This window comes from Gobio gobio (assembly GCF_949357685.1).
Source record: "Gobio gobio genome assembly, chromosome: 23".
Taxonomy (NCBI): domain Eukaryota; kingdom Metazoa; phylum Chordata; class Actinopteri; order Cypriniformes; family Gobionidae; genus Gobio; species Gobio gobio.
This window is the reverse complement of record NC_137119.1, coordinates 36880868-36952956: the sequence shown is the minus strand read 5'-3', so window position 1 is coordinate 36952956 and position 72089 is coordinate 36880868. Positions and strand designations below refer to the sequence as shown.

At 37.8% G+C, this 72089-nt stretch overlaps 1 protein-coding gene across 3 annotated transcripts; it reads right to left on the bottom strand.

The window, feature by feature from the left end:
- Nucleotides 1-36719: 36719 nt before the first annotated feature.
- rb1cc1 (RB1-inducible coiled-coil 1) lies at nt 36720-65660 on the bottom strand. 3 transcript variants are annotated; one of them, XM_079806136.1, is made up of 23 exons: nt 65316-65660; nt 63423-63554; nt 57713-57839; nt 57287-57457; nt 56828-57030; nt 55431-55860; nt 54305-54475; nt 53696-53880; nt 53327-53513; nt 53036-53132; nt 52858-52922; nt 52668-52771; nt 52349-52475; nt 49701-51637; nt 46597-46774; nt 44101-44209; nt 43679-43961; nt 40110-40161; nt 39983-40030; nt 38903-38961; nt 38692-38819; nt 38280-38350; nt 36720-37906 (listed from the first exon to the last, which is right to left on the bottom strand). In XM_079806136.1, exons 2-23 carry the CDS (start codon nt 63491-63493, stop codon nt 37829-37831), a joined length of 4881 nt encoding a protein of 1626 aa, XP_079662262.1. In that variant the 5' UTR covers nt 63494-63554; nt 65316-65660; the 3' UTR covers nt 36720-37828. The 3 variants fall into 3 exon arrangements, with proteins under 3 accessions (XP_079662262.1, XP_079662263.1, XP_079662264.1); XM_079806137.1 differs by having other exon boundaries at nt 53051-53132; XM_079806138.1 differs by having other exon boundaries at nt 53051-53132; nt 63423-63550; nt 65316-65636.
- Between the last annotated feature and the right edge of the window lie 6429 nt (nt 65661-72089).

The window sequence follows — 72089 nt, the reverse complement described above, 5'->3', positions numbered from 1 at the left end:
TAGTTTAGAAAATGGTAATAAAATATGACAAGAACTCAAAGTTAAACTGTCAGAACAAATTCATCTTGATAATGTCAGATAACTTTGATAGAAAGGTATGTAATGGATTACAATCAACTAATCAGCTGTCAAATTTAAGGACACAATTGGAGAATACCAATTTAGGTCAACCAATCACCAAACAATGCTTCATTGTGTTCAGTCTGTGGTGTCAAAGGTCGCCTCAGCAATTAAAGAAAAAACACTTCAGCAAAGCATGGTCAGGTTAAAGTGTCTGAATAATTTTGGTCCCAAATTTTCATAAATTTTACTGATGGTCACTGTATGAAGAATTTTTGGGAATAAAATGCCACAGTTTACTTTTTGTTATAAATTAACTATAGTGACCTGCACCCACAAGTAAAAAGTCATATCTGGTGTCTGAATAATTTTTGGTTTGACTGTATATAATTATATTAAAGACAAGTTTTATTTCCACATAAATAGTTTCCATCAAAATGTGGAAATTTGCTAATATATCAAGGATGGGGGAATCATATAAAATAATATTTTTTAAAGATACATTTAACACATATTAAAGTTTTACCTAATAGGCATCAGCTATCCTAAAATCGGCTATATCGCGAACATGAGAGACACAAATGTCACCCGTTTTGAAGAATGACCCTGCCTGTGGGTTTGATGTTGTTTGGTGACTTAGAGAAGCAGGACTAGTAATTACTGGAGTGATGAGGTGTAATTTCTCCCTGTAGACTGTCACTTCTGGGAACGGTTGTGTAAGGGGGGCCTGTCTGGAGGACACCGCATTTACAGGGTGTGACAAAAAACCCAGCGGCAATGATGTCACGGCACTCCTTCAGCCTGCTGACTTTTGTAAATACACACGCGTGCAAATGTACAGCCATCAGCGAGAGCAAACAGTGAGTGAGCCTTTAACAAATAGAGTCGGGATTACAATGACAAAGAGCGCCACACTTCTGGAGGGCGAGGAGAGGGTTTGAGGGGGGACGCCCATGGCCAAGTCCTCAAAATGAGTGAGGGGCCCACAAGATGCTCCCATCTGACGTGTCTCCGCATGTGTGCGTGCGCGCGTATATTCTTGCCAAGACCCTTTCAACCCCCCCTTCCTCGGGTTCAGAGAAAGCTCATATCTGTTTTGTTCTTCTCTCTAGAGGATAAGGCGCAAGCACAATGTCCGGCGAGTTTTTCATCAGTCGAGCGTGAATTTTGAGGAACAGAGACAGAAGGGCAAGTCATTACAAAAGGTTTGGCGGTTGATCTTGTTGTAGATTTCATTTGAAAGTCTAATTCCGCAACTGCTTTCGGGGAGGTTTGTCACTTCTATATGTGTGAGGGGACAGATTGCGTGGCCGTCGGACGCACTTACAACATTAAACTACATGTTTCTTTCTCCCGTAATCTCCGGCGACACAAGTGAGGAGTTGTCGCTACAAGCGTCTTACTTAATGGAAAACCTGTCTCGGGTGTTCTCGAAGATCCAACGACCGGGCAATCTGATTTCGAGTGGGTCAAGACGTCGCTGATCTCTCGTAATGTGCCCAGACAGCTGGCGAAAGAAAAGAACATGACACATAAATAAGTTTTAAAAGGGATCAACTTTGTTACAACCGTCTTGATGAATCAAAACATCAGTGGAAATGAAACAAATGAAATCCTTGCGCTTGACTATTCTGTTGTTGAAAGTATAATATTTAATGCTGCACATACTCTTCCACTGAGTGCGTGCGGTCCAGAGCATCAGGAAGTGAATAAAAGTGCATTCTGGGTGTTTGATTTGGGGTATTATAAAAAAAAAAAACATGCCACAATAGGTGTATATTAGAGGGAAAATTAGAGCTAAAGTGGGCGAAATGAAATGACATGTCACACAAAGGTCTGCGTTTTTTAAAGTACACTGCATGTTTGGAGAAAATGTTTGATTGCGTTTATAAAAGTATCACACTGGGTCACACATAATGTCTAAAAGCTTTTTGCATTAGTCCGCCAATTATGTAAGCAAAGTTAAATGCATCTGGAACCTGTTGTTTATGTGCCTTAGTCAATCCTACACACGCTATGACGAATAACTCTATACTTTAGATAGAAATGCTTACTGTGGCACATTTACTGCAGTATTTTAAAGACTGTTCCAGACATTGTGAGAGCTCAATTACGGCGCTCTAATCCGGTGTGCTCAAAAAATATGTGACGACCATGTGGACAAATTTCGTTTGGCCTAATAGCACCTAATAGTTCATGAAAACTGAGAATTATGTTATTTACTCACCCTCATGTTGTTCAAAAACAGTATGACTTTCTTTCTTGTGTGGAACACAAAAGGAGATTCGTACCGCTCTGTTCCATACAGCGGAAGCATATAGTGACCAAGGGCTGTCAAAAGGGCTCTAAAAAGAACAAAATTGCACCATAAACGTAGTGCACTGTATTTCATATTACTTGAAGTCGTACAATAGCTTGGTGTGAGAAACAGATGAAATTATTCAGCGAAAATCTTCACTTACTTTTAATGTTCACCATAGTTGCCAAATGTAATTGATGTGTCTGTATTCACGTTTTGTGATTGGCTCCAAGACCTGCGAGAACCAATGTCATTATTTATGTCATTGATGCAAAAATGTAAGGGCACTACAGTGAACGAATTTTAGATTTTCAGTGGATATATTTGAACATTTCTGTCTGTTCCAAACAACAAAACTATTGTATGATTTCAAAAGTAAATAAATAATAATCCCAAATTAAATGGACATTAAACTGCATTCGTAAAAAATGAAGACCGCTACAGTCAAACCAAAAATAGATGCAAACCAAAAAACGAAGTACAAATAGTGATATATGCTATTTACACCAAGTGAAAATAACATTTTCTTAGCGATAGATGATATTTACACTAAGTGCAAATAGCTGTAGATGCTATTTACTAAGTGAAAATAGTGATATATTCTTTTTACACCATATAAAAAATAGCAGTTCTTTGCAATACTGTATGTGTAAATAGTAATTACATGCGATTTATACTTTATTTTGACAGATACGTACTATTTGCACCTCAGTATTGTTGTACATTAACAAGATGCAATAATAACATGTAAATGATTATATTTCTTAAAATAATTAAATGGATGCCGCCTTAATGGGACAATAAAAGCCCTCCCTACACCTACCCCTAACCCAATACATGCTTTTATTATTATAAAACATTCCGTTAGGCGCTTTATTTCCACATTTAGAACATTTCTTAATTTTTATTGAAAGTATATGCCTTTCCGATGTGATATGTGATAGGAAAAGAGGAGAAGAGCGAGCTCTGCAAAAGGCGGATTCGAACCTGGGTCGATCGCGTCAAAACCAAGATCCTTAAGCCTTACGCTTTACTGATTGCACCACTGAAGACCTTGAAATATGAGCGTTTTTTGATGTTTCTTTGTTTGGCCCTACCGGGCATTGTTAGGCGGAGCTAATACGAATAGCACTTGCCAACAAGGCACGCTATTTGCACTTTATGTATATAGACACTAGTCTAGTCTTTACTAGTGGGTGCAGGACACTATAGTTCATTTATGTAAGTGAGGATAGCAAAATAAAGTAAACTGACATATTATACCCAAAAATTGTTCATAAAGTGGATTACCGGTAAAATTGATTAAACAATTTGGTCTAAAATGTTTCAGACACTTTAACCTGACCATGTTTTGCTGAAGTGTTTTTTCTTTAATTGCTTCGGCGACCTTTGACACCACAGACTGAACACAATGAAGCATTGCTTGGTGATTGGTTGACCTAAATTGGTATTCTCTAATTGTGTACTTAAATTTAACAGCTGACAGCTGATTGGTTGACTGTAATCCATTACATAACTTTCTATCAAAGTTATCTGACATATCTATATACCGTATATAGCAAATAAACTGTGATAATGGGAGAAAATGTTGAAGGTGTCTGAATCAATCTTGGTTTGACTGTGTGTGTGTGTGTGTGTGTGTGTGTGTGTGTGTGTGTGTGTGTGTGTGTGTGTGTGTGTGTGTGTGTGTGTGTGTGTGTGTGTGTGTGTGTGTGTGTGTGTGTGTGTGTGTGTGTGTGTGTGTGTGTGTGTGTGTGTGTGTGTGTGTGTGTGTGTGTGTGTGTGTGTGTGTGTGTGTGTGTGTGTGTGTGTGTGTGTGTGTGTGTGTGTGTGTGTGTGTGTGTGCGCGTGTGCGCGTGTGCGTGTGCTTTTTATTTTATTATTGTTATTGTACTGAAGCCGAACTAATCATTAAAATATTATCTAGAAAATTACTTAAAGTAAAAAATGTAATCTCTTTACTGTAATCTCTTTACTGTAACTTTTTATCAATTTAATGCATCCTTGCTGAATAAAAGTAAGTTACTTTTATTCAGAAAGGATGCATTAAATAGATCAAAAGTTACAGTAAAGAGATTTATAATATTACAATAGATTTCTATTTGGAATAAATACGGTTCTTTTGAACTTTCTCTTTATTAAATCCAGAAAAAATGTATCACGGTTTCCATAAAAAAGCAGCACAACTGTTTATAAAATTGATAATAATCAGAAATATTTCTTGAGCAGCAAATCATCATATTAGAATGATTTCTGAAGTTAATGATGCTGAAAATTCAGCTTTGATCACAGAAATATATTACATTTTAAAATATATTCACATAAAACACAGTTATTTTAAATTGTAATAATATTTCAAAATATTACAGTTTTTACAGAATTTTTTATCAAATAAATGCAGCCTTGATGAGCAGAAGAGGATTCTTTCAAATCCTTACAAACAAATCTTACCAACCCCAAACTTTTGAACGGTACTGTAAGTGTATATATTTTCTAGCCACTATTATATGATGTTATCTTTTTAATTAAATTCGAATGCAATATTTGTAATCACAAAATATCAGTCTAGAGCAGTTTTACAGCCCTAAACATTACCTCAAAACACTCTTGTGGCCCCCTGGACCCCAGTTTGAAAACCTCTGATGTACAGCCCAGGATTTATGGACTAATTTACGAATTTTATGAGGCTCTTTTGTCCTTTTGGTACCTCGACAGCTCCAGCCCCCATCCATTTTAATCGCATGAGCAGCATGAATATTCTTCAAAATGTGTCCTTTTGAGTTCTACGCAAGAAATAAACTTGAGATTTCAACAAGAAGGAGAGTAAATGAGACCATTTTCATTTTGGGTGAACTATAAAAGCCTAAAAAGAAATGCATCACACACAGCGCCATTGTCATGACAAACTCCGCTTTGCTCAGGTGCAGCAAATTGTCTTAACAAGGCGCATAATAAGTGGAATGGAGTCCATCTGTGTCCACTGATAGTGTGTCAAATGGTTTAAAAACACCTGTGAGAGAGACTCACCTGTCCATGCCGGCTTTCTCAATCAAAGCATGAGCGTCCTGAGCAAATGCTAATTATAGGATGCCGACAAATACCTGGAGAACAGCTTGATCGGATTAAAAGAATTCACAGATCATTGGATGTGTGTGAAAATGTCAGTGACACTGACTCCTGCGTTTTGGATTCGAGGTTCGCCTCTTGGAATCTATAAGGTTTCGAAACTATAGGACTCACAAGTGCAACAACCTAAAGTCCTCCAGGGATGTGTGCGGTGTGTTGCTGTAGACCTGGTTAACAAGGTGGTCTCCAGCATCGCCTGAAGTGATTATCTATGCCTTCCTAACTAGGTGCCTCCATGGACCTGTGGGCAGAATAGCAGATGTGCACTCATATTTGGGTAACAGAAATCCAGAGTCAGTCTAGATGCAATGCAATATCCCTCCATTGTGTGACCCATCTGCTCAAAATAACCAATATCACTGAAAAACCAAGGAATAGTTCACCCAAAAAATAAAATTGCCGCCATTTACTTATTTACCCTCATGTCGTTCCAAACATGGATGACTTATTTTCTTCTGTTCAACACAAAATGATAATTTTTTATTAATAATATACAGGGGTGCACATAACGTGGAGGGAAGCGCTTTTGCGTACCAACATTTTTGGGGACAGGGACATGTTTATTTACTGGAGTAAGATTTTTCTCCATCTCGCTGGTAAGATAGCAATCAATCCTGATGAGAAGCGAGTTATGATGTCTTTCTAGTTGGCTTTTCTAGTGCTCTATGATTTCCGCGATGCAGAAAACAGAATTTCACGTACAATTTGATGAATAAATAAAAAGCAGGTCAGTAAACTTATATCAAACGGGAGCATCAAAGGAACATCATCTACCATGTTTGAGAGAAAAGAAGATAGTGAGGAGAGCAGTCAGGAGGAAAGTGATGACGACAGCTTGTAGGATAAGTGTGAGTACCAAGCAGCATCTCTAGGTGCTCCCTTGAGCACCAAACCAAAAAAGTATGCATGTATATATGTATGTTTATACATATACACACACACACCGATCAGGCATAACATTATGACCTCCTAATATTGTGTTGGTCCCCCTTTTGCTGCCAAAACAGCCCTGACCCGTCGTGGCATGGACTCCACTAGACCCCTGAAGGTGTGCTGTGGTATCTGGCACCAAGATGTTAGCAGCAGATCCTTTCACTTTACACGTCCTGTAAGTTGTGAGTTGGGGCCTCCATGGATCAGACTTGTTTGTTCAGCACATCCCACAGATGCTCGATTGGATTGAGATCTGGGGAATTTGGAGGTCAAGTCAACCCCTCAAACTCGTTGTTGTGCTCCTCAAACTATTCCTGAACCATTTTTGCTTTGTGTCAGGAGAGCATTATCCTGCAGAAAGAGGACACAGCCAACAGGGAATACCGTTTCCATGAAAGGCTGTACATGGTCTGCAACAACGCTTAGGTAGGTGGTGCGTGTCAAAGTAACATCCACATGGATGGCAGGACCCAAGGTTTCCCAGCAGAACATTGCCCAAACTGTGATGCACTGTGTATTCTGACACCTTTCTATCAGAACCAGCATTAACTTCTTGAGCAATTTGAGCTACAGGGCCACACGTGTTCCTTCCTTTGAACACTTTTGATAGATACTGACCACTGCAGACCAGGAACACCCCACAAGAGCTGCCATTTTGGAGATGCTCTGACCCAGTCGTCTAGCCATCACACTTTGGCCCTTGTCAAACTCGCTCAAATCCTTATGCTTGCCCATTTTTTCCTGCTTCTAACACATCAACTTTGAGGACAAAATGTTCACTTGCTGCCTAATATATCCCATTAAGAGATACTCAGTGTTATTCACGTCACCATTTCTAGCGCATGGCGTTTTTCAAGTATATGTCTTTGTTCTATTGTAGTTTGTTTTCCTTACTCTTTCTTTATCAGTTTACTTGTCTTCAGTAAGCTTGAGAGTTTTTTAGGCTAGTATTAGATTTTTAAATGATATTGAAAATGGTGATTAGAATTATTACATTTCAATGGTATTAAAAATGTTGACATCATAACCTTATTTAAAGCAAAAATAACTATATTGTGATATATATCGTTATCGTGAAATAGTAATAGAGTAACAGCTGATGTAGAAATGCCACACCAAATTTCCCCATAGCGGACAATAAAGTATATTTCAACTTCAGTTTCAAAATAGTATAGCCTTTATGTATAATGCATTATGAAGATATATATCTTTTAATAAATAATTGTAATCAAAGTTCAAATGCATTATAATATTTGCGTATTGTTACCTCTGAAATTGGTGTTTTATTGCATTATACTTTCTAAAGGTGAAAATTAATAGGCAAGTATATAACTGTGGTTACTAGGGATGCAACAATACAGTTAGTCCACGGTTCAATACATACCTCGGTTTTTAACCAAGGTTTTCGGTTCGGTTCGGTTCTGATGGCTTGTCACATACATTTTTTGTTATTCTATTCTTAGGCGACAGGAACAGCAAGAGGTTAAGGAGAAAAAAAAATACTATTTTTATTGCAATACTCTTTCTTTATTTTACTTAAAAGAATTGAAAAACCTACCTTAAACTTAAAACTTTACTTAAAAAAACCTTGTATTCCTAGTGTATTGTATAATATAAAATAAATAAATATATATATATATTATATATACAACCCCAAATCAGAAAAAGTTGGGACAGTATGGAAAACGCAAAACAAAAAGAAAGAAGTGATTTCTAAATTTACTTTGACTTGTATTTCATTGCAGACAATATGAACATAAAATATTTCATGTTTTGTCTGGTCAACTTCATGTCATTTGTAAATATGCATCCTTTCTTGTCATTCAAACCTGCAACACATTTCAAAAAAAGTTGGGACAGGAGCAATTTAGGGCTAGTAATGAGGTAAAATGGTTAAATAATGATGTGATTTGAAACAGGTGATGTCAACAGGTGATTGTAATTATGATTTGGTACAAAAGCAGCATCCAAGAAAGGTCTAATCCTTTAGGAGCAAAGATGGGCCGAGGATCGCCAGTTTGCCAACAAATACGTGAGAAAATTATTGAAATGTTTAAAAACAATGTTCCTCAAAGAAAGATAGGAAGAGATTTGGATATTTCACATTCAACAGTGCATAACATAATTAAAAGATTCAAGGAATCTGGAGGAATTTCAGTGCGTAAAGGACGAGGGCGCAAGCCTAAGCTGAGCAACCGTGATCTCCGATCCCTCAGGCGGCACTGCATCAAGAATCGTCATTCATCTAGAAGCGATATCACCACATGGGCTCAGGACTACTTTGGCAAACCTTTGTCAAGTACCACAATACGTAGTTACATCCACAAATGCCAGTTAAAACTGTACTGTGCCAAAAGGAAGCCCTATGTTAACAGTGTCCAGAAGCGCCGTCGACTTCTCTGGGCTCGGAGGCATCTGGGATGGACCATCACACAGTGGAAACGTGTACTGTGGTCAGATGAATCAGTATTTGAGTTTTTTTTTGGGAGGAATGGACGCCGTGTGCTCCGGACCAAAGAAGAAAAGGATCATCCAGACTGTTACCAGCAACAAGTCCAAAAGCCAGGGTCTGTCATGGTATGGGGTTGTGTCAGTGCCCTTGGCAAAGGTAACTTGCACTTCTGTGAAGGCACCATTAATGCTGAAAAGTACATAGAGATTTTGGAGCATAATATGCTGCCTTCAAGAAGACATCTTTTCCAGGGACGTCCATGCATATTTCAACAAGACAATGCAAAACCACATTCTGCACACATTACAAAGTCCTGGCTGCGGAGGAAGAGGGTACGGGTATTTGACTGGCCTGCCTGCAGTCCCGACCTGTCTCCAATAGAGAATGTGTGAACGAAGACCCCGTACTGTTGCCCACCTTAAGACTTGTTTGCAGGAAGAATGGGACAAAATTACACCTGAAACACTTCATCACTTGGTGTATTCAGTCCCTAAACTTCTTTTAAGTGTTGTGAAAAGGAATGGCAACATTACAAAGTGGTAAATGCTTTACTGTCCCAACTTTTTTTGCAATGTGTTGCAGGTCTGAATGACAGGAAAGGATGCATTTTTACAAATGACATGAAGTTGACCAGACAAAACATGAAATATTTTGTGTTCATATTGTCTGCAATGAAATACAAGCCAAAGTAAATTTAGAAATTAGTTCTTTTTTTTAATTTGCGTTTTCCATACTGTCCCAACTTTTTCTGATTTGGGGTTGTATATAATATATATATATAAAGATTTACACTGGCAGCTCAGAGCTGTACAGCAGCATTAAAGTATGAAATTGAATGAATGAATGTAAAAAGTAAAACACTACATAGACTTCACTATAAAATATACATTGATTCTTAGCTACTGTATTAGTTTTTCAGTCAAGAGCATTGAGTGATTTTCTCTTTGTCTTTTGTTAACATTAAAGGGATAGTTCATTCAAAAATTAAAATTCTGTCATCGAGAAATGAATACAGGTTTGAAACAATGTTAGAGTGAGTAAATAATGACATCATTTTAGAGGTGAACTGTCCCTTTAAGGACAGTGTGTTCACTACTGCGCTGTTGTCTAATATACTGCATCTAATATACAGACACACACGATTTTACTTTCACTTTAGAGATAGACTGTGTTTATGTTAACCTTGTGTGTATTTGACAGTATTAGCGCAGTAAAACGATTATTTAGTCCTGTAATCACGTTTGACAGGCGTTTAGTGCGCGCGCTTCGAAAAGCGCATGTTAAAACCGCGCACGCGTATGAAACCGGCAAGGCTTTAACACGCATGCAAATAATGAACTTTCGTGATTGTGAATAACTATAGTGTTCCATGAGTATAACTCTACCACTAACGTGTGATGTGAATGTATGTCACGTTGTTCAGTATATTGGGATCTAGGCAAATGATAGAATTTGTAGAAAAATACTTAATTAAATGCAAAACCGAAAAAACGCAATTCAGAGGCGCGTATTGAACCGTGAAGGCTGTACCGAACGGTTCAATATTATATTGAGAATTGTGGCATCCCTAGTGGTTACAATTATTCATGAGATCATATAATGCATTATAAGGTGAATTGTGAGACATAATTAATGTGTTACAAAAATACTGAATGCACATTTTCACGGTCACACTTTAGATTAGGGTCCAATTCTCAATAAACTCCTAATTACTGCTTATTAAAGGGTTAGTTCACCCAAAAATGAAAATTCTGTCATTAATTACTTACCCTCATGTCGTTCAACACCCGTAAGACCTCCGTTCATCTTCGGAACACAAATGAAGATATTTTAGTTGAAATCCGAAGGCTCAGAAAGGCCTCCATTGGCACAATGGCACTTTTCACTCTCAAGACCCTTAAAAGGTACTAAAGACGTCGTTACAAAGTCCATCTCACTACAGTGGTTCTACACTAACTTTATAAAGCGACGAGAATAGTTTTTTGTGCGCAAAAAAAACCTAAATAACGACTTATATAGTGATGACCGATTTCAAAATAATGCATCATGAAGCTTCAAAGCGTTATGAATCAGCGAGTCGAATCGCGTGTCAAACCGCCAAACTGCTGAAATCAGTCACTTTCACTTTGGCGATTCAAACCGCTGAATCGACTCACTGATTCATAACGCTTCGAAGCTTCATGATGCCTTGTTTTGAAATCGGTCATCATGATATAAGTCGTTATTTAGGGTTTTTTTGCACACAAAAACTATTCTCGTCACTTTATAAAGTTAATGTAGAACCACTGTAATGAGATGGACTTTGTAACGACGTCTTTAGTGCCTTTTAAGGGTCTTGAGAGTGAACCGTGCCATTGTGCCAATGGAGGCCTTTCTGAGCGATCGGATTTCGACTAAAATATCTTCATTTGTGTTCCGAAGATGAACGGAGGTCTTACGGGTGTCGAACGACATGAGGGTAAGTAATTAATGACAGAATTTTCATTTTTGGGTGAACTAACCCTTTTATAGTTAGTAAGGTAGTTGTTAAGTTTAGCTATAGGGTAGGATCAAGGGATGTAGAATATTCTCATGCAGAATAAGGCACTAATATGTGCTTTATAAGTACTAATAAACAGACAATACCCTTCAAATATGTATGCTAATAAGCAACTAGTTATAAGTGAGAATTGGACCCTAAACTAAAGTGTTACTATTTTCACTTTATACACTGTATAATCAGTATTTCTCTCACCTTATCCACCATCTTGGGTTAATTTTTCCACTGAGTTTGTCACAATGCTTTCTCCCTGAACTAAAATGAGATATCATAGAAGGCAGCATGATTTAGCTCCCACCCGTGATGCCTTAAAATGCAGTCTAGGTAGTCAGCTCACTAGGATTTGGAATGAGAAAAAGTGAAGTTTCTGCAAATGTTATCACATACAGTATCAATCTCAATATGCATGATCTAACAATACATTTCCCCTATAGCAACAGTACCTTCTGCACCTCTTTAAAAACAATAAATGAAAAACACAAGTGGAAGCGAGCGCAGTGGACGTCAAGGATTATCAAATGTAAATGAGTATACTTTGATGTTGACTGTGTGGGATGGGATAAGATTTTCTTTACTGTGGGATTTTCTTTACTGATTCCTCAACTTTGGAACAGCAGAGGTTAATCTGTCTTAGACATATTGTACAGCATTTTACATGCGCAATAAAGCCGTGATATTAAAAACTCTTCTAACAATCTGTGTCTTTCTATCACGCCGAGATTGGTCTTTAATACTGGAGCGCTACAATGCCGTGTTGAGCCCGTGCTATTCAGTGGCATACTTGAGAGTCCAAATAACCCTCTTATTAATGTGGATGACAATGTTTTGATTGCATCCAATATGGCACACTGAATCAGCATGCAAATGCCCTTTGAGCAAAACAAAGACATTGATTATGAGGTAAGTTTCTTCGGCACAAGTAGCCCGCTTGGTGTGATTAATCGGCCTGTGCCATTGATTTCCCTTTGTTTAGATCTTTGCTAACTTTTCAGGAGATACAATTATAATTTGTTCGCTAACAATAAATCCAATCTAGCGTGCTCAAAGAAAACCTTAATAAGGTCTTCCATGTTATTTGTCCTTTCAACAGCCAACTGAATACATCTGAAGAGAGCAGGGGAAAAAAACGCTCGGTCTCCTGACAGTGTTGATTTGTTTGTTTGAAATACGCTTCGACAGTATTTCCAAACAGAATGGAGCCTAATACAGGAAAACTAGACTGAAAAGATGAACTCAAAGGTGACTGGAGATGTTTGAATCATAATGCCACAAGTTCAGATCCCGAGCCAACGCACTGGTATATATTTCACCTATTTGTTTAGGCTTGGCATTGTCGCATTTTTGAGGTAACGCAACAAAAGCATCAGATACATCAGAGTTCGGGGCGATACAATGTACTATTAGCATTTGCAAGTCAAATGCACGTGTTCCATCAAAGTACTCCATCAAAGAGCATTTGCGACGTTTCTCAGATTTAATACTTTGAAAACTCAACCCCCCCAAAAAAGATACAGAGTCTCTCTGACTTCTCGCATCATCTCTCCAAGACACTGATAATACGATTTCAGTGTTTCTTTTTTTTCCCTTTTTTTGCTGTTGAGAAACAAACTGGATTATGAAGAGATCACTACATAAACAGCTTTCTAAAAGGAGCCAGCTATTTTAAAAGAGGCTGAAGGAATGCAAAGAGGGATTTAAATTTTAATTTGAATTTATTCCAGCAAGTGAAAGGTTCTTTTGAGAGGGGATTTCGGCAAAGATGATGGTATTTAAAAGTGATAAACAAGCATCTAAACCTCCAGTAAAATGCAGACATTTCTTCTTCTTTCGAACACAGAGGCGAGATAGGGCTTGCTATGGTCACAGCTGTCAACCCACAACAACATGAAATGTAAACTGAAACATCTTGCCCTGATAAGTACCGCATGCGCGCAGCCTTCAACTGGAAAGTTTCTATGCCGAATGTTGAGCCTTACAGGAGGAAACGTGTGGTTCGTGTGTCAGGGTTATTATCGGTAACTCAGAACTTGAAAACATTTGTGTTGATTGGAAAAAATCTGAGATCAAATAAAATATAAATATTAGATGTTGTAGAAATCCTGCCTTAAAATCGCAAATAAGCTGAAGTGCTAAAATGACTAGCTAGGAACTAAAACTGAAATGAAAAAAATTCAACAAATAAAAATAATAATAAAAAAAAAAAGTGCATAACAATATGACAAAAAATGTCATTAAAATGAAAATATAAAAATCTAATCATATAAAAGCTAATAATATATTCAAAATATTGATACAAATACATTACAATACAATGTTACATGTAATTACTGTAGTAGTAACTATAAATTATGCATAATTACATGCAACTAACTCTAAACCAAACCTAATCCTAACCCTATAGTAAGTACATGTAGTTAATTTATTATTACCAAAAAACACTAAAATGGCACTGGTTAATGTGTGCCGTACAGCCCAGGTTAAGCAAAAACAGGCTTGAAAGGTTATGGATTTTGTGTATAAAAAATCTGAAATTCAGTATGATAAATAAAAGTCTTCAACATGCATTCTGAATGCTTAATAATCAACCTTCTCTTTCACTATGACTAGTCATATTGGCAGATATCAGTAATCCCGAGCACAGAGACCCATGAAAACACAGTATCTATAAGCAACTCTCTGGCTTTTCGCGCACTGGTCATAAGCAGCATAAATCGTGAGTTTAGTGCGTATGTGACATACATAGAACACATACCACACAAACAAAGAGTTACATCATGCTGTTGCATGGTTAATCCGATCAAGGCCAGTCTTTATGCTTTTGCTATCTTCAGCAAACGCCGCCAAAAGTGGCAAGTAAACCATTTAACAAGAGTCTAAGAGAATGATTACAGAACCAGGACCGGATACGATTTCACACTGCTGGATGGCTCAATCGCATCTCCCAAACAGGCTTAAAACTGGAGAAACACTATAGGGCATCACTTTTTTTTCCAGTTTTGCAAATATTCTATTCTAAAGGATGCCGGGCTAGTAACTTTTGAGTTGGCAAACTGGATTGTGCACGCTTTGAAGAGCACAGCACAACAATATGGTAGCCAACAAGTAAAACAAGCTGATCAAGAAGTCAGTAATCGTTAGGTTAGAGAGGGTGCCATTTTGTGATAAGTGGTTCTCAACTGGTTTTGCTTCATAAACCAGATTTAACATTGGACGTGATATTACGACAAACTGCAAAGGCTCAACAACATGCACATTATTAAAAGGGAATTTGTGCAATTTTTCTTAGACACAAATTGAATAGTTCATAAGTTAAATCTGCCCCAAAAGCATAAACACATGGCTCTACCTTAACATTATTAGAGCATCCAAACACAGCAGTAACACAGACTCAACCAATGGCAGGATTTTGGGGCGGGACTATCTTTTTCACCAACCAATGGCAGATTGGATGAGTGTGTGGGTTAATCTGTTTAGAAACATTCAATATTTTTGCAATTTTGTTTGCCGATGCTAGTGGCACAGAAATGTCATACTTCATCTTTAATAAATAGTCAAATTAATAATTGTATAAAAACATAAAAAGAACTAATGAAAAAAAACACACTAGGATTTATTTTGTATTTATATATATTTTGTGTGTGCTTATTAGCAGGCATATTACTAGGCTGCTTATTAGTACTTATAAAGCACATATTAATGCCTTATTCTGCATGACCATATTCTACATCCCTTAATCCTATATACCCAATATACTAATATAAATAAACTTGTGGCCCAGTTTATTCAATTCTCAGGAATTATCTTTTTCTGACAGAACAAGGTTTGTCTGGTCTCAGTTCACTTTTTGCCATCCATTCCTGGATTTAGCCAGGCAACTCTCCTGAAAGCACAGAACAATTGGTAATGCAGGGTGATGGCAATGACTGGAGCATTGTCTCAGGGGACAGCCAGTTTCAATAGGCTCGGAAAGGCAATCCAAAAGGTGCAGATGACAATGGCTTTGTTGCTATTTATGCAGAGCAGATAGCCGGGCATTGAATCAGGCCTCCCCAGAGCCACGAGAAAGACCTCTGAGAAACGTACAAACCAGGTGATAGGAGGGACATATGCTGCGGTGGATCCAGCCACTTCAGAACGGAAGCCAAGGCAAAGAAAGTTTGAGCAGAAAGTGCAACAGAGAAAAATTAAAGACTTCCTTCTTAAGCCATCTTTCTGAACATAAATGGCAATTTCATTTGAAATAAGTTCCCGTCATATAAACTTCAAAGCTCAGTTAATATCAGACAAAGATGAAACTAATATTTACTTGCAGTATTTTTCTTCAAAGCGTTCTCAAAGCAAAATTATATATATATATTTGTCTGAGTGTGTGAGTGTGAATTTATTTATAGAAAATGTTTTTAAAAATATTACATTCATATATACATAATGTATATATAAAGCCTATAATAATTATATATTATAAATAATAATAATAATAATAATAATGATATATACATGTCTGAGTCCCCCAGGAGGCCTTTCAGTGGAAGCCAGTGCGGTGGGTGGACTGATTGTCTGTCTGTCTGTCTTTCTATCTATATGTCTCTCTGTCTGTCTGTCTATCTGTATGTCTGTCTATGTATATGTCTGTCTGTCTGTCTGTCTGTCTGTCTGTCTGTCTGTCTGTCTGTCTGTCTGTCTGTCTGTCTGTCTGTCTGTCTGTCTGTCTGTCTGTCTATCTATCTATCTATCTGTCTGTCTGTCTGTCTGTCTGTCTGTCTGTCTGTCTGTCTGTCTGTCTATCTGTCTATCTATGTCTCTCTGTATGTCTGTCTATCTATATCTGTCTGTCTGTCTGTCTGTCTGTCTGTCAGTCTGTCTATCTATCTATCTATCTATCTATCTATCTATCTATCTATCTATCTATCTATCTATCTATCTATCTATCTATCTATCTATCTATCTATCTATCTATCTATCTATCTATCTATCTATCTATCTATCTATCTGTCTGTCTGTCTGTCTGTCTGTCTGTCTGTCTGTCTGTCTGTCTTCTGTCTGTCTGTCTGTCTATATGTCTGTCCTGTCTGTCTGTCTATCTATGTCTCTCTGTCTATCTATCTATCTATCTATCTATCTATCTATCTATCTATCTATCTATCTATCTATCTATCTATCTATCTATCTATCTATCTATCTATCTATCTATCTATCTATCTATCTATCTGTCTATCTATCTGTCTATCTATCTGTCTATCTATCTGTCTATCTGTCTATCTATCTATCTGTCTGTCTATCTGTCTGTCTGTCTATCTGTCTGTCTATCTGTCTGTCTGTCTGTCTGTCCTGTCTGTCTATCTATATGTCTATCTGTCTGTCTGTCTGTCTGTCTGTCTGTCTGTCTGTCTGCCTGCCCGCCCGCCCGCCCGCCCGTCCGTCCTGTCCTGTCCTATCTATCTATCTATCTATCTATCTATCTATCTATCTATCTATCTATCTATCTATCTATCTATCTATCTATCTATCTATCTATCTATCTATCTATCTATCTATCTATCTATCTATCTATCTATCTATCTATCTATCTATCTATCTATCTATCTATCTATCTATCTATACTCCAATTAGTTAAACAAAACAAAAATATAATATATAAATATAATATAATATAATAAATGTAAGCTACTTATTATTTGCATAATCTACTCAACATTTTGATTCATTGTGATGTTTTAAAGCTAATATAGCCTGAAACAGAGGTGATGTGTGACAAAAACCAGAAATATAACAATAATTGAAAATAGTTTCTGCATTTTAGCTTTCAGACTCATAGACAAAAATACCTGATATTGTTCATTAAAAAGGTTGATGTTTAGTTCTATTCCAACTCTTAGTCACTTTAATATTAAAAAATATTATTTTTTATAAGGGCTTAATTTAGAACAGAGAGAAGCTAAGCCTCATCCAAAGACCCAAGATTTCTTCAAGATTAAAGCAAAATGCTTCCAAAAAATAAATCACTTGCATGTACAATACAGTTTCTTTTTTTAAGACCCTTACAAGTAAATGATTATTTATGCATCACAACTACACATTTGCCATGTGCAATCGCAAGGTTTATTCACTGATGTGACCGGTAAACACACACACACTCTCATTGTTAGCTTTAGCAAATGCTAAACTATTGACACTTGCCAACGTTAACACCACGTTAATACAATACTACTCAGACGAAGGCAAAGTGGTAAACAGCAGCGCTGGCTGAATAAATGTTTCCTCATAAACGGCTCTAAAATATATCATCAACAGCAAGCACACTCTTATATTCATAACATCCATATTCATCCATTTGGGAATGATAGATTCGCTTGATCCTCTGTTGTCGGTCTTAACGCTGGCAAAAGTGCCCTATAATTATTGCTCTCGGCACCAGGCTGAGACAAATAAAAGTTACATCGCAGCTGCATTAACATGTGAATGCGGCTTACAGAAGCGCGCGCGGTAAACTGCTCCACCTGGCTCGCGACAAACGTCCTTGTCACAAAGTCCACCCACCGCACTGGCTTCCGCTGAAAGGCCTCCTGGGGGACTTCAGTGACCATTCACTATGTTTTCTCTTTTCCCAAGCACCTGTGACTGTTTTTGTGCTTTCCCATTTTTTTCTGCCTTTGTCTCTCTCTCTCTCTGCCTCTCTCGTTTTTTTTTTTTTTGGCAGGGCCCTATCATTAGGGAAACACTTTCTTTCAAAAGGAATTCTCGCCGCTAACAATGCTGTTTGTGTGTTTACCAGGGGAGGCAGGACTCCGAACGCATCCAAAAAACATGTCACGGTCACGCGGACGCAGAGGAAACGCGGGAAAAGGTGGGTTGCGCCGGTCACTCCTTGCCTTTCTTGGGCAGGTGCAGTTGGAAAGACTCGCATCCTCTGCCGCTTCCGAAGGCTCATCCGGCTTCTCCATGGTCCTGGACCTTGGAGAGCCGCTTTGCCATTTTCCAAAGGAGTTTGGCACAATGGCTTTGTCCCCTCTTTTCATTGTGTTTCTGTAAAACACATTTGCAGCATGACTCTCCAGGTTTATCCCTCTTGTGAGCCATCTACCCCTTTTCTCTTTCTGCTTCCACTAAACCTACGCTCATCTCGCCAACCTAGAGTAACGGAGAATTACGCGATTGCGCGCGCGTAGTTTTTTTTCTTCTCATCGTCGCCGTGGCTATTTGTCATAGAGTGCTTTCCCACTTATTATACGGCATCTCGATTGACACTCGGCTAACTGCTAGCTGAATGGGGCTTGCCAGAATTTGGCCGCAAACGAAAAACGAGGACGGAAGGGGGGGGGGGGGGGGGTGAATAAATATGCAGATTAAAAAGTAAACATTCTCCAAGAGAGGGGAAAAACAACCACATTTTCATATTTAATCCAACTTAGCAGAAACAAAAATAACACATTATGCCCTAATTGGGTGCCGTGTAGTCCACAAATACTATTACAAGGCCGATCAGGATTAGCTCTGCTACATACCTAGTTATCTATTTCGGAGTGCCAAGACTGCAAGCAGTGGGCAACTAAATTTCAAAAGCTGGCAAATCCAGTTGTCTCCTAAATACAGAAAGTACTTAAATCCGCAGCTAACACAAGAGAAAGAGGGATAAAGGGTACTCTGCATATCACCAAAAAGCTTGTGCACTTTGCAGAATCACTGGCTAGGTTAAACAAATATGCTAAGCAGACATCAAAACAATCCTTTGATCTGCAGCCTAGTTTCCGGAGCAGCGGCTGGGCTCCTGTTGTAAATAACTTGTATAAATCTGTACCATTTGCCTTCAGGTAATTTCACGAAAGTGCCAGGAATTCGTAAGGAAGCACTTCAGATCAGATAAAAGGCGTATCAATTATTCAGCGGCGGTGAGCGAGCGAGCGTTTGGAGCTCGTACTACACGTTCACACGTGGCTAATGATCGAGTTATTGGCGTCTGCGAAGGGTAAAAACACGGCGGCTTACGTACCTCCGGCAGCCCGGGCAGGTCCGGTGGCAGTGAAACGCATTGTCGAGCGTCATACAAAAGAGGCTTAAGGAATCCGAATGCTGGGAAGCTATGCAACTTGCTGACTAACTTTGTCCTCTGTTTTGATGGAGAACACAATGGAAAACGCTGTCCATTCAAATCAGCCAGGGGAACAGAGGGGGCCGTGTGCCTGACTACCATCAGTGCCCTGATAACAGCTCTGAGGGCACAGCCAGTGCACTGGCACCGGGCGACACCACACCACTCACGCCCAACAGAACAACTTTTGTGCCGTTGTCATCCTCCAGAAGTTTGTCTTCTTCTGCAACTAGTTCCCCCCACTCCCCCCAGCGCCTGCAAACTTGTACAGTTGTGCTTTTGATTCCAACAGCTGCCGTTCTCCGGCTTCTGCTTCCGCTCGATTATATGGGATATAGAGGGCCTGTTGTCTGATGAAATGAACTTTTTCAACTCGCATCGAAAATTAAGCTTAATTTGACCTTTACTGTGATCTTTGGTGCATGTCTGAGAAGTCGATTTACAAAGCATTCATCGCTAGTTTGTAAACGTGACGTAAGTTTCTTCATTAAACCCAAAATTTTAATCAGCTTAAAATGTTAAACATCAAAGATAAACGTTGTAGTTTAGATCCAGATGAAGTTTTGATTTGACTTGTTTGATATCTGCATTAATAATTTCGGTCACACTTTAGATTAGGGTCCAATTATCACTATTAAAGCTGCACTATGTAACTTTTCCGTCCACTAGAGGTCGCCTGTTCAAAACAAAGGCGTAGTTTGATGACGGCACGTTTGAGCGCAGAATCTCGGGACATGTGGTCTTCACCTCACAGCCGGTGGAACAGAGTCAGGACAGGACTCGGGCAGAAATCATGTTCATGGATGCGATTATTAACATTACTGTAGTCTGAAGCAGAGCAGGAGCGAGTGTTGTGGAGCTGAGCAAGGCCGCAGGAGCGATTGAAGAGCGGGACTGTTATTATGGCATAGTCGCTGGCGGGACTTTTATTATGACACGGTTGCCGGCGCTACTTCCTCTTTTCCAGTCATGAGTCTGAGGTAACGCAACTCTGTTTATCGTATTAGATATATCTGAGTGTGTTGAAAAGGAAGTTATGACGTTCGCTCGGCGGCTGCTATGACACTTGTTCACACTGCAGTGAGAGTAAAGCGTTTCACTGAATAAAACCGGAGACCGAGGGTGACGCAGATATGACGCAATCGACAGGCGACTCCCTCACACGCATAGCTCACACGTCCCGGTTCCTTGGTTAAAATAGCAATTTTCTCACGATTTACAAATAGTTTAAAACATTTGGGATATTCTAAGTACTCAACTGAACAAAATATATAACACTGGCCTAGTGGTTTCTGGATATTTTACTGCAAAAATCCTACATAGTTCACCTTTAACTATGACTTTTGCCTCAATAAACTCCTAATTACTGCTTATTAATAGTTATTAAGGTAGTTGTTAAGTTTAGGCATTGGTAGGATTAAGGGATGTAGAATATGGTCATGCAGAATAAGGCATTAATATGTGCTTTATAAGTACTAATAAACAGCCAATATCCTAGTAATATGCATGCTAATAAGCAACTAGTTAATAGTGAGAATTGAACCCTAAAATAAAATGTTACCATAATTTCACACATTTTGTTCTATACATTGCACTGTGCCTTTAAACAAAAAAAGAAAACCTTGACTCAAAGAGTGCTGGGTAAATATTAAAGCATATCAAACACTAGTATACACTAGTTTAGGTCACACTTTAGTATGGGGAACACATATTCCCAAATTAACTATGACTTTTGCCTCAATAAACTCCTAATTTACTGCTTATTAATAGATAGTAAGGTAGTTTTTGTAGCCTTTAAGTTTAGGTATTGGTAGGATTAAGGGATGTAGAATATGGTCATGCAGAATAAGGCATTAATATGTGCTTAATAAGTACTAATAAACAGCCAATATCTTAGTAATATGCATGCTAATAAGCAACTAGTAATAGTGAGAATTGAACCGTAAAATAAAATGTTACCATAATTTCACACATTTTGTTCTATACATTGCACTGTGCCTTTAAAAAAACAAAAACAAAAGAAAACCTTGATTTGACATCACATTTAACCTTATATTCATTCAAAGAGTGCTGGGTAAATATATCGAACACTAGTACACTAGTTTAGGTCACACTTTAGTATGGGGAACACATATTCCCAAATTAACTATGACTTTTGCCTCAATAAACTCCAAATTTACTGCTTATTAATAGTTAGTAAGGTAGTTTTTGTAGCTTTTAAGTTTAGGTATTGGTAGGATTAAGGGATGTAGAATATGGTCATGCAGAATAAGGCATTAATATGTGCTTTATAAGTACTAATAAACAGCCAATATCCTAGTAATATGCATGATAATAAGCAACTAGTTACTAGTGAGAATTGGACCCTAAAATAAAATGTTACCATAATTTCACACATTTTGTTCTATACATTGCACTGTGACTTTAAACAAAAAAAAGAAAACCTTGACTTGACATCAAATTTAACCTTATTTTCATTCAAAGAGTGCTGGGTAAATATGTCGAACACTAGTACACTAGTTTAGGTCACACTTTAGTATGGGGAACACATTCACAATTATCTATGACGTTTGCCTCAATAAACTACAAATTTACTGCTTATTACTAGTTTGTAAGGTCATTTTTAAGTTTAGGTATTGGTAGGATTAAGGGATGTAGAATATGGTCATGCAGAATAAGGCATTAATATGTGCTTAATAAGTACTAATAAACAGCCAATATCCTAGTAATATGCATGATAATAAGCAACTAGTTAATAGTGAGAATTGGACCCTAAACTAAAGTGCTACCCTAACAATACCAGTACTTGTCTGTATTAGTAGTATTATTTACAATATTCATGCATGGGTTCATGCAGGTCATAAATTATCTTTAACATTTTAGTAACACCATTACACTACCGTTCATTTGGGGTCAGAATGTAATTATTACTTTTATTCAGCAAAGATGCATTACATTGATCAAAAGACTTTTACATTTGTTACTTTTTTTTATTTTTATAAATGGTGTTCCGTTTATAAAATGTTTCCAACATTGATAATAATAATAAATGTTTCTTGATATTAATCATATTAGAATGATTTCTGAAGGATCATGTGACACTGAAGACAGGAGTAATGATGCTGAAAATTCAGCTTTGATCACAGGAATCAATTACAAATCTATTTTAAATTGTAATAATAAATCACAATATGACCGTTTTACTGGATCAAATAAATGCAGCCTTGTTGAGAATCAGAGACTTCTTTTTTTTTTTTTTTATACGTCCCCAAATTTTTTGAAAGGTAGAGTATATTATTATTAAAATACTCATGGTTACATGATGCCAAAACTGTAAACTACTGTGTAAAGGACTCATAATTGTATATTCACCTACTGTACTAATACTCCGTTTCTACAAGTTATTATTAGTTATTTCAAATCATACTTTCTCAGAATAAAAATAAACTGAATTCAGGTCATAGCATAGCAAGCTTAAACCCCAAAGCATCCTCTATGCAAATGCATCATGACACACCACACAGGAAAAGACTAAATAATGCTCAGGATAAAGTAATACTAATAAAAGAAGGGGGAGAGAGGAGACAGGAATCCATCTGATCATTTCTTCAGTTGTATAAATGTAGGAGATTTGGTCTGGGCGCTGTGCATATGCATCGCGGGGCTAAATTGTGAAATGACAGATAGAGATTCTGGGTGTGATAGTGTGGAATGACTAACTAATAAGAAGGATGCGTCGGTCTGTTAGCGGAGAGAGGCATTAGCACTCTGGCTGTCAATCAAATCGCGGGATGCGGGGGCTGGGTTTGGGTGGGCTGGTCTGGTCTGGGGTGGGGGGGTGTCTAAACAATTATCATTTGCACAAAGACCAGAATTGTCAAGATCACACTCATTTTGACACTCTCAAACAAGCTGACTGATAAGAAAAAGTTTATGCTTTCTGAAATAAGAAAACATGAGCTCTTACCTTATAAAAGTCATATGGTATCTCGTATCTAGGGGTCTCTTGGACCACATATTCAGCTTCTTCAGTCTTCTTCTTCAAGTATACGTGATTTTCTTTATCGTCCACCTAGATGAAAATCATAATTTTAGTCGCTTTGAAAAGTAATAACCTACTTTTCCTCAACAAGCCACATTATTTCATTTACTTCCACAACATAAACAGTAGAGGATGAGATATGCACTAAAGTTTAACACTTAGGACTTGTCCACATCTAGAACCCTTGTTGTGTATTAATCTTAGCAAAAATCACAGACTTCCTATAGTCAACTGATTGGACTTCCTGTCTAGTATTGGTAACACTTTTTTTTTCAGTGTCCTTGTACATTTACTTACTACAGTAATAACAGAAAATGATGCATAATAACATGCAACTAACCCTCAACCAAACCCTAATCCTACCCTAACCCTATAGTAAGTACATGTAGTTAATGAATATTGCTCAGTACTTAAATATATAATTACTCTGTAACAATGACACCTTCAAATAAAGTGTAACCCAGTAAAAAAAACATTTTTGGAGTACATTGTTTGGAAAATGTAATCCAAAATTGTGGTTGGGACTTAAAATAAAAAGCACATTTTGTCCAAATCCCCCAAATGATTTTATTTACTATATTAACATACATTCCTGGTCTTTACAATGAATTGGGGAAAAATCGAATTGTTTGATTGAAATTAAAACACTTGCTCTGCCTTAGAAACCACTTTTCTTTAAGCTGAAATAGGTTTAAAGAAATATTAGAATTTTGAATAGCATTTTTTTTTTAAGTTGCCAGCCACCGCCAGCAATTTTTATCATTTTCATGGTCCATTGAATATTTTGTTGTATGGATATCTGAACATGCAACATATGGACTGCATTTTATATACTCTGTTTCTGTTTCTGTTATTTTGAACAAAATAAAATGGTTGTAGGTAACATTTTGAACAAAAAGCTGAAAAAAACATGTTTTTGTCAAAGACTACGTCCGGATCGGATTCAGTCAGATTATCAAAACAAAGATGGAGTAGATCGAGTCCATCAACACCTTCAAAGCTTCACAGTCCTTGTCCTGGGTCGAATTTTCATTCGGTATTTGATTTATATGCTGTTTAATAGGGCTGGGTATTGACACAAATTTCACAATTCGATTCGATTTCGATTCACAAGCTTTCGATTCGATACGATTCGTTTATTTTGGATATGTATCAGGTATAATACATGGAAAATTTTCTCAAGGAAAACTAATTTCTGAACTAATGTTGTAAACTATGGGAGTCAGTTGATACATTAGCCTACTAATATTGAAAGTAAAAATAAACAGATTTGTATACAAACACTTAAAATGACATTAAATTGTGTTTTTTTTATAATAATAAAGTTATAATATTAACTTTACAATTAGATAATCATAATTCTACTCCAATTCGTTTTTTGAAATATAAACATTTAAAAGGTGGCTGTCATTAAAACTTGCCAGATTTATTCATACATACATACAAGCATTAAATATTAGAACATTAAAAATGACAATGAATATCCTATGTAATGTGGTGCACATAATTAGCAAAATGCTCCTCTCTAGAGTACATTTTTCTAGCTGACTAACGAGTTTTTGGACACTGGATATGGTTTTTCTGAGGTAAATGTGACGTTACATGACAAGCCGTTTTACTTACGTCTTTCTGCGGTTGAAACACTGATTGAGCTATTCTATGTGACATGATACAGATTTCGGTAAGTTGTCCTATATCTTTTAACACACTTTCAGATGCTCATTCACGTTTATTTTGCGCTGTTACTGGTATTAATGCGGAAGAGAAGATCCGTTCATGTGCGCTCCGCGCTGCCGCTTCTCTTGAGCCGAGCTGCGGCAGAGCGATCTCGCGCCACAGCGCCAAAACGGTATTTATGTTTTTGAATTTCGTAAATAAAAAAAAATAGACGTAATTTGAAATCTGAGACTTTGTTTCATATCAATAGTAATAAAGCACAAAGATTATTGTGATTTATTGGATGGGAGGCGCGCTACAATGTTTATTTCATTCATTAACTGAAAACAGGATGACTAATCGATTCTTGGGATTTAAGAATCGATATTGTTTTGTAAAAGTGAGAATCGATTAAAATCGAGGAATCTATATTTTTTACCCAGCCCTACTGTTTAATGTTGATAAATCACATATGCATCATGCACATGCTATCGCTTGTTTCTGCTTCTTCTTCACGTGTCTTTTGATCAGGAGATTCTGTACTCTTTTAGAGTACGCCCCTACCGTATAACAGTCAAAACACCAAAAGCCGGAAATTTCCGTGAATGGCGGGGAAGCGTCTCATAAATGACAGAAATGTCCAGGAAAAGAGTTAACAAGACAATTTAGTTTCATAATTGCATCGAATGACAAAATGATCGGCCATTAATTTGTCTCTGCAGCGAAAGTTGAAATGCAAATCGTTTTTTGTACACAATCCCTTTGGCCTTAATTGTGGTGCCGGTTTTAGCATGGTGTGTGACGAAAGTTGTCATCGCTTGCATCCGCGTCTCTCTGAGCAGAACAGAAACAGCAAGAAGTTCTAACAAGAAACAGTGTGCCAGGTGGCGAACTGGCTGTACCAACACAACGCACAATCTGTCCGCTTCTACATCCAAAGCACTAGCAGCTGCCATCAACAGCCCCACACTCACACTCTCTCTCGCACTCACACACACACACACACCCCTAAAACATGTTTGCTTCCTCCACTGCTCTCATGTGACTGATAAAGCCACAGGTCGGGTCTTTACCACTTTTTAAGGGTTTGTAATATTAAAGAAGCATTTTTTAAAAACTACACTTTTGTGTCTAGGCCTCACTTTTTAGCGATCAACAATGTGCTTTCACGCTGGAAAAATCTGCTAATCCAAAAGAGATTTTTCTGGGTAAATGTTGGTAAAATATAATCCAAAATTGTGACCACAAGTTTCGAGATTACACGAAAAATACACAATTTACATGTTTAACTCATGTTTAATTTATCTGTTTCACTTGAAAATATGTAATTTTACATAAGTAGTATGTGCTGCGAATGCCTTTAAACACTTTTTGGAGTACATTGTTTGAAAAATGTAATCCATAATTGTGCACATTTTGTCCAAGTCCCCAGAAATTACCTTATTTACTATATTAAAGGCTTAGTTCCATTTAAAATGAACATTTCCTGATAATTTACTCACCCCCATCTCATCCAAGATGTTCAGGTCTTTCTTTCTTCAGTCAAAAAGAAATTACGTTTTTGAGGAAAACATTCCAGGATTTTTCTTCACACAATGGACTTCAATTGCAACCAACGGTTTGAAGGTCCAAATCAGTCAGTTTCAAAGGAAGGGCTTCAGAGGCTCTGCACGATCCCAGCTGAGGAATAGGGTCTTATCTAGCCAAATCATCGGCCATTTTCAAGAAAAAATAAACATTTACATACTTTTTAACCTAAATTGCTCATCTTGCGCTCCTCTGCGACGTGCCACGGATTGCATAATCATGTCGGAAAGTTCACGCTAGACGTAGGTGAAAGTACCGCCCCAAGAGAACGTGCAAGGACTAATACAAACGCCCTTTACAAAATAACTTTTTAAAAATCGTCCGACATCATTGTTTGACCTTTTTTTGCTAAATTATGTTAGTATTAGTCTTCGCACGAGCGCTTTGTAAACACGGGAGCGGTACTTCCGCCTACGTCTAGCGTGACCTTTCCGACGTGATTGCCCAATCCATGTGTCGCAGAGCAGCGCAAGATTAGCAATTTAGGTTTAAAAGTATATAATTTTATTTAAAAAAAATAGAAAATGACTGATGCGGTTTCGCTAGATAAGACCCTATTCCTCAGATGGGATCGTGCAGAGCCTCTGAAGCCCTTTGGAACTGCATTGATTTGGACCTTCAACATTTTGGTTGCCATTGAAGTCTATTATATGAAGAAAAATCCTGAAATGTTTTCCTCAAAAAGCTCAATTTCTTTTTCACTGAAGAAAGAAAGACATGAACATCTTGGATGGCATGGGGGTGAGTAAATTATCATAAAATTTTAATTTTGTAGTAAAGTTTTAATCCTGTAACACTAGGGGTGTAATGATGTTCAAACCGAACCAAAAAAACGTGATACACCACCCACGGTAAGTACTGCGGTACTCTTACCGAATGCCCCCTGCTGCCCCGACCCAACCCTGGCCCATTGTTGAGGTTGATCTCACTTTACCTCATGTCACAAAACTCATTTTTCTTCCTTGACATTTGATTAAATAGCAATTTGTAACTACGTCTTATGTGTACACAACGAATACAGCATTGTAACCACCAAAAATCGCAATAAGCTCCACGTTGTGTTACTTTCGATAAGAAACAAAGTTTCATCTTTCAAATTCTGTCCATTTTATGGCGAAATTCAAACAGTAAATGCCGTTTTGGCGCTCTTTAATGTGGCATGACAGATCACTATAGGCGCCTCAGTTCAAGCGGCAGGGCGGCGCGCGAGTGAACGGATCATCTCTCCCTCTTTAGTTACAGAATAAATCTGAACTGAAGGTATGTTGAAAGATACAGTACAACTTACTGGAACGTATTACTTCTCTTCTGTAATCGCTCAATCAGTGTTTCAACGGCGGAAAGACGTCAATAAGCAGCTTGTAAACAATAGGCTATAGCATTTCCCTCAGGCAATGTCCACAGCTTAGCTCGCTAGAGGAATGCACTCTGTTCGTGATGTCATGATTATTTAATGTATGTTTAAAATATCTGTCATGAAAATGACAACCACTGTGTAAAGGACTATATTTCAACAACGAATTTGAGTAAAACATATAATTAGAATGCAAAGTTAATGCAAAAAAACCCTAATTAACACACATTTCTGGTCTTATTATGGTCTTAATTCATTGGAGGGGGAAAAAATCGAACTGTTAATCAAAATATAGCCACTGCTCCACCTCAGAAACAACTTTTCTTTTGCCTAATGTCAGTAGATACAAAAAAATTTTGTCACTGAAAATTCCAGTTTCAATGTAAATGGGTCACATTAGAAAAATAAAATTGTTTGTGGGTGCCGTTTTATGTTTTTGGGGTACTTTTTTAATGTTAGGATTTTGTCCATATAAAATCAACACGTCTCATTCTGTCCAAGTTCCCCAAATTACATTATTTGCAATATTATGAGTCCTGGTAAAAAGTTTGTCTTCATAATCTTTCATCAAAATGTAACAACTCAGAAACAACTTTCCTTTTTCGGGTCGGGTGATGTCACCAATCCCTATTATTTTAAACCCCTCCCCCCAACCAATTTCTAGTTTCACATTAAATGCGTCACACACACTGTAAACCGAATAAGTTGGCAAAACTCAAAAAAATTTAAGGTAATCAGTTACATCAAGTTAAGAAATTCAAAGTTTAAGTAAGCAGAACCAGCAGATTTTTATTTTGTACTTTGCTCTTAACTTAAAATATATGAGTATAAGCTCAGACATTTGACTTAAAATGATCATGTAATCTCAACTTAAATATTTTTAGAAGTTAAAACTTGGCTAGCTTTAGAAGAATATTCAACATACCTGTGCTCAAACCAAGCTCATGCTCCACTTAACCCCCCAAAAAACACAACATAACAGAAACTCTTCTAAATTAGCATAGCTAAACATTAAACACTAATAAATCCCCCACTTAACATTAATCTTGCACAACATTATATAACATTTTATTTTAGTCTGTGGCAAAGCATGCTGGGAATTAGAAATCCCAGCTCCGTTTCAAATTTAAGTTCGTCTAAATGAAAAGAAACAAGTTTATAAACTTAAAATGTGTCCGTTTTGTGAACTCAAAAGAAAAATAAAGTTCTATATTAACATAAAAGTTAATTTAATTGAACTTATTTAATTTAAGTTTACCCAACTCAAAGCATTAGGGTTAATAGTGCATTACAAAAAATACAAGTCCATGCTTTTTGGGCTACATTTTCCAAAAAAAAAAAAAAAAAAGCAATCCAAAATAGCTTTGTGCTTTAACTTTGTGCACCTCAAAATCCTCGTGAGCGCGTTTTGTCCACGAGTACAGAATTCTGTTTCCTGCCAAGGGTGATACACTGCATGTTAGCGGGGACAAAGCATGTCACTTAGGAATGTGCTTTGAAATCATCCCGGCCTCTGCAATTTTTATTAAAACACAACCGAGAACAACGATCGCTAGTATGCGTCTTAATCACATTTGCAATTTTTACACGTTTTCAATTAGAGACTTGAAAAGCCTGAAAATCTGTCGACATGTACAGATTAAACGACCGTAAAACGAGGGCGACTGGAGGTACGCATCCACCTCAGCGCTCGTAAGCTTCCGCTGCAACCCGGCGGCTAAAAATAAAAACTTGGCAAAGTTGTGCACATCTCTTATTGGTCCTATAGTTTGATTTCACATTTAGCATGTGCGGCCCCCCCTCGCCTAAACGCGCCATTCTTCTCTTCCCGCCATACAATGAGACTTGAGTGACTCTGGCAGCAAGCTCTGGATCGCTGCTCCTCAATCCACCAGTGTATGTTATCAGCAGGTAAACAAGCGTTCCAACAAAGCCATAATGGAACTGCAAGCGGCATAAAGAGGCTCATCTCAAAAAAGCTATAGAGTCCATCAAAGCCAGTGTCATTCCTTCTGCACTGCGGCTGCAAAAATGCAGGATGCTAGCGTCCATTTTGCTTCGCCAGATATCTGTACATTAGGTTATCTGTAAAAGTCAAAGAGCAGGAGAGATTAGGGCACTCTAATTTCTTTTTTCCTCTTTTGTTTGGAGATATATATACATACTACAACTCTTTATGGCTAAAAACATCTGCAATTTCCACAATGTTTACACATTATATTCTTGGTCATCATGTATATAAATATAAAGATTATACTAAAATGAAACTCTCTTTGGCTGCCAATCAAAATCGGGAGCTTTTTTCCAGAGTTTGATCAACTGAATCATCTGGTGTGGTGTGAATACATATTCTATTCTCTTCCATGGCACCAGATATCACGCTATATCCTACGGTCTGTCAATCTGGCTGACACACACAAACACACACACACACACACACACACAAACACACACAATGATCTTTGTCTGTGACATGAAAAGTATCTTAATATAAACTCTATTAGTGCTGCATTTGAAATAGAACGTTTAACTTGCAAATGTATAAATATTTGTGGCACATATTGCAGCGTTTGACGAGCACGCTGTAATGATATTATTACACCTTCTGTCATCATGTGGACACAAGCCACGTTCACACAAGATGCAAAAGGTGAGAATCATGTGGCGTCTCTGGGACCAGCAGTGGTTCATCCTGTTGCGATGAACATATAACAACGCACTCGATGACTTTGAACTTCATTATACTTTAAACGATATGATTCAAAAGTACCATGGTATTAGCGTGCTGCTTTGTTTTTGCAAATCCATATGCAAAGAGAAGGGGTATCACCCTGAAGTGGTTTATCTTACACATGGAATATTAACACATTTACACATGGTCAAAATTTAGATTAGGGTCCAATTCTCACTATTAGCTAACTATTAACTACGACTTTTGCCTCAATAAACTCCTAATTACTGCTTATTAATAGATGTGTAAGTATTGGGTAGGATTAGAAATATAGAATATGGTCATTAAGAGTCAAGTTTTAAATAGGAAAAATATCAAAACTCTTTGGTCGTTTTTTTGAGCAAGATGCTAACGGTCTAATCAGATTCAATTATCTATGCTAAGCTATGCTAAAAGTGCTACCGCCAGACCCGGAGATCGGCTGAATGGATTCAAAAACGGTAAAACTCAACTGTTTAACTCTAGGGGAGCTGGAAAATGAGCCTATTTTCAAAAATAGTGGCGTGTTCCTTTAACATTGAGAAATCTGGTCTCTTAATTTTTTCCAGAGATGTACATATTTATATATTAGGGGTGGGAATCGCCAGAGGCCCCACAATACGATATTATTACGATACGATATTATTGCGATTTAAAAAAAAAATTAAGTTATGCTGTAACATATTGCGATTTATTACCTTTTTTCAACTACAAAATGTCCCCAAACTGCAAACTTTGTCCACAAGTATTTTTTATCTAATAAGGTTCTCATTTTACATTTTCAAAACCACATCCCTTCCTTGTCAAATGTTTTCCTTCCTCATATTTTAGACACATTTTTAATAGAAATTGCATGTCAAATAAAAATGTTTGCACACTCAATTCAATGCATTTGTTTTTTTCAAAACATATAGTTAAGCATTTTTATAAAGAACAACCCTAACACCCTAATGAACAAATTAAAGTTGACACTATTCGGTTATGAAATGTAATTATACACCAAATCACCTTTATATAATCATATTTCTATCATATTTATAGGAAAATACATAAAATCAACACGTTTAACTAACTCATAAACATGGACAGAGCGGTCCACGTTCAGGAATATGCAAATAATTTTGTCTAATTATTCATGATTTATTCATTTGCAAATATACCGGTAACATTTCCAAGAGTAGTCATGTTTATTTATTATGTATAACAATAAAAGGTCAGCTGGGTCATTTTCCATGTCAGAATACTCCCAGGTAGCTATGTAAAGACAACTATAGACCATTTGGACGTGTTTTTGGGGGGGCGGAGCCTACCTGGTGGCAGAAAACGATGTAGCACATATGGGAGCCACGTAATAAAACATTAAAAAGGGAATTTCGAGTTCATATCTCACAATTTCTGCATTTTCTCTCGCATTTCTGAGTGTATATCTCACAATTCTAAGAAATATCAGAATGGCAAGATATAAACTCGTTATTTTGTCTTTTTCCCCTCAGAATTGCGGGTTAATATCACCCAATTTTGACTCATCAGAAATTCTGATATCAACTCGCAATTACAAGAAAAAAGTCAGAATTGTGAGATATGTTTAAAAGTTACAACGTTATAGGTATGTAACTGTAAAGCTATTATGTCCCTAAAAACTGCATATGTGAATATTATGTAGATCTATTGTTTACATCAAATCCATGCTTTAATAGTAGACGGTTTCATCAGTCCAGTCTGTGGCTTGCAACCATAAATGTCTGCGTTTAGCTTCACAGAATGTCTTTCACGACGGTATTCATGAATATGAAGACCATCTTTCCATCACCGTTTCTGAAATCCAAAGCCTCCATTTTGCCCATTTTCCTCCGCTTGTTACCAGTTTTTCTGCCACCACAATGCACGTGCAGCTGCAAATGACGCAACTGGGACGTCTGCTCACAAATGGTCTATAAGACATTTGTATCAGAGTTTACTCTTTGGGTCTAGCAAACATAAAACTGCAATGACGGGAGTCTGGGGGCGGGGCTATCTACAAAACGACCAATGGAAGACGTGGGGAGTGTTCAAGAAACTTGTTTGATAACAGGTTCATGATTTATTTTTGCAAAATGGAGCTATTAGCAGAGAGAAAAATAATCATTTTGTCTGATATTTATTTGAACTTTTAGGATAATTATAGACGTCTTAGTTTATTTAGATATAAATTCCTGTGTGAGGACGGATTAATCGCACTCTTGTCTGGCACTAAAAGTCTGAAACATCATTTAAAGATGAAAAATGGCTTTTGTATGGCTCTGATACACAATTTAAGAGAAGCGAACATCACATACCGTATGATCAAACAAACACCGGTTCTTTCCTCAATATCCCATGACATTTGCTCTTTAACGTTTATCTCTTACCGGGGAATGTACAATCCTCCATCTTGAGTAGAGGCACTCAAGGCGAATGAAACATGTCTGTTTAATGATCGGTTTGAATGTGCGCAGCAATAAAAGAATCTTTTGAGAGGCTGTATATTACAGAGCCAAAATCTGTTGCTCAATTTCCACACACAAAGAAGGAAATTTGATGGAATTATAGCTATTTCCAGGTCTCATCTCTTATGTAAAGAATAAATGTTGTTTAATTTCTTCATTTTGATGTGTTGACATACTGAGCCGAGATCATTTTCCACTCAAACCCCTAAAAGCTCCATCTCTATTATCGACTAGAAATTGGTGGGATATTAGTTGACAGCTGTTTTATGTAGTTTTGTAATAGGCGTTATTATAAGCATCAAGCTTTAAACAGGACAAGATTGCAGAAGTCAAACATCTCCTCTACTTAGACAGCAGAGTTGCCAATTGACATTTAGTGAATGATGCTAATATTTTTATACTTAGTTCATTTCTAAGATATGCAAACATATTAAATATAACCTAATCTAATTTAAAGTTAATCAAATCAGACCCTATTTAATGTACTTAATACACTTCACCTGTACTAAAAATTAAGACAATTTTTCTTTAAGGCTTCCCTACAACAACCTGTTATATAGAGACATTTTCCACATCCAATAATTTCTTGATGAGTAAAAACTGTACATTTTTTATTTATGTTATGTACAGTTATACACAAAAAAAAATATTTAAGATGTACGCAATTTAAATAATAGTAAAATTCCATTAAATTGAACTGAATAATCCTTACATATTTTAATTGAATAATTAAACTAATCAGTTATTCCATTAAAATACAATTCAAATCTTTAAAAACATTTTGAGTGTATTCCATAACATCCTTTATCAAAACAATTACAAAGCAACGATCACAATTCATATAATTGCACATTTCTCCTGAAGTATTGCTTTCCAAACGTATTTGCATTACATAATGGCAAAAATATGTGCGTTGACTTCACAGCCGCACATTTAATGTCAAAACACCGCAAATACACATTAAGTCGAAACTGAGTTATGACTGTATTTATCTTGCATAGACTATGATCTGTCCTGTGACAAATGGCTCTGACTCAACTATGCTCAGACAGTATGACTATGATTTCAAATTAATCAAAATTCAATTAAAACCCGTTTTCTCAGTTACAGTGTTTCTGTTGTTGCCGAGTTACAGTTTAGATGAGAACGCATCACATCGAGTCTTAATAAATCATAAAAGTCACTGGATCGGTCTAACCAATGTACTTGCCTTGGCATAGAGGTTCATGCATGCGCTCCGACACAGCTGTAGTGTTCACATCTTCTCGTCTGGTTTCCTGTTTCTGGATCTTTCCTATTATGCAGAACATTTTCACACTAAAAGATTGTATAATCAATAAGTTGACAACATATGTTTTTACATTGCTTTAACTCATCATTAAAGTTATCACTCTCATCATGTATAATTAAGTTATACAAGATTAAACTCATTTTATTAAGGTGAAATGACTTACACATCCAAGTTGATTGTACTTAATGTAAGGTGGCGACTTTTTTTTTGTGACAAAAAATTAAACTGACAATATTAAAAGATGGAAATCAAATTAAGTTCTATTACAATATCACAATAGAGGGGTGAATTTCAAATTCTTAATTTAACAATTACCTTTGGTTTGATGGGATGTTGTCATTTTTGCCCTGCATGGGTGTTTCAATTCTAAAATGAAAAGCTGGCAATTTATTAAAAAATATTCCAGGCGTTTCTACATTTCTACTTCTCTAATCAAGCAATACATCTCGAAAACACTAATTTAATTAATAATACATGTATAGTTTTTCCTGTGTCCTCATTCAGATCCTATTAAAAAACAATACTTACAAAAGTCAGTCATTATACAGCTGGAAGTGACATCATTTTGAAGGGGAAACATCACCAAAAACATAATGGATTGAATGTATTGTGTATTGTAATAGACCACAACCAACAAAGCAAAAGATAATATTGTTAATATTAAACAAATGTCAACATGGCTTGAAAATATCAGCCTTTTATCTACAATTCATTATAAAGGTATTCATAATGCACATCATAATGCATTATATCTTTTCATAAATAATTGTAAAATTGCATTATAATATTCACAGACTAATGGTTACATCTAAAATTGGTTTTGTCACGTTTTAATGCTTTATACTTTCTAAAGGTGTACTATAACGTGGTTACAATTATTAATGAGACCGCATTACAAGGTATAATTAAATATACTTTTATAATGCATTATAAATAAAGGCTTAAAATGTGACCAAAATATCAAAACGAATGTTATTCTATTATTAGTTATTTCTATTTAATAATCAAGTTATAATTAATAAAGCCGAGTTACCTGAGCCAAAGCATATTTCAGAAAGACTACTGTAATATTAATTTTTACTTGAATAGTTTAAAAAGTACAACCTATCCGTACAACTACAAGTGACAACAAGGGCAAAAAAAGAAGAGGAGAGGGATTCAAGGCCACCCACATTGTCATTGGACCGTTCATTCAGTATATTATCGGCTTTTTGGTGAAGCAAACACCGTTTGGAAGGATGTCACACCAGCGCCGAGCTCTAGTCGTGCCTAGCATGTCCCGGCTCCACAGTAGGGGGCTGTAAACATTTACACTGAGAGGCTGTCCATTCCACATGGTTCTCCTTCACCAGCAACCTCAGCATCTCGCGTTTAGTCATTCAGGCCTGTCCCGAGATACTACGAATCACACCATCAATTTATGAAAACGCCATCCAAATGTGACAGCCGACTTATGCTAAACGGAGAAAATAAAGCAAAACATTGCCGAAACACCCCTAGGCCCACATGGTACCGAAGGCTCGGCGGAGAGCTGCTATGCTCCCCGCTGTGAACTGGGAAAGTGATGTTGGTGCGCCGTGCTCCTCCAAGAGGGTAGTACCGTTCCCGGGCCCCTATCGAAGCCCCTTTTGAAGTCTGTTGCGTGCGAGAGCGTGCCAACGCTAGCACACGACAGTAGCTAATGCCCCCACAAAAGCCAACATTAGACAAGGACCGGGCTGAAAGACATCTAAGTTGGGAATAATTCCCTCAACCGATGTACCTCGGCACTGGTTTAATTTTAGACGGAACGTGTTACATAAGTGATAGACAATAGCAATAAAATGGATCCCATTAATTCCTGACATGTATGGGCTTGTTTGCTATTCATTAGTTTAGTTGACACAATAGAGGCATAATTCTTTTAAAATCTTCCGTTCTGCTCAGTTGGAAGTGTTGCCAATGACTCAAGAGCATCAATAGGCGATGATTGCAAAACTTATGTAAACAAGTACTTACAATCATAGCGGTACGCACATTTGCATAGGAGGAGAAATAGTATCGAGGCATATTTTGGGTCTATAATCTTTGAACAAGAGTCTATTTTCCAGTCCCCAAAAAAAAGACCATACACAACTTTATCATTATGCACAACTACCGGAGAACGGATGTTGATCTTCAAGCACCAAGTGCAAAGCTTTATTGTACTTTGATTCAATAGATCAACAAAAAAGCCTTAAGATACATGCATCTCTTCCCCAAAGGTATGGCAAAAAAAAACATAAACAAAAAAATGTAAACTTTAAAAAGAAAACTACACGCACACAATCTAGTGGCAAACCAATTAAATGTGTCCCAAAAACAGACGCTGTGGGTAATGCAATCCACTGCGAGGAGTTTGGGATCAAACCTTTATTGTTTTGAAAATCCTAAACTCTTTTACAATACAGTCATTTTTTTGTTACTGGTGTGATCTGATGAATAATATACAATGTTGTCGTTAAATTCAATAAAGACACACATTCACAAACATGAAATATTACTTTCTATATTTCAACATCCTACAACAGAGGGAAGATATGTGCTGCTTTGCTTTTGACGCTTGTTTTCGACAGCACAAACGCCTCCCTTTTGTATCGACGAAAGCATCGTCTTTTTTTCCGAAAGTGCATCTGAAGGATTGCGAGGCCTCTGCGCCAGGGAGTCCAAATGTACGTCATAATAATAAACAGGCGGGTCATAATGTGCTGTGAGTAACAATCAGCAGGTTTTTACCGATACCTCCGACTACAACGCATATCCAGACGAGTAAATTAAAGAAAATATTATCTATATGCATGCCATGACCATTCCTCTGATAACATTTACAATAAATTTATATTTTATAACCTTCTGAAGTAAGTAAGCTGACTGTGATAGTGCCCCCCCCCCCCCCCCTCCCCATAATATTAATGATGAACTAATATGTAACATCCAAATACATTTTGTTCATTTTACAGACTTGTTGTGATAGCTTTGGAGCCATCGCACGTGAGGGCAATGCCCCGATAAAGTTAGAATCATTTGGTCCGCATTTACAAATCCTCTGCATATAAAAAAACGAGATAAAACGCTTTGCAACAGAGGCAAAAAATAAAAAGGGGTGAAATGGTTTTGTCTTCTGAGGTTGACAAAAAAAAGAGTGAGTTTGCTTAAAAAAAGCAATAAAAACATACTGCGCTTTTTACAATATGATAAATTTTTTACACGTTACACTTTCTTGTTCCATGGCACGGCCTTTACTCTGTAGAATTTGGTGCCAAGAGGAACTTTGAACCGGTTTTGGGCCTGGAGACAGACAATAACAAAAGAGACACGTTTAAAGTATGTTTTAAAAAATCAAACAATCAATAAATATATATATGATTTAATATAAGTGCCTGCAGTAATGATAAGAGGCTGGTTTTGAAAACAGAATTAAATCCACAATTTTAAATCACCATGCACTGTTTTAAGTATCTGCAAATGTGTTGATTGTTTTAACATTTGCATCTCAAATATAACCAATACTAACCAAAAACAGAGCAGAAAATTGCGGCTATTATTTGGTCATCAAGGAAGGTATATTATGAGAGTGCAATATTACCAAAACTAGTCAATTATTTGTCAAATCGAATCAAATTTAGAGCAGTTGCATAAATAATATAATAATACCGGTTACCTTTTTGGCTTGGCAATATTCCTTCTCCATGACTTTTCCTAAAACCCACGGCCGTCTTGTTGCTCCTGTCGCTAAAAAAAAAAATAGTATTGTTGATATACGATATGAAAAAGGTGCTTTATTTAAAATACTACAACAAAACACGTTATCAGGAATACAATTTTCCTCTGTCATCATTCATGTCACACATAAATTCAACTGGAACATTAAAAATAAAAAAAAACATTTGCAATGATACATATATTTTAATCATTATTAAATAAGAATAAATAAGTTGAAGAAGAGCAATGAAAGAATATGGTGAATGCAAAACCATCTTGACTGAGCAAAATTGTTTCAAATATGTAAAACCGAATATATATAAAATCCACCTGTTCCTTAATTAAGTATTCCTGTCGTGTGTGTGACTGACCTGGTTTGAGGTCCAGTGCAGTGAGGGACTCTGAGTGCAGGAAATAAAGGGTGGGACCAACAGTGAAGAGAACGTAATTATCGTGCCTCTCGTCCAGGATTATGAGAACCAAGTCGCCCACCTGAAAACTACAAAAGGAGGGGTTTTCAAATGAGCTGGAGGGGTAAAATAGCGGTTCAGATCATTAGTGCTAATATCCAAGAATGCTTACTCTCGAATGGCGATTTTCTCAGAGTGCCGTGACGACACGGACGACATACTCTGTGACATCTGTAAAACAAAATTGTTAGATTCAGGTGAGATTTACACTAGTAAATGTATGTGTGATGTTGCATACATACACTATATAATCTCAAAATAAAACTGCATGCATTATAGTGCAAAAAAATCTATTTTGGTTAAATGCAATGTTGAATCTCATAAATGCTTCCAGTGCTTGTTGTGCCTAAAACAAATGTATGTGTGCCATCTAGTGGTAAGGAGTAGAACAGTCCATTAAACAGCATGCATTGGTGGTAAATACTTAAAACACACAATAGAAACAGAACAATGAGTATCTAAAATGCATTGTAACGTAGATAGATAATAAAGAAATGTGGGATTTAAACGCGTCCGTTTCATTTCGAGCTTGTTTGTAAATTGAGCTGAAATTCAATTACACAGGCACATTTCAGAGTTGTTTTTCAGGCTAGATTCATCTTGTGAATCTGCCCCGAGCTGTCAGGACGCTAAAGTGTGGGTTACGTGTCTCATAAGATGTGTCTCACGGCCAATAAGACGGCGATTGTAATTTTCCTAAAGAGATTAAACCTATTTGGAGAAATAGTCCCAGGGGAAATGTAATTAATTTGTATCAAAGAGTCTCGTGTTTTAATTAACAGCTGATAATGTGAGAGTTGCACAGTATACAGTTATACCAGCATATCTACAGTATTTTGCTTATAGACATAAAAAGATCTAATATAAAGAAAGATATGCATTTGTAATTCATTATAAGTATTTACGTTTTAGTTTTTTCTTCAAAATGACACGAGCGTTCCTGTGTCAGTCGCGGACCTGCATTAATTGAGTGTGTATTGTTCTATTTACACTAATTACTGATTTTAATTGACCGTTCAAGTGGTCAATTATAAACTGAGATCAAGCACAAAGGACCCAAATCAAATGATCAATTTAAACGATGTTAAATGATGTTCTCATACAATTAACACATTTAGATGAAATATAAGAGCCAAAGCAAGCACACACACACTCACTCACATACTGTATAAATAAAAATACATATATTTACCAATCTTTGACTAAGTCTTTTGTTCTCTTCCTCCTTCATATGTAAGGTCTGAAACACAAATAATATATTTAAGAAATGCAATGATTAAAGCTTATCTATAAAACATCTACATGTGAAAGTGAATTACCCTTTCCAAAATCAGTATGCGCTGTTTCTCTTCAGATAGCAGGGAGTTGTCACTGAAACAAAATACACTAGGTAAATTTCACAAAAAACACAGTTCACTAACTCAGTGAAACTTGAACATTTTCTCAAAAGCAATAAAATGACAGAGCAGGCAACTTCATTACTGTGATAAGACCAAAAACAACATTTCTTGTTCATAAAAGGAAACTGCTTAAGATTCCTCACTTACAGCAACCGCTCGACTCACATCTCCCCTCTTCTATCTGATCTACTGTGCTTTCCTGTCTCAGATACATTCATTCAGCTCTACAAAAAGGTCTACAAAACACGGTCTTGCCCCTCTTCAACAACATATCCTCCTTGCATACTTTAAATCACAAGTAAATGTTTTCTAACAATTGTTTGGTTAGTGATGCATACCGATAGCCTGCACTCCATTCTGTTGTTCCCAAATGTATATATGTATGTGTGTGTGTGTGTGTGTGTGTGTGTGTGTGTGTTTGTGTGTTTGTGTGTTTGTGTGTTGTGTGTGTGTGTGTGTGTGTGTGTGTGTGTGTGTGTGTGTGTGTGTGTGTGTGTGTGTGTGTGTGTGTGTGTGTGTGTGTGTGTGTGTGTGTGTGTGTGTGTGTGTGTGTGTGTGTGTGTGTGTGTGTGTGTGTGTACATATATTAGGGTTAATCGCGATTACTTGCATCCAAAATAAAAGTTTGTGTTTACATAATATATGTGTGTGTACTCTGTTAATTATTATTTATATATAAATACACACACAAGCATGTATATATTTAAGAAAAAAATATTATTTTTATATATAAAACATTTATATTTATATATATTATAGATTATATAAATGTATATACAGTATATACATGCAAATATTTCTTAAATATATACATGCTTGTGTGTGTATTTATATATAAATAATAATTAAGTAAGTACACACACATATATTATGTAAACACAAACTTTTATTTTGGATGCGATTAATCGCGATTAATCTTTTGACAGCCCTAATATATATATAAATATATATAATATATATATAAAACTGCCGTTCAAAAGTTTGGGATCGGTAAGATTTGTAATGTTTTTAAAACAAGTTTCTTCTGCTCACCAAGGCTGCATTTATTTAATTAAAAATACAAAAAAAAACTGTAATATTAAAAATGTAATGTTTTCCTGTGATCAAAGCTGAATTCAGCATCATTGATGATCCTTCAGAAATCATTCAGTTAAAAACAGTTATTTTAAATTGTAATATTTCAATAAATAAATAAATAAATAATATATATATATGTGTGTGTGTATATATATATATATATATACACACACAGACACAGTATATATACACACAGTATATATATATCAAATATATATCAAAAATTCTGTTCAAAACTAGCATCTACATCTAGCATCTCAGTTTTATAGGCATTTCAGCACAAATAAGGAATATATATATATATATATATATTAGGGCTGGGTAATGACACAAATTTCACAATTCGATTCAATTTCGATTCACAAGCTTTCGATTCGATTCTTTTCGATTCAACTCAATATCGATTATTTTGGATATGTGTCAGGTATAATACATGGAAAATTTTCTCAAGGAAAACTAATTTCTGAACTAATGTTGTAAACTATGGGAGTCAGTTGATACATTAGCCTACTAATATTGAAAGTAAAAATTAACTGATTTGTATACAAACACTTAAATGACACTAAATTATGTTTTTTTATATAATAATAAAGTTAAAATATTAACTGTACAAATTACATAATCATAATTCTACGCCAATTAGGTTTTTTTAAATCCATCCATCCATCCATCCATCTTCTTCCGCTTTATCCAGGGCCGGGTCGCGGGGGCAGCAGTCTAAGCAGAGATGCCCAGACTTCCCTCTCCCTAGACACTTCCTCCAGCTCTTCCGGGGGGACACCGAGGCGTTCCCAGGCCAGCCGGGAGACATAGTCCCTCCAGCATGTCCTAGGTCTTCCCCGGGGCCTCCTCCCGGTTGGACATGCCCGAAACACCTTCCCGGGAAGGCGTTCAGGAGGCATCCGGAACAGATGCCCGAGCCACCTCAGCTGACCCCTCTCGATGTGGAGGAGCAGCGGCTCTACTCCGAGTTCCTCCCGAGTGACTGAGCTTCTCACCCTATCTCTAAGGGAGCGCCCAGCCACCCTGCGGAGAAAGCTCATTTCGGCCGCCTGTATCCGGGATCTTGTCCTTTCGGTCATGACCCAAAGCTCATGACCATAGGTGAGAGTAGGAACGTAGATTGACCGGTAAATCGAGAGCTTCGCCTTACGGCTTAGCTCTTTCTTCACCACTTCTTCATCGATTTCTTCACTGTTTTTTTAAATATAAACATTTAAAGGGTGGCATAAAAACTTGCCACATTTATTAAATATTGAAGAATATTGACAATGAATATCCTATGTAATGTGGTGCATATAATTAGCAAAATGCTCCTCTCGAGTTCATTTTTCTAGCTGACTAACGAGTTTTTGGACACTGGATATGGTTTTTCTGAGGTAATGAAGTTACGTGACATTTACTTGTAAGCCGTTTTACTTGTGTCTTTCTGCGGTTGAAACACTGAGTGATTGATTCTATGTGACATGATACGGATTTCGGTAAGTTGTCCTGTATCTTTTAACACACTTTCAGAAGATCATTCGTGTTTATTTCGCGCTGTTACTGGTATTAAGGCGGAAGAGAAGATCCGTTCATGTTTGCTCCGCGCTGCTGGTTCTCTTAAGCTGAGCTGCGGCAGAGCGATCTCACGCCACAGCGCCATAACGGTATTTATGTTTTTGAAACTACTTATCGATTCTTAGGATTTAAGAATCGATATTGTTTTGTAAAAGTGAGAATCGATTAAAATCGAGAAATCGATATTTTTTTACCCAGCCCTAATATATATATATATATATATATATATATATATATATATATATATATATATATATATATATATATATATATATATATATATATATATATATATATATATATATATATATATATATATATATATATATATATATATATATATATATATATATATATATGTATTTATTTTTTTGACATGAGAAGCTGGAGTGTGTGTGTATTTTTGGAAATAATAAAATGAAAATCAACTTGTTTTTTCTTTGTAATTATTCCAAAAATGTTATATAAAATAAAAAATGCATCTAAGCAAAACTTTGACTTTGTTGCTACAAGAGAATGCAAAATCAAGCGTATTGTTAAAGCTTATTCAGCTTATATATTTTTATCATTTTATTATATACTTTACAATGGTGTGGTTTGTTGTTCTACAGTATTGAATGCTGCTGAATGAGAAGCTGTGTCTAAAAATAGGAAAAAACTATGAACAACAGTCCGTTGTACTGCTAGTATAAAATGAATAATTTCAAACCAACTTCTAGATAATTTTATTGCCATGCACTCTGTGTGGTGTTGTAGCCAGTTTGTTAAAGTTACATGTGGTAGTTCTGTTTTTCAGGGTTCAGGGTTTATTATTTTAGCTCTAGTATGAATACATCAGCACAGATGCTTACTGCACTGTCATCATGCTGGCCTCCACAGCCGACTCCACCCTCTCCTCATCTCTGAATGCAGCCATGGACGCCAGTCTTTCTGTGTCAAGGGTGGACGGCGACAGAACTTCTGTGTGGGCGGGGCCACAGGCGCCGTGAGTCTCCGTGATGACAGGGATGGGATTGGGCGGAAAGAAGGATGAAGAGACGAGGACGGTGCTTCGCAGACGGTTGAGTTCCTCCTCCATCTGTTTCTTCTCTTGAAGGATGGAGGCGCGGTCCTCGGAGAGTGTTTCGATCAGGCCTTCAGGGAAACAACAAAACACAGAGGGCAATGGTCATGAGAACATTTATTGGTCTCATTGCAGTTTGGTAACAGATCTTTGAAAAAAAAACAAGTAGAAATTCTTTCCAAATGATAAGATAAAAATAAAATGTTATACCTTTATCTTTCTCCTGTTGCTGCATCACGTTTTTGAGCTTCTCTGTGAGATCGTTGATGATTTGCTCTTTCTTGAGTTTCTCCCGAGTCAGAACAGTATTGAAGTTCGTCTAGGAGTGAACGGCACAAAACATTATTAGGTCACAAAAAGTTACAGGGATCAACAATACTAATATTTTCAGGCAGTTCAGATTTTTTTCACTGGAAAATATACAGCTATTATGCAAGTTGATTCAATGACGTAATTCAGTGAAAACTATATTAAATGCACACTTTTTTCCGGAAAACAATGGCGCACACAAGGCAAAACATTACTTATATTTCACACCTGCCTCATTTAGTTCGGTTGAATCGCACTAGAGTTCGTTTTCCCCTTTGGTGCGGTTCGTTTGGTCAGGTGTGAAAGCAGTAATAGCACTCGGGTGCGCACCAAAAGCGGACCAAACAAGCGTACCGAGACCTCCTAGAAGAGGTGGTCTCGGTACGCTTTCAAACGAACTCTGGAGCGCTTTGTTTGTGGTGAGAACGTGGTCCGACCTCGAACAGACCCAACTGCAAAAAGTACAGATCATTTTTGGACTAAACCAGCTGCCGTAGTCAGCTGCGCTGTGCATTATGTGATGACGAAGTGTTTGTTGACAGTTTGCACTTTTAGCATGGCAGCTCGCGGACAAAGTTGGAGTAGTGCGGAGATGCGGAGCCTCATAGAAATTTGGTCTGATGACCATATTAGGTCCCAACTTTCGAAAACTCACAAGAACAGCGCGATCTTCGCTTGAAGTGACGAGCGATGCGCGCTCGCCGTTTGCAGTGCATTAGAGCGTTGTTTTCAAGCTGCATCCACGCTTCATTATAGAAATGTATTGTTTGCATATTGTGGTGTATACAAACAATGTAATAGATTATGGCCAGGGACAAAACCAGCCCGCGCAGTCGCAGTTTAGGAAATACGCCATGGCCAATGAGTGATGTGGATGTTGTCATGTGACTGCATTTTGGTTTGTTTCAACTGGTTCGGACCAAAGCAGTCAGTGTGGTGTGAAAAGGAACCAAAAAAGCTGAAAAATGCTACAATGTATAATTGTTTGCCCTTGGTTTGGACCAAATGAACCAAACTAGAGATGTGAAAGCACCCTTATTTTATTTACTTGTAATTTTAATTACTTACCCAGACTTGTACTATTATTGATGTCAGCCAATTGAAGTATGATTATTAACTATTTCAGCACAATTTGAAACAACTACATTTCCATTTTTTATATTCAGTTTTAAGGGCCAGATTTACTAACAGCTTGTACTAGCGCAAACCCTCTTTTGGCATTAAAAAACTACTTTCAGGATTTACTAAAGACATGCAGTGAAAAATATGCACTGAAAAGGAGTGGACAGGGTTATTTTTGCAGCTGACCTTGTTGCATATGCATTTGTAGGAGTTTTCCTTTCAGACGCAAAATTTATGGGAGGAGAGTATTAAAATGATAGCCTGGCTCCGCCTTCCTATGTACTTCCGCTCAATTTTCCTTTACCTTCAGTACGTCATCTGGTTTTTTCGGTATATTGGCTGGTTTTCTCCGGCCAAATTTTAACCGGTCCAATCAGCAAACGATGACGTTGATGCCGTGCGCTAGTTTGAGTTGTAGTTCATTAATGGCGGCGGAGAAAGATGCGAGCGAAGCCATTTGGTCCGTTGTGGCAACGCTGCCGAATATCCAGAAGTTGAAGCTGGAGCAAGAACAATCTTTGCAGAGTTTTGTTGTTGGCCATGATGTTGTGGCCCTCCTCCCCACAGGGTTCAGGAAAACCCTGTTAGTGGTGAAGGAGTTGGCTAAAGCGAACGCATGACATATGTCACGACCAAACGTTAGCGATTGGTTATGGCAGATCCAGAGTGGCTCTGGGCAGATCCAATAGTTTTAAACTTCAACAGAGTCCCCGTCTTCAAGGAAGTAAACACTTGTCAATGGAGAGTGGCCAGACTATCTGTACAAATAAAATGTATGAGAGTCTGGTAGGACCAGGCTATTAAAATGAATCATGCCAGGTGATTTAATAAGATTTGCGCTCGTCAATGAACTGGTGTTTGCACCATTATTTACCACCCCAAAAAAGCAGACTTAAAGCTGTCTTAAACCAGACGCTAACTGGTAGACTGTGTTAGTCATAATGGAAATGATCCGGCTGCGTCTGTGTTCTTTCATTTGCGTGTTGTCAGTAGATCACGCACAGAGCTTTTCACGTTTTTTTGCGCTTTCACACTAATTTGCCCTGTTTAGTAAATCTGGCCCCTAATTTGTTAAGTATAATAAGATAAGTAAGATGTAGTTTCAACAGTTTCGCTAACTGGCCCAAAAACTCCCACATTTTTGTAGCTAAAACTGTCATCAAGTATGCAAAACTTTTTGGTTTGTCAGTAACTTAATTGCAATGAAAAAAGCCAACTTAGCAATTCAAATGGAGCTAATACCAAAATTCCAGTAGTTCAAATCTTATTGCTAACCTGCTGTTCAGCAGTGAGCGAAGTCTTCAGGTTCTGCATCTCCTCATTCTTTGTGCGTTCCAGGATCTCTAGTTTGGCCAAGAGCGATGCCCTCTCCTCGGTCCACTGGCCACTGACTAGTGACAATGCAGCGCCGGCCTCCACACCAGCCTCTGTCTGCTCTACAGAAGCTGCCACTCTGAAACACAGAAGATGCATGAAAATCGATCCCATCGAACCTGGCTTTGCATTCATTACACTAAGAAGTCAATTCGCTGATTTTTCCTTCTAAAAAATTACACAATGCAAAATCAGAAGTAGAGCAAGTTGTTATGTTTTGAAGGAAAAACATTTTCTTTTCATCTTGTGCACCAAATCATTAATATGTAGTAGAAGTAAATGCATCAATTTTGTGTCTTTCTAAAGCTCTGAAGGTTGTTACTTGCAGGGTTTGAACTAGAGCCCTGCGCGGGACTGTTTTCTTCATCCCGCTCCCGCCCGCACCCGCCGAATTTCTGACCATTACCGCCCGCTCCCGCAACGTATGTGTTACACTCCCGCCCGCTCCCGCAATATGTATGTCCACTCCCGCCCGCACCCGCAAAACTCTGAGAATTTATTCCCGCACAATAATAGAGATGCATTGATTTTGTGTCTTCTCCCGTCCCGCAGGGGAAAAAAAACACGTATTTGTATTGATATTATTAAAGAGATTCATGGGGTTGTTTGTTTCGTTTCCCTGGCCTGCATGTAAAAAAAACGAAAAAGACAAATACATTCAAATATAATTTCGTTTTTATCAAAAACTTTGCACATAAAAATAGACTGCTTTGCAAAACAGAAAAACCGATTGAGAAACAAAAACAGATCCCAATTCGTCGGTCAGTTCCGACGTACGTCGAACGTGACCGACTGAAAGGAAACCAGGAGAAAACATGCTCCAACAGAACGTAATGTGAACACAAAATAGCAAACGGACATTTAGAAACAATCCATTTCCACTCACTAAACTTCTATGTATTGTTTGTCAAAAACACCAAACAGTCTACTTGACCTGCGGGGAGTGCTGAGCGTTTTTGGTGAGGTATGATCAAGTAGCTATGTATTTGCCAGCTGCGCAATATGTGGATACATATAACGTTATACCGCATGATTTTGCCTAACAAAACAATTGAGAAACTTCTCCAAATGTCAGACTTTCCTTGTTTAGCTTTTGTGCTGTAAATACCTCGTTTGAGGTTCTTTTCTACATCATCTATTGACATCTTCTCCATCATGTCGTTAGGCAACCTCCCTATCCCGCCGATTCCCGCTGCGTTTTTTTTAGCCGCCCATTCCCGCCCGCAGCAAAATTCAAACCGCCCGCTCCCGCAAGATTTACGTTGGGTCCCGCGGGACCCGGCGGGACTCAATCCCAATGCAGCCCTCTAGTTTGAACCTACAACCTTTCCTTAACTAGTCAAGAGAATTATATAATTGAGTGCCATACACTCTTTTTCTAAAGTGTTTCTTGTTGGTCACCAGAATAAATAAATAAATAAATATTCAAAAAACTCCAATTTACTGGGATTGGTATAAGCTTTAAACACAAAATCTGTTTCCTGTTTTTAATTAATCCCTATTTTACTGGCACATGTAACAGGGTTATCATATTTCTTGCTAATTTCTACTTAAGAAATGTTTTAATGAAACGGTTCACAGTTTTTGTTCAGTCTTTTTGATGTGCTAATTATTCACTAGAGTGAATGAAATCAGAAAGAGTAAGTGAATGCACGTTGCCAGTGTGTTTTCTGCTTTTAATTAACAGTAAAGTTAGAGGAAGAGGCTTTTATTTGAATGGACTAGAACAGCATTGTTTCAGTGTCATTTCAGTTGTCCTCGGCAGATGCTTTCCTTACACAAAAGTGCAAGATTTATTGAGTTCTTCATGACCAAATCAAAAAGAAAGTGAAATTGTTATCAAATTCAAAACCATGTTAAAAACACGATTTTACATTTTTTAAAAACAAAACGTGAGGAATATTTGCTTCTACAAAACTGCTTGCCCAAGTAAAAAGAACCCATTCAAAAATGTTGGGGCCTAGATACACTACCATTCAAAAGTTTGGGGTCAATAAGATTTGATCATTTTATTCAGAAAGGATGCATTAAATAGCTCAAAAGTGACAGTAAAGGCCTTTATGATGTTACAAAAGAGTCCATTTCAAATAAATGCTGTTCTTTTTTTAAACTTTCTATTCATCAAAGAATCCTGAAAAAGTATCGCAGCTTCCAAAAAATATTAAGCAGCAGCAGCACTGTTTTCAACATTGATAATAATAATAGGTTTAAGTTTCTTGAGCAGCAAATCAGCATATTAGAATGATTTCTGAAGACTGGAGTAATGAAGCTTAAAATTCTGCTTTGCCATCGCAGGAATAAATAAATAAAAATAAAACAGTTCCTTCAATATTACAAAGTTAATTCACAATATTACAGTTTTTGCAGTATTTTTGATCAAATAAATGCAGCATAAGAGATGTCTTTCATAGTGTATTTCACAGATTGCTCCTTCAAATTAAGGCTAATAGATAAGAGTGAGGATAGATAATTGCCCATTTTATCATCCACCAGCCAAAAGTCTTTTCTTGGGAAATTGAATAGAATACCTGACACACAAAATGGGCAGGACAAGTTGCACACCTAAGTGTAATATTACTAAATTCATCCAAAAATGAAAATTGTCATAATTTACTTAACCTCACGTTGTTACAAACCAGTATGACTTTAGTTCTTCAGGGGAACACAATATACTGAAAAAATTATTAATCTATTTTTGTTTATATAATGAAAGTCAGTGGAGTCCGAAACATTGGACCTCATTGACTTCCGTTGTATGGACAAAAATGACTAAAAAAAAGAAGAAATATCTTCTTTTGTGTTCTTCTAGAAGAACTATTCCTCTAAGATCAGAGATTTGCTGAAATCCCTAAACCCAAGTATAAGCAATATTACTAGTGATTAAACACCATTTATAATTTAACATCTATCCTTCTAGTAAACTGTGCTTTAAAATGGAATCTCAGAATGATTTTCTTAGAGAATGTCTGTTTCGGGACAAGATGGAAGCTTTTGATTTTACTTACATGTCTGTGGATTGTCTGTCTTTGAGCTGATTTTCAAGTAGTTTAATTTCTCCTAACAGTCTTGTCTCAATCTCCTCTTTTTGGAGTTGAAAGTCTCTTAAGGCCTCATGTAATGCAGCTTTGACTCCCTCCTCTTTCTCCTTCTCTGCCCTCTGCAGGGACTCCTCCCTCTCCTGCTCCAGTCTTCCTGACAGTAGTGAGTTTTCCGCCTGCAGGTCTCCGATAACAGTCCGTAGGTCTTGCTCTTTCTCTTGAAAAGCTCTCTGCTCATCCTGGTTTTCCCTCTGTAAGGCAGCAAGTTGGTCCTGGTGGTCGCGGTGGATCTTCTGGACTCGTTCCTCGCAGCCTTTCTCCGCATCCTGCGACTTCTGCTTGAGCACTGAAAACTCGTGGCGGAGCAGGGTGCTCTCCTCTTCGTGTCGATCAACGAGTTCAGAGATGCAGTGGTCCTTCTCCAACCTCATGAGCGCTCGGAGCTCCGCCAGGCCCACCTCGTAGTCTTCGTTCTTCTGCTGGAGCTGCTGGTTTAGCGTGTCGATCTGCATCTGCAAAGTGGTTGTTTGGGTAGTAAGCTCCGATTTCAAAACATCTTCTTGGGTGCTTTTCGCCTCCTCATACTTGAGTCTCATCTCCTCCATTTCGTCCTCTTTAAGAGCCATCTCGACTTCCAGTTTGCAGCGGGCGTCCGCAAGTTCTGTAATGCGAGCCTCCAAGTCTTTTGAGCGTCCCTCGCGCTCCTTGAGTTCGGCAGAATGTGAATCCATCAGATCTCTTAGCTTCACCAGGTTCTCCTGGACAAGTTTTTCAAGCGCACTTTCTTTTTCAAGTCTTAAAGATTGCAGCACAGCTTCATGTTGTTGGTTCAACCGTGTCTCCAGTTCTTGAAGGTGCAGCTTCTCTGCATTCTCCATCTCCTGTCTGATTTTCTGCTGGCCATGCTCGATCTCAAAGTGCAGGTTCTCCAGTTGCCCAGCAAGTTCGTCCTTGGACAGCAATGAAGCTTTCAGTTCTTCACTTTGCTTCAAGATCTTCTCCTCGAGGTCCTGCACAGTTTGCTTGTGAAGATTTTGCAGTTCTTGCATAGAACGTTCCCTCTCACTCTCCAGCTGTGATATTTCCTTCTCCTTGCGCTCCACAAGCCCCTCCAAATCCAGCATTGCTCTCTGGACATCTCTGACAATCTTCCGATTGCCTTCTAGCTCTTCCGTGAGAGTAAGTATCTGCTTTTCATGATCGTCCTTCAAATTCTGGAGATCGGATTGTTGAGTTTCTCTTAGTTCCTCCTCATGACAGTATCTGACACTGTTGAGAGTGTTTCGGACCTCGATGGTCATAGTTTTCAGGGCGAATCCAAAGTCTCGTTGCTCCTTCAGAACAAGACCTCGAAAGTGGTAAAGGTCTTCTTTAACTTTCCTCAAATTGTTCTGGGATTCTTCTGCAGCAGAGCGGTACCTGTCTGCTGATAGCTTAAGAGCTGCAATCTTTGAATTTTCCTTCTCAAGGGTGGTAGTGTCCTGGATACGCTTGCTATCGATTGCATTTATGACGGAGGAGTAAAGAGACTCCACCATCATCTCTGGGCTTGTAGGATCACTGATGGGATTAGGTGACATCAAGTGCTCCTCAATAACAAACTCATTTACAGCTGACATGAAGTCTGACTCTGGACTTTCTGCCAATGAGTCCAAGTCCAAAGAGCCTTGCTGTAATACAGGATCCATATTGGGGTGCCCAATCGTTTCAAAGTCAAAGGTCTGGGCATCTATGCTGTCGGGTGATAGGTCCTCCAGGGGACCAGGAAGCGCCATGGGTTGGCAGTCCGATGCTTTTAAACTGAGAGTGGACAAAGTTTTGATGGAGGTAGAGGTGACTGCAGTTGTGCTTCCAGATCTGGGTGTTAACCCAGTGGATCTATGAGCACTCTGGCTACAGGAAATCTACAAGGCCAATGCAACAAGATAAGATCATATGAAAACTCACAATGCTATAAAAGTGAAATTAGACAATATATACTTTTTAAAGTTGCAATGTAATGCAGGTAGCAACATATCTTTTCTTCCATACTGTGACATACATCCAAGTGAAAAAGAATATCAAGAATGGAAAAAGGTGGGGAATATCCATTGCTTGTAGATTGGATGGAAGCAGATCTGAATGCAAGTTTGCAGTTGATTGTAAGAAAGGAAAGGGTTTAAGCGCAATAAAAAATTGGAGAAATCCAGCATATATCACCACAAAGAAGTCAGTAATTTATTCTGATTAAAAATTGCTAAAAAAAAATAAACATAAAAATTAATAAAATGCATTTAGAAAAAAGGATAATACTTTAGTTTAGGATCCAACTCTCACTATTAACTAGTTGCTTATTAGCATGCATATTTCTAAGATATTTATTTAAATTTATAAGGCACATTTATTCTGCATGACCATATTCTACATACCTAATCCTACCCAATAACTACCTTACTAACTATTAATAAGCAGTAATTAGGAGTTTATTGAGGCAAACGTCATAGTTAATAGTTAGTTAATAGTGAGAAATGGAACCTAATAAAAAAAAGATTGTAGAAAGACTTTTAAGGTTGTACAACATCCAATATGTCAAACACTTCAGCAATAAAAATTAAATGATTTTGAACACAAAGCACCTTTTGTTCATTTAGTAGGTCAGTGATAGTTTGTGACATCTCGTCCACACTCTGCGCAGCCTGAACCAGCTGATGGAGAACCTCAACATGATGGTTAAGAGGCTCAAAGTCACACAATGTGGGGACCCTAATGAACAGAACAAAACAGGCATCAGACAAAGAACAACTGACAGACCATAATTTAAGAGTTTTTGGACATGATTGAAAGGTCAATAGCTGCAAGAACGCAGGAAAGAACAGCAATTTGACGTATTTAAACAAATATTGTTGTGAGAATAGACATCAGTATTGCGACTGAAACCGTATACAAGTCATTTACCTGAGGAAAGGCTGAACCTCGGAAGGACAACAGGACTTGAGATACTGCAGGTCAGTCAGGGAAATATCTGGAAGCTCAAAATCAAACTTTCGAGGCTTTCGAGTCTAAACACAAAAATAAAAAAATCACTCATTATTGCTAAAAGACCATGAAGGGATCCTGAAAGATAAAAACATATTCAAAGACTCACGCAAAACGAAGAGGGTGGCCAGGAATCCAGTCCTCGAAACAACCGATTTCTGAGGAACGATTTCCCTAAAAGAAACAAAAGCAGTGTTTTCAAAGCAATTTCCTCAAATAATCTGACAATTAATGTGGACTGAGATATCTGTGTTTGTTCTCAAACTAAAAGAAGCCATATAAAATACCTAAAGTGAACTTACTGAAGAGCTTCCCAAAGGTTTCCCTTTTTACTTTTTCTGCCTCATAGAGGTTTTTACCATCTCTGACAAGAGCATTGGCCCACTGGAAGAAATGATGACAACCAAATGTGCAGAAATATTATAAAACTAATAATAAAACATTATTATATTTGCTCATATTATTCACACTATAGCTGGTCGACACTTTTATAACCCATTCTCTATAACAAAACATGCACTCAACATCCTTTCCACAGTTTCTAATAAACAACATGAATTGAAGTAGCTGACTCTTACTTGTCTGTAGTGTCCTATGAACATTTTGCGTCTGACCACCTCCACTACGGCAAGACAGTACATCTGTGGCACAGTGCTGAGAGCTTCCACCACCCGTACGCGCTCCAGCAGCTCCGTCAGCAGCCTCAGGAGAGCCTGCAGCTTCTCCCCATCCTGATCAGCGTGAAGCATCACGTAGCAGCACCATCTGATGGAGGAGACACCACAGTGCAGCTAGGACACGCCGTCGCTTACAATGTACATCATAAAAGCATCATAGCTCTATAGATTGAAAATATTTTCAAAGCCCAAACTATTTTGTGTTCTGGGCCAATTGAAAACAAACTGTTTAATTGTACTGTCCACGTAGCAGAAAAATGCTGCTCTTACTTGAGACGAACTTGAAGGTTGTTGGCGAGCTCCTGTTTGGCAGTGGTACACTTCTGCTTGATGTCAAGTAGCTTCCTGTGATTGGTCAGCATGATCATCAGCTGGTTGGCGTGACTCAGACACAGGTCAGGCAGCACCGAGGTGTCCTTCAGGTTTTCAGCCCTCTTCTGATTGGCAAGAAATCCCTAGTGGAAGGCAAAGGAGAAGACATGAGGAAGAGAAGCTTCCTAAAAAAAAAAAATCCACACAGCCAAGTGTTTTGCACAGCTTTGAAATGGACTCAAACATTAGAAACATTATTGTTTTGTCAATCTGTCACAATGTAATACAGCTTTATAACGAGGTTGTTACTGAAGGATGGGGCAGCACCAACGATATTAGACCTGGCCGTAAACCCACAACCCGCACAATACCCGTGTTGTAACTTGTAACCTATTTCAAGGTTAACAAATCATATACATCTTAAAGTTACAATAGCAAAAGAGAGAGGGTGGAAAATGGTCATAAAAAACTGAAAGTGGACTTCAGGGGGGGGGGGGGGGGGCACTAATGTGTAGAATATGTAGCCTTTAGGTTGCTTTTATAGACTATAAAATGAGATTTGCTTACCTGAGCAAGTTCCTTCTGTTCATTAACCAACTTTTTACAGCTTGCTATCATCTGGTCAAGTGCATACAATCTGTCCTCAAGACCTTTGATGGCCTTCATGTTCTGATTATCCAATTTGGTAATCGTCTCGCGGCATTCTGTTAGAAAGGGTTGGATAATCCGTGGATCGAGCTGGAAGCATAAAGAATGAATTAAGCAAATGAAAATGAGTGATCATGGACAGTAAAATAGTTCATGGTTAGAGTCCTGTGAGTGTAATGATGATGATGATTACATTACATTACTGTTTAATAGTTTGGTAAGATTTATTTAATGCTTTTGAAAGAAGTCTCTTTATTGTGAAATGTATTGTGAAATATCATTACAATCTACAATTACAATTTTTTCTGTTAATATATTTTAAAAAGTCATTCATTTCTGTGACGTGAAGCTGAATTTTCAGCATCATTACTCCAGTCTTCAGTGTCACACGATCCTTCAGAAATCATTCTAATATGCTGATTTGCAGTTTAATATTCCTTATGGAAACCATGATCAATTTTTTCCAAGATTCTTTGTAAAGAAAGTTCAAAAGAACAGCGTTTATTTGAAATAGAAACCTTTTGTAACATTATAAATGTCCTTATTGTTTTTTTTTTTTAAAAAGCATTGTGAGAATGTGATGTGTAATTCCTCAGAAATTACGCTATTAAACACGATTATGCATTATTTAAGTTGAAATAATGCTGCCTAACGGCTTCAACAGAAACAAATAAAATTGAGCAACAACCTTGTAGCTCACAGTAGTCTTTAAATGTTTATAAGTCATCATTAAAGATCAATTTCCGTATGGAGAAAACTAATGGAGTTTTTACTTTCTCTATTACAAGGTTTTTGTCGTCTTACTGATGTCAGACTCTGAATTTTTTGCATTACTCCATGTTTCTTTGTCGTGCAAGCAATGTAAAGCATTCCTAGCAACTAATAGCTGTGCTATCTCTACTAGGTGACACTTTTCTACCGTCACATGGTACATATCGTCATAAAGCCCATGACTGGCTAGCTCAACACAATAAAGGTTGTTGCAAGTTACTTCACGGTAGCACTAGTTTACAGACCAAAACATGAATTTGACTCTATTACTCACCCTGTTGATCGAGTCAAAACACTTCCTCACTACCGATTCCACATCATTAGGTCTGTCCTGAACATTGATCCAATCCAACAGTGTGACATTAAAACAGGGTGTGGCTCCCCTCTCCGGAGACTCCTCGTCTTCCTGTAGAGCTGCTTTTAGACTACAGCTGCTCTTCAGTCTGTCCTGAGGAGATGAGGACGCCTGGGATGACGTTTCTCCTGAAGCAGAGACCGGCGAAGGTGTCTTTCGTTTTTTCTGGCCGTCAGTGGGACAGAGGATAGCGGACTGGATGGATGTTTCTCCTACATCACCCTCATCCTCTTCATCTGTGGTTCTTGGGTGAGGGGAGCAGGACTTCTCAAAGCTTTCTCTGTAGCTGTGCCGAGTCAAACACTCTAGCAGTGGAATCTTCGCCATGACTGAGACAGCAGTGCCAAGCCTGATGAATTGATAAATTATATTATAATTAGTGATCTATACATATTTCTTCAAAAAATACTAGGGATGCACCGAATCCAGGATTCGGATTCGGCCAGATATTGGGCTTTTTGACAAGGTTTGGTTTCTGCCTTCAACCGAACCGAACCCTAGGCTTGCACTTTGTGCGCTACGCTGGTCGACGTAATGACGCCGCCGATGATTATGGGAAGGTGTTTACTAGGTGGACCGTTCGAATGCAGTAGGCTGTGAGAAAGTGAAAATGGAACACGTGAGCAAAAAAAGTGTTGTTTGGCAGTACTTTCAGTCAAAAAAAGGCGATTCAAGTTGAGCTACATGTTCAATTTGCAATGTGGATTTGTCTCGTTGTGACAAGGACCCTAAACAATAGCCAAAACATTTGCGTATAAAAGATCCGAAAGAATACAAGTTGTGCATGAAGTAATCTACAGACAGCAGCCAAAATGCAGGAAGGACAGTCATCCTAGCATAATGTTGCCTATTCTTTATTATTTTACAGTTAAAATAAAATGAAAAATGAAATTTACTTCATTAATGTGTTTACTGTGATAATGGACTGAGGATGGGAGTAGGATTCGGTATTCGGTTTCGGCAGAATCTCAACCAGTGAACCCCCAAAATCTGGATTCGGTGCATCCCTAAAAAATACACTACAGTTCAAAAGGCTGGAGTCAGATTATTCAATAAGAATGTATTAAATTGATCAAATGTGACAGTAAAGACATTTATAATGCTGCAAATCTCAAATAAATGCTGTTTATTTGAACTCTCAATTCATGAAAGAATCCTGAAAAAAAAATTTAATTCGATACTAAGAACTTACGAGGAGGTATAGCAGACAAACTCAAACTTAAAAACAAAAAAAAACAGACAAAAAAACTATGCTTTGATGTTTTAAGAAAATATTTTTAATAAGATAAAAAGCTGGAATCAAAAAAATCACATACTTGGTGAGTTTTAATTTGATGTCTTCAAAATCCTGTTGGTAATTTGTGTAAGCATTGTCGAATTTCAAGAGGAGTTTTTGATAGGACAGGGTGCAGTCGTCCAGGTTAGCCATGATGGCCGCCCATCCCTGGTGCTGAAGGTGTTCATCGTGGACCAGACGCTCACAGAATGAGCAAAGCTTCTTGGCAACCTCAAACATTTCCTAGAAAAGGGCAAAATATCAGGCATTATGAGAGTCATTTGCATACAGATGGAACGAAAGCCTCTGTCATTTACAAAATGGCTTTTTTACTTTGACTGCATTTGCATTTATTCTCTTTTAAATGTAAGCAATGCTTAAACCTTAAATCCACACATCATTGATAAAACATAGTGTGGATGAGCATAGATATGTAAAAGCAGGTAAATCTAGGAAGACAGGGGTTGGTCATTCGGTCAGAACAGAAGTGGGCCTGTACCACAGCCAGTTGAGTGCGGGAGGCGACGGTGTGAAAGACGGCAGGCATCATGAGTGACTCCTCCACCTTCAGCTCCATCTCGTTCTCTATGGAGAAGGTTGTTTTGGGGATGGTTGGTGCTCGGTCGCACAGGATCATCTCTTTGTTGAACAAGAAGATTGGGTTGGTGTCCTGAGGCAGTGACAAAAATATATAGCATGTTATTCAAGAGCCTCAATATTTCACGGCCATTTTAAATATACTGAAAGCTATCAAAATAATGATAATAATTATCATAATTTACAACTTTTATGGTGCTTTTTGGTTCTTGAAAGCATCAAACATTGTAGTAGTGTAATTTGTAGCAACAATTGAGCATTTTACTATATTATTCATAAATTATAACTAATATTACCGTTTTTTTAGTGTGATTTGCTTGTTACTCACCGTTCCGGCGCTGTAGCTGCACACACGCCTCTCTGCCACCATACACTCCCCTCCATTGACCACCAGCACCTGGTGCTGGATTGCAATTTTATATTTGGCCTGAATGGCATGTTTAAGGTCCAAAACACTATAAAGACAATGAAGCAAAACACATTAGGCTTTTAGTTATCCAGTAAAACAAAAAAAGCCTCATTTTATAAACAAAACTGCAGAAAAAAAAGATTATAGAGAAATCACTAATACTGATGATGGATTTCACTTTTGCACCTTAAAGGGTAACTTCAGTGATTTAGCATTAGGCTTTGTATCAGTAGAAACCCGGTAGTATATTCAAATTTTGGTACTTTTCCCCCTCATATCCCCCTGAGACGAGATAATTGTGCATTTTATTTCTAGAAAAAATCCTCAGATGACGCAAATATCGTAATTTTGCGTCATCTGAGGATTTTTTTGGCCAGAGGCTAAAGACTACAGCCACTAGATGGAGCTGTTCCGCATGTTATCAACCCGCCCATAGGGGAGAGATCTCACACACAGAATGTAAGACACAGACGGCCGCACGGACATTCAACAGAGCGCGGTGCAGAGTAAAGTGAGTGTTTCATCTTTTCAAATAATTCCTGTGATAAGCCACGTTTCCACCGAAATTACCCGGAACAATTTGTACCAGGAACTTTTTTTACAGGAACATTTTTCCCCCCAGATCTGCTGCTGTCTGCGTTTCCACTGCGGTCTAAAGTACCGGGAAGATTAGGCAAATAAGTCCGGTGATGTAGGACTTTGTGCGGCTGCTCCTCCCAGTCAGCGACGGACAGTAATCATTTTTGCGCGATACTGTCTGCAACAATAACGAGGAGATGCAAGCAGCGCTGCTTTTGGTAGTTATGTATTGGTTTAATAAAGAGGTCATTAACAAAACTGCGGAAAAGAGACGAGCACTGATACCAAAGCGTATTCTTAAAGCTCGTAAAGCTAGATTTAAAATAAGACAACGTATGTTATTATCAGCTATTACGGACATTGACTGTGAGATTGCTGAGACGAACGTGTGCCATTGGACAGAAAGAGCAAGACTGATATTTACTGAACGCAGAACGAACGAACCTCGCAAAAGACTTTTAAAAATGCTGGTTGAAATAAAATGCTGCGTGAGTTCAACCAATCAGCATGTTCAGCGTCCAAGTCCCTCCCCCGAAAGTTCCCGAACTTTGAAAAAGTACTACCTCAGGAGCACGGCCATTTGGAGGGGGAAATATTTACCCGGAACTTCATTTAGACCCTGGTTCCTGCGGTCGAATCACACAGAGTACCACCCCAAAGTTCCTCGTTCCTGGGGAAAGTTTCTGCGGTGGAAACGCGGCTATAGTTTAGCTTCCATATGCGATCTGAAAACGTGCCAGACTGGCGCTTATTGTTACCTCAGCTCTTCGTGATGAATGAAATCTGACTCCTGCTGCATCTGTGCCATGACTTTCGTTCGGCTCACTCACACTTTATTGAAAAGACACGTTCAGTTTTTAATTGTAGTGTTTATTCTCTAACTGAACAAAATGATTGTATTACTATGAAGATCAAAACGACGGTGTACGGAGTGGCCTCGTAGGGCAGCGAAGCAAGTGCATTCTGGGAGTTGTTGTCTTTCATCCACTTGAGACAAAAATACATTTTCTGTCTTTTCTTAGTCTAGAAGGCACCAAATTCAAAAATAATTTCACATTTCTACTACATAAATGACCCAGTTTAAATACAAAGCTTAATGCTAAATCACTGAAGTAACACAGCATTTTACAGGTAATTACACTGGAATAATGTAATCAATATTTTGCATTTCTAAGTATCAACATAATAATGTATTACACAGTATATTCAATATAATGCATTTTCTCAAATATATCAACATATGTAAATTATATGTAAATTCAGTCCATAAGACTTTCGTTCATCGTCGGAAACCAAATGAAGATCTTTTGGTGAAATCTGAGAGATTTCTGTCCTTCTATTGACAGCTACACTACACCCACTTTAACGCATCAAAAAGTTCATAAAGAGATCGTAGAACTAATCCATATGAATTCAGTGGTTTAGTCCAAATTTTCTGAAGAGACTCGATCGCTTTTTATGTTGAACAGATTGAATTTAGACTTTTATTCACATATAAACATTCATCAACGCACACATCAGAAATGGTAAATGGAAGCTCAAGCATACTTGCTTGATGAACGAGAACCAATTAGGTTCATTCTCGTGTTAAACAGCACGTTTGAGCTTCAGCAAAAGCCAATGAGGTTCATTCTCGTGTTACGCTGCACGTTTGAGCTTCAGCAAGAACCAATGAGGTTCATTCTCGTGTTAAACAGCACGTTTGAGCTTCAGCAAGAGCCAATGAGGTTCATTCTCGTGTTAAACAGCACGTTTGAGCTTCAGCAAGAGCCAATGAGGTTCATTCTCGTGTTAAACAGCACGTTTGAGCTTCAGCAAGAGCCAATGAGGTTCATTCTGGTGTTACGCTGCACGTTTGAGCTTTAGCAAGAGCCAATGAGGTTCATTCTTGTGTTACGCTGCACGTTTGAGCATCAGCAAGGGCCAATGAGGTTCATTCTCGTGTTAAACAGCACGTTTGAGCTTCAGCAAGAACCAATGAAGTTCATTCTCGTGTTACGCTGCACGTTTGAGCTTCAGCAAGAACCAATGAGGTTCATTCTCATGTTACGCTGCACGTTTGAGCTTCAGCAAGAACCAATGAGGTTCATTCTCGTGTTACGCTGCACGTTTGAGCTTCAGCGAGAACCAATGAGGTTCATTCTCGTGTTACGCTGCACGTTTGAGCTTCAGCAAGAACCAATGAGGTTCATTCTCGTGTTACGCTGCACGTTTGAGCTTCAGCAAGAACCAATGAGGTTAATTCTCGTGTTACGCTGCACGTTTGAGCTTCAGCGAGAACCAATGAGGTTCATTCTCGTGTTACGCTGCACGTTTGAGCTTCAGCGAGAACCAATGAGGTTCATTCTCATGTTACGCAGCACGTTTGAGCTTCAGCAAGAACCAATGAGGTTCATTCTCGTGTTACGCTGCACGTTTGAGCTTCAGCGAGAACCAATGAGGTTCATTCTCATGTTACGCTGCACGTGTGAGCTTCAGCAAGAACCAATGAGGTTCATTCTCATGTTACGCAGCACATTTGAGCTTCAGCAAGAACCAATGAGGTTCATTCTCGTGTTACGCAGCACGTTTGAGCGTCAGCAAGAACCAATGAGGTTCATTCTCGTGTTACGCAGCACGTTTGAGCTTCAGCAAGAGCCAATGAGGTTCATTCTCGTGTTACGCAGCACGTTTGAGCTTCAGCAAGAACCAATGAGGTTCATTCTCATGTTACGCTGCACGTTTGAGCTTCAGCAAGAACCAATGAGGTTCATTCTTGTGTTACGCTGCACGTTTGAGCTCTAGCAAGAACCAATGAGGTTCATTCTTGTGTTACGCTGCACGTTTGAGCTTCAGCAAGAACCAATGAGGTTCATTCTTGTGTTACGCTGCACGTTTGAGCTCTAGCAAGAACCAATGAGGTTCATTCTTGTGTTACGCTGCACGTTTGAGCTCTAGCAAGAGCCAATGAGGTTCATTCTTGTGTTACGCTGCACGTTTGAGCTTCAGCAAGAACCAATGAGGTTCATTCTCGTGTTACGCAGCACGTTTGAGCTTCAGCAAGAACCAATGAGGTTCATTCTTGTGTTACGCTGCACGTTTGAGCTTCAGCAAGAACCAATGAGGTTCATTCTCGTGTTACGCAGCACGTTTGAGCTTCAGCAAGAACCAATGAGGTTCATTCTCGTGTTACGCAGCACGTGTGAGCTTCAGCAAGAACCAATGAGGTTCATTCTCATGTTACGCTGCACGTTTGAGCTTCAGCAAGAACCAATGAGGTTCATTCTTGTGTTACGCTGCACGTTTGAGCTTCAGCAAGAACCAATGAGGTTCATTCTTGTGTTACGCTGCACGTTTGAGCTCTAGCAAGAACCAATGAGGTTCATTCTTGTGTTACGCAGCACGTTTGAGCTTCAGCAAGAACCAATGAGGTTCATTCTCGTGTTACGCAGCACATTTGAGCTTCAGCAAGAACCAATGAGGTTCATTCTCGTGTTACGCAGCACGTTTGAGCTTCAGCAAGAACCAATGAGGTTCATTCTCGTGTTACGCAGCACGTTTGAGCTTCAGCAAGAACCAATGAGGTTCATTCTCATGTTACGCTGCACGTTTGAGCTTCAGCAAGAACCAATGAGGTTCATTCTCGTGTTACGCAGCACGTTTGAGCTTCAGCAAGAACCAATTAGGGATGTGACGGTGAAGAAATTTTCCCACCGGTTAATTGATGTGTGACAACACCGGTAATACCGTTATCACTGGCGGAGGCTTTTAAATCACTAATTCTATCTAACCGAAAGTAACATGCACACAACCGCTCTGAACTGAAAACGCGCCAGTGCGCACACGCCGTGAATGACAGATCGTCTGTAAATGTGCGCTCTGTGAGACCATGGGTGCGTCTCAATCAGTTCCCTAGTTCAGTAGTCAGGGCACTGATCAAGCATTGATCAGTCTATGATTGAGATGCACACCATGAATGAATAACAGTTCGTCCGTAAAGCCTTGTTTATACTCGACGCGCCCGCACGAGCGCGAGGGTGCGCGCGGCAAAAATAAATGCGCGCAGTCAGCGTAGCGCGGAGGCTCGCACTGCGGAGCCAGGCGAAAGTAAACAATGCGCGCTCTGTGCGGCCGTGCACATTTTACTTTCGGTTTTGAATTAGCGCCAATTCGGATGCGGGTTGCTTGAATTGTGGGTTCATTAGCCTATTATTTTTAATGAAAAACACAAAAACAAAACAAATGACAAACTCCCTTAAATAGGCGCTTTTACGTTTCGCTTTGAAACCAAATCTTCCGCGATCATCTCAGTCAGCTCCTCACTCTTAAATCTGATGACTGACTCCTGCCGCTGCCGAGACTCACGGTCGGATCCTGCTTTATTAAGCAGATACGTTCAGTTTTTATTTGTATTGTCTGTTCTCTAACTGAACTAAATTCTTTTATTACTATAAAAAAATCAAAAAGACGGTGGGCGGTGCCACGCTGGGCAAGTGATGTAACCGGTGTTGAGTCTGGACACCGGTAACACCAGCAACACCGACTATCGTAGCAAGCCTAGAACCAATGAGGTTCATTCTCATGTTACGCAACACGTTTGAGCTTCAGCAAGAGCCAATGAGGTTTGTTCTTACACATCAAGCAAATTACGGTTAAGCTTCTGTTTATGTTCACTGATCAATGTTTATATGTGAATTCCAAAAGCCTAAATCTGTTCATATAAAGCAATCCAGTCTCTTGAGAAAAATTGGAATAAACTGCTCAATTCATATGGATTAGTTTTCTTTTCATGAACTTTTTGAGTTGGTAGTTGCGTGGACTGTCAATGTCAATGTCATTAAAAATATCTTCCCTTGTCTTCCAAAGATGAACTTATGGGTTTGGAACATGAGGGTGAGTAATTAATGACAAGTGTTTCATTTTTGGGTGAACTATCCCTTTTATTATGTTAACATGTATAACCATATTGTGAAGTTCAAGTGTTATTAACACAAATACTGTCAAGTAGAAACAAACTAGGGCTTAAACATTGACTGATTAACTTTTTCTTAAAAACATTCAAATCTCTTACGTTTGGACAGCAAGTTCAGTGTCAAACGTTAATGAGCTTCCGTTGTTGACTTGAAACACATACAGCTTCATGTTGAATTCTCCGCTGAGCCTGCCTCCAGCTTGATTTGTTCATCTAGTCAATTATGGCTGTCTGAGCAGAAATAAATACAATGCACACAATTCAAGATGAGTTACATCAGAACAAGTGATGATGAAATATTTCTGGTTTGATGAAAACAACCTTTTATTTAACTAACCCCCGGTTTCACAGACATGGCTTAAGCGACTAAAATGCATGTTTGAGCTGTTTTAACTTAAAGCAAATTGCACTGATATCTTAAAATATGTCAGTGCCTTTGTTTTGTCTCAAGATGCACACCAGCAATGTTTTTTTTTCTAAGGCACATTTATTAAAGCTACTTAAATGTTCTAACTGAACTAAGGGCTAATCCTGGCTTAATCTAAGCCCTGTCTGTGAAACCAGACTTTATAATACATAAAAAATACATACAATTTTTAATAAAAAAACAGAGGCCTATAGCCTGTTAACTGTCAGTGTCCTGGTAGCGGGATACTTTCACATATTTATTAATCATCATATTTGAAATCTTAAACACTCAAAATTCTTCCTATGGAAACAGTTTTGAAATTAGACATTGTCTGTGTAAATTGTACTTTAAAACCTTTTAGTTAGTGATAATAAACTTCAAATTTGGTTCACACGCGGCTTTGATTTTCTAGCAATTTTAGAATCTAAATAATTTAGCAAAATACATATTTTCATATAAAATAAAACATGTTTAGTTCAATAAATTTGCTTCACAGTAAACTTTTTTAAACTTGCTTTCCCTTCAGCAATCTTCTTTAGAAGGAGAACAAACTTATGTTTGTATCCTAAAGCATTATGAAATACAAATATTTAAGTTCAGATACGTAACCTACAAGATATCTAGCCCTACGTGACTGTTTCGGTAGATAACAAGTTGGAAAACCCCCAGATAACCGGCTAACCACAGTGATCAGGGATTCCATTCTATGGCGTGACAAACAAGAACGCTTTCAGATTATTACATGAGCATTGTGTAAATCTCTGGGGTTGTTTGTACTCGATGATGTGGTTAGAGATGTAAAACTGCACACAGATCAGCATGACCATGTGGCCCAAATATTCAGGCTGAGTCATGTTCCTTGTGGGTAAACACCATCGACTCCAGCTAAAAGACCCTTTGTGCCTTAATTCCCCATGAAAGGGTGTACAACTTTACAGGGTGCATTATAACAACAGCTATTATGGATACAGGGAATAAGACAAGTCTACCAGGAATAGCACATGGTTGGCATGCACCACATGGGTAACTAATGACATTTAATGAGGGGGTAAACAAGCTGAAAAAGTGCATAAAATGTTGTTTTGGTCAAATATATAGCGGACCATGACTTATATTAGTCTGTTTGTTACAACTTATCATGTGTCAATATTGATTGACAGCTTTAGGCTTCGGCGAGCAGTTGAAACCTTATCCTCAGAGTCAAAATACAAAAATATAACATAATTTTCCTTTAAAAGACTCTGTTAACAAGCAAATAGGAGACTCCTGGAGGCTTCAAGTCTTTGTTTTGCTGTTTCAAAGGCCCTGGTTACTATTTAGGGAGGGTGACAGTTTGTCCAGATATCTCTTTAACATTCACCAAAACACCAAACCCTCATCGATATCCCATTATATGAGATAAACCTCGACTAAACCCTAATTTTGACTAACTAACTTACACCTGGTTTTGTTTACATTATCTAGTTACAGTGGTGCCAAAATCCCGTATTAGTGACCCAAAGAGCCTCAAAATTATCCGGTTTTGTATTTTAAACGTCAACATCTACAATATAAGGAGCTAAATCTGTCTCAGATAGTCTTACCTGAGCTGTCTTCAGTCCATTCTCTGCGTTAAAGCAGGTTAATAGGTTGTTTTTGGCTGAGATGTGGAGGTTTCTGTCAGCTAGAGGTTGAAGCTGTCGGGCTAACAGGCTAAAGCTCATCACTCCAAACACGGGCCTTTATTTTTAATTCCCATAAAACGCACAAATTCGTCCAGGATGAGATTGGATGAATTCATTAGTGCTTCATCTTTCAAGACATGTAGGTTAGGAGGGGTGGTGATAAGATATGAGTTTTGTCATCAATTTTTTTTCGCGCAGGGTTGTGTAAGGATCCGCTAATGCTGTTTCTCCTGCTGCTGTGTTTTGTTATTGTCGTCACTGCGCAGCGAGGTGCATTCTGGGAAGGGCAACGGTCAGCAGGAAAGCGCTGGTCTGGGAACAGATTACACGCCTGGCTTTTGATCCCAACACTGTCGCTAGAATAACGAGAACGCTGATCTGAAATCAGCCGCTTCTAGCAACTGGATGGTGTTATGACAAGGTGTGGGAACAATTGGAACATTTTTTTTTTGCAATAAGAAACTTATTTGTGCTATTTCTCAAAAACAAATAAAAAAATGTTTGGGACTCTATTATTAATAATATTAATTGGAAGATAGCTTGGTTAATCCCCTTTAAATACTGTATAAATAATAAAACTAGAGAAATAATTTTTAAAATGTTGCATAAATGTCGCGATAGCCTACTCTGATAACTTATGCTCCTTTTGTAAAATTGAGAAAGTTGTTGACGCATTTGTTTTTCGAATGTAAAATTGTCCAATTTATCTTTAATTTAGTAAAGATTAAATACTATTTTACAATGAAAACAATGTTAAGGTCTTGAATACTGCTGGCAAAATGTTATATACATAAACAATAGTATGTAAATTTATCCCCAAGCTTTAAAGTGTTTATAGTGGAATTTGACTCTTATGTAAAAATAAAAATAAAAGTCAATAAAGTTTTAAATATATTATATAATTTTCGGATCCCATATTACAGAAATGCCACACATTGTTTTGTACTGTTATGCTTTATTTGTTCCTTGTTCTGTATATATATAATATTTTAGACTTTATTCATTATCAGTGTTGGGTGTAAGGAATTACTGTAATTTACTTTTAATTAACTTTTTAAATTACCTTTCCCTTGCAAAAGTAAAGTAAAGGATTACATGTAATTGAATTACTCCTGATGTAATTGCATTAAATACTGTAAAGACTATAGAATAATTCTATATTAACAACTAATGAGAAGATGTATGTTTTTACTGTAACCTTCTCCCACACTGTAAAAAAAAAAATCAGGTCTCCAATTGAACATTTTCTAGTGACTGATTACATCTAAATTTTTTATTTGGCCAAATTGAATTTCTGTGAATTAAATTGCATCAATTCAAAGAAATTCAATTTGGTCAAGTGAAAAATGTAGATGTGATCGGTCACTAGAAAAAAAGAAAAAAAAAATGTGGTCAATTCAAGAATAATTTGTGCAATTTTATGTTATTTATTTGAAAGAATTACAGTTTTTCTCAATCACTTTAGCTCAATTCTCGAATTAGACTTTAACATCAGATTATAATTTATTATTGATTTAAGCAAATTGCATTTTATATGTGTGTGTGTGTGTGTGTGTGTGTGTGTGTGTGTGTGTGTGTGTGTGTGTGTGTGTGTGTGTGTGTGTGTGTGTGTGTGTGTGTGTGTGTGTGTGTGTGTGTGTGTGTGTGTGTGTGTGTGTGTGTGTGTGTGTGTGTGTGTGTGTGTGTGTGTGTGTGTGTGTGTGTGTGTGTGTCTGATATAGTATGCATGTGTATAAAGTTTATTTAGCCTATACTGGAAGTGTAAAATGCAACTGTAAGTGTAAAAATATAATATGTAATATGAAAAGTAAAATATATTTATACAGTAAAAAATTACTGTAATATGAACCTAATGTATACCGTATTAGAGTACAGTGTACATTGATGAAATACATACCTGTTCTGTCTATGAAATGTTTGAATGATTGAGGAAAAGATTCTCCCAATGTTCGATTGCACCTGGAGACCCACCACAGAACACGATTCAGAATATGGTCCAAACGATAAATGCCATTTTAAAGCTCTATTTTGTGACGTGACAGAGAGACGCGTATCAGTTCAACTTCAAGCGGCAGCGCGCGGCGCGCGAGTGAACGCGATCATCTCTTCCTAAAGAAATGAATATCTAAAGGTATGTTGAGGATACATTACAACTTATTGAAACGTATCATATGTTGTGTAATCGCTCCATCGGTGTTTCAACCGCGGAAAAACAATAAAACAGCTTGTAAACAAACAATGTCATGTAGAATCACATTTACCTCAGAAGTCATTCAGTGTCCACAGCTGTGAGTTCACATCAATGTCATGTTATAATAATCACATTTATTTAGTTTTATTGACCACGATATTATCATTGATATTTGTCTGAGAGGGGCACTTTTGATTCATTTTGAAAAAGGGCAGGGGCTCGAGCACCCAAAGCCCCCCCTCTGCACGTGCCTGGAATGTTGTGAAGTAAAACTTTTCCAAAGAAGAACACTGATAAAGTACATATACTTGAAAAATAAAATGACTTGGAAAGTAACAATACTTCACTACTGTCCGCCTCTGACCATATAATACATTTTGAGCAACATGACATTAGCTATTGATAATGTAGGAAACAGCAGACAATTGTACATAATCAATTGAATGAATGTACTAAAGCATTTGCAACTTGTACGAATGAGAAACTGCTTTCATGATGTGAACAAGTGACGATGTGGAGGGTGGACATGTAGTTTTGAGAATTTCATTTCTGATCTGAGAAATGTACCAAAGCGACTGAGAAAAAGTGACCAATCACACTTCTCTGCCTGCAAATTCGATGGATGAGTCTGGGTTTGGCAGTTGCCAGGAGAACGGTACTTGCCCGACTGCATTGTGCCAAGTGTAAAGTTTGGTGGAGGGTGGATTATGGTGTGGGGTTGTTTTTCAGGGAGGATTATGGTGCCTTATAGTTCCAGTGAAAGGAACTCTTAATACTCAACGACATTCTCCACTTCCTCAATGGACTCGTATCATCACTGACCACTCAAGTGACGAATTTTCCTCCATGTATGTGCATCAAAGTGCCAATCAGTATATGAATTTCTCCACATGCTGATGAACATCTAAGTCTGTTTAATGCTAACTGTTCTAACATCTTGAATTCTATTGCACCATTGAAGAAGAAAAAACACAAGCACAATTCAATCCCTTGGCAAAATGACTTTACCCCTTCTCTCAGACAGACCTGTCGAAGGGCTGAACGTAAATGCAAAAAAGATAAACTACAAGTGTCATATGAAATTTTAAGTGACTCTCTTTCTGCCTATCAGCGAGCTGCTAAGGCTGCAAAGTGTAGTTATCTTTCGGAGTTAATTTAAAAAAATAGTCATAAACCAAATATTATTTTTTCCACTATTGAATCTGTTCTTCACCCAAATGTTAATCTGTTTCCGGAGACATCTGTCTCTCTTTGTGAAGATTTTGCAAGACATTTTAATGTTAAGATTTCCCAGATTACATCTTTGCTGCCTCTGTCGTCATACAAATTGCCTGATACTCCTATCTCCCCTTCCACTTGGTCTGTCTTTGAGCCTGTGATTGAGATTACGTCTACACTGAAACCTACTACGTGCCCCCAGGATGTAATTCCGGTACGTTTTCTTGGACAAATTATTGAGACTATTGGCCCTGACTTATTGTCTATTATCAACAAATGTCTTCACACTGGCATTGTACCTGGCAACTTTAAACTTGGTTAAACGGTGCGGCCTTATCTTAAAAAACCTTGCTTGGATCCTGCACTAATGGCTAACTTTCATCCAATTTCTAATTTGCCTTTTTATTCAAACATTTTAGAGAAAGTGGTTTTAAATCAACTTCAATCTTACTTGACTATTAATTCAAACTCTGAAAAATTTCAATCTGGTTTTAAATCCTGTCACAGTAGGCTACTGAGTCTGCTCTCTTACGCGTTTTGAATGATATCATGCTGAGTACTGACTCTGGGCAGTCTATGCCTCTGGTTTTGTTAGACCTCAGTTCTGCCTTTGATTTAGTTGATCATAATACACTTATATCACGTCTTGAGACATGTGTTGGTCTCCGGGGCACGGTGTTGCAGTGGTTTCAGTCTTATCTCACTAATAGGAGGTATGTTGTTAGTATTGGAAACCAATCCTCATCTGAAATACATCTAAAGTCTGGTGTTCCCCAGGGTTCGATTCTTGGTCCAGTACTGTTTTCCCTTTATATGCTTCCTTTGGGATCTATTTTTAATAATTATGGGGTCTCCTTTCATCTGTATGCTGACGACACACAAATGTATATCCCCTGAAGTGTGATAATAAACAGGCTTTAAAACCTATATTAAACTGTTTAGACGAACTAAAACTTTGGCTTGCAAGTAATTTTTTGAGCCTCAATGAGAGTAAAACTGAATGCATTTTATTTGGCTCAAATGACCACTGTGTACACGATTTTGATTTAGAACTCCTTACTCCATACAGCACTACACATGCAAGAAATTTGGGTGTTTGGTTGGATAGCAAACTTAAGTTTGATAAACAGATAAGTGCTGTCGTTAAGTCCTGTTTTTATCATCTTCGTCTTCTGACGAAAGTGAAGCCATTTTTGTCTCGAACGAACCTTGAAAAGGTTATGCATGCTTTTGTAACATCTCGATTGTATTTCGTTGTGCTCCTCAATCAAGCGTTTCACGTCTACAGTTGGTTCAGAATGCAGCGGCTCGGCTTCTTTGTGGGAAACGTAAACATGAGTCTATTACACCCGTTTTGATCTCATTGCATTGTCTGCCAGTCAAATATAGAATTAATTTTAAAATTTGATTCTAGGCTATTGCGTGTTCCCAGGCCACGTCTCAAAAACAGAGGCGATCGTGCTTTTTCTGTTATTGGCCCCAAGTTGTGGAATAGTCTTCCAATTCATATTCAAACTGCTTCAACTCTTTCTATTTTTAAGTCAACTCTTAAAAGGTACTCCTTCTCACTGGCATGTAATATTTCCTGATTTACTGTGCAATGATCCTTTATTTTAATGCACCTCATCTATTTTACAGTTTGTGCTTGATGGATTGTGTCTTATTGTTTGTAATCTTGCTGACTGTTTTGCCTTCATATTCTGTGCAGCACTTTGGTCGACTTTGGTCGTTTTTAAATGTGCTAAATAAACATTGTATTGTATTGTATTAATGCTTCAGCATATAAAGACATTTTGGACAATTTCATGCTCCCAACTTTGTGGGAATAGTTTGGGGACGGCCCCTTCCTGTTCCTGCGCACCAGTGCACAAAGCTTCGGTCCATAAAGACATGGATGAGCGAGTTTGGTGTGGAGGAACTTGACTGGCCTGCACCGAGTTCTGACCTCAACCCGATAGAACACCTTTGGGGTGAATTTGAGCGGAGACTGAGAGCCAGACCTTCTCGTACAACATCAGTGCCTGACCTCACAAATGCGCTTCTAGAAGAATGTTCAAAAATTCCCATAAACACACTCCTAAACCTTGTGGAAAGCCTTCCCAGAAGAGTTAAAGCTGTTATGGCTCTTTTTTGTGATGCGTCACAGTTGACATATACATACACACATGCATCTTGTTATTATCGCTATTACTATTATTACTGTTGTTTGTTTGTTGTTATCTTCCACCCTCCAGTTTTTTATATTAATATTACTATTATTATCATCATCATTAATATTACAGTTTTTTTATTCGCTTTAGTACTATTTTCACAAGTAAGGTGTACATTTTCAAAACTCTTAGTGCAAAAATCCAAACTGATCACACTTGTAACACAGCTAGTCATTCTTTCAAAACCTGATCTCATGCTTTCATTCAGTTGCACATATTTTCAGTCCATGTAATCATTGTTTCAAACACAAGATTATTATAATATATAATGAGAACATTTGGTTTAATCACCGAAACACAACAGTGTGATCTTCTTTCAGTTTAGTACTTTTAACAATCAGTTCATCCAACAGAAAACAATATAAGATACAGGTTTCAAATCTCCCTCGTTGCTGAATTATCTACTGTAACAGAGGCTACATTTGCCTCATTAGAAAATACACTTACATTACCTAACTTATGTCATTGAATCCATAATGTTTGTAATAGTATTATTCAGTGTTATCAAAAGGTGTGATGAAGTTATTACACAGCCATGATGCTCTGTGCTATAACAGAGTTTGCTGCCAATACAGTAAATGTTCTCACTGTACCATATTACTCGAATCTAAAGTTGAGCTTTATAAGGGTGAGTTACAGTAATGTGGCAGACTCTACCATGGTAATCTGTTTACAGTATCACATGGCATACATACTGTAAAGTAAAATGTTATATTTGATGCCATCTGTCGCCCTTCTTCTGATTTCTGATCAGTCTGATGTTACACCGTCATTGACTATTTCCTCTCCCTTATAATCTGTCTGGGTATACGTAGGCATAATGGTTACAAGCAATACAAACTGTATATTCTCTCCCCTTACACTAACACTAACCCTAACCCCTAAACCTACCCATCACACAAAACTTTCTGCATTTTTACATTTTCAACAAAAAAAACATTCTGTATCTATAAGTTTCCTCATGGCCATGGGGACAAAAAAAATGTCCCCGCAAGGACAAGGATTTAGGATATTGCCATTTTTATGGGGACATTTTGTCCCCATAATGTAGAGTTTACCAGGCCCCACACACAC

What these genes read in the sequence shown, in the direction of transcription:
- rb1cc1 (XM_079806136.1), bottom strand. Translation starts at nt 63,493, where the DNA reads ATGAAGCTGTATGTGTTTCAAGTCAACAACGGAAGCTCATTAACGTTT. An exon ending in CCCGCACTCAACTGGCTGTG is followed by an intron (nt 57,031 to 57,286) that starts GTACAGGCCCAC and finishes GCCCTTTTCTAG; the next exon opens with GAAATGTTTGAGGTTGCCAA. An exon ending in ACCTACTAAATGAACAAAAG is followed by an intron (nt 51,638 to 52,348) that starts GTGCTTTGTGTT and finishes TTGGCCTTGTAG; the next exon opens with ATTTCCTGTAGCCAGAGTGC.